The sequence below is a fragment of the Dermacentor variabilis genome, chromosome 11 (assembly GCF_050947875.1).
Source record: "Dermacentor variabilis isolate Ectoservices chromosome 11, ASM5094787v1, whole genome shotgun sequence".
Classification (NCBI taxonomy): domain Eukaryota; kingdom Metazoa; phylum Arthropoda; class Arachnida; order Ixodida; family Ixodidae; genus Dermacentor; species Dermacentor variabilis.
In genome coordinates, this window is record NC_134578.1 from 55,140,534 (window position 1) to 55,200,232 (window position 59,699).

A 59,699-nucleotide genomic window follows, 5' to 3' on the forward strand; every position below is an offset into this window, starting at 1 on the left:
TTTAGTAAGTGCTGAATATCGAACGCACTCAGCAGCATCGAGGACGACGTTGCTTAGGGCGAACCGGCGAAGCATGTAAAGAGCACGACTTCTCTGGGAGTCGACGAGGATGCGGCTTGGGTCATCTACTAAAAGAAATTATGGGGTTTAACGTGCCAAAACCACTTTCTGATTATGAGGCACGCCGTATAGTGGAGGACTCGCGAAATTTCGACCACCTGGGGTTGTTTAACGTGCACCTAAATCTAAGTACACGGGTGTTTTCGCATTTCGCCCCCATCGAAACGCGGTCGCCGTGGCCGGCATTCGATCCCTGGACCTCGTGCTCAGCAGCCCAACACCATAGCCACTCAGCAACCACGGCGGGTGGGCATCGGCTAGCCAGAATTTAAGACGAGATTACGGTACATAAAGCTGTCCACTGTTTTAAGTGTTTCGTTTTTCTAAAAATAGATCGGTCGCCCGATGTTCGAATTGCATTACTTTATTGCTTGGCAATTTCAGTATTGGTCGACGTATCTTCCAGTACGAAGCGACACATGACGCATTAATGAGCGGTAAAGTAACGTCGGCTTGGTCGACTTTCATGATGCGCTGCTTCGCCGAGCTGCCACGAACCGTTCAAACTATGCTTCGTATCTCCCAAAGATGCACAAATGCGATAAGATCACGCGGACCTCACGCACAGTGGAAATTGACACGAGCGAAGATTTCTGGGTTGTTTGCTTCGATTGACGGTAATTAGCGGTAATGTTCTTGACGAATGTTTAATTTGTTCAGCGTTTAGTTCAGTACGAAAGTGGTGAGTTGACGTTAAATGTTACGTTGAGCGGCGCCGTCCGCTGTTTGTCTGCGTAGTAGAGAGAACCCACAGTGAGACACGCTTGCTGGAGGCGTTGTTGTGTGCAGTTGTTCATTACCTGCGAGAAGGTTAGCATTGTCATTGCCTTACACGGCACATCGCACGGTGGCGGAGGGTTAAACTTTAGTTGAATTATGGGGCTGTGTGGGGTCAAAACCACAATCGTAATATGATGCACGCCGTAGGGGTGCAGCCCGGAATTATTCTGACACCCTTGGGGTTCTTTACGTGCACGTAAATCTAAGGGAAGCGTAGCAGGGGGCGGCAGAAAATTAGGTGGGCAAATGAAATTAAGTTTGAAGGGACAACATGGCCAGAATTAGCACATGACCGGAGTAGTTGGAGAAGTATGGAAGAGGCCTTCGCCCTGCAGTGGGAGTAGCCAGGCTGATGATGATGATGATGATGATGATGATGATGATGGTGGTGGTGGTGGTGGTGGTGATGATGAAATCTAAGCACATTTCGCCCCGTCAAACTGCAGCTGCCGCGGACGGGATCGAACCCGCGACGTCGAGCAACTCCATAGCGTCAAAGCTACCACGGCGGGTGCAGAAGTGTTGATTGGACGTGTGACCACTTCCATAGAGTCATCTACACTCTACGGTGCTTTAATAATGGGGTTTTGCGTCCGCGCACTCTGCGCCAGTTGTCCGCTTGACAAATTTACACGGTGTTTATTTTTCAAAAATGGCAGAATTGTACGTTGCCGTACCTTGAACCTAAATGTATCTAGTTTGTCCGAAACCGCTGTCGTGTCTAGTAGTTGAGTTTCCTCGCTTTCTCCTGTCGCCTTTTTTCTCTCCCGCTCTCCCCCTACGTATGGTAGCGGCGAGCGAACAGTGGCAAGGCTGTTATCCACTCGTCTCGTGGCTGCGTTGGTTCTGTCCATCTCTTCCTCCTCTCTCTACCTCCTCTCTACCATTCTGTGAGCCTCCATTCTGATCTGTTGTACGTAAGCACAAAGGAAAGCGCCGCAATTTCTGCAATGCTATGGCGAGGGATCACGGAAAATCACAGCCGCCGAGAGGACAGTGTGAGGACGCGATAGAGATGTCCAAACGAGTTTCTCGCGTCGCCTGTCCTCTCTGCAACGATACTGTCGTGTATATGGACTCCCTGAACCACCCCCCGACGCGGCGTGCAAGCCAGCGACAGCTGCAGCAGCGAAGAAGTCGAAGGAAGAGGCAAATAAAGTTTCGCTTTACTTAAGCGTACAACTACATTTCCTACGTCTGTGACAATATCTACTCACATGTTCAGACCTAGTAAAGGTTGTCGATGTACAAGATAGGTCCCGTTGTCAGAAGCATGACTGGCTGCATTAGTCGCGCATATGTCCCTTTCCGTATTCAAAAACCTGAAAAGGAGACTTGTTACTTTGTACATGTATATGCGTGCTTTAAATTTTGCCGCCGGCGTTTAACGAACACTGAGCCTCTGTAGAAGCTACACTTATTTATATTTCTGTGGTAGAACGTAGAGCAAAATGCGACCCACATTGGCACGGAGAAGCACCGTTATTCTCACAGAGATTTAAAATCTTAAAATGAAAACATAACAAGCGCTCTTGCGTGAAACTGCTATCGACCGAAGTTCCGCGGTAATAAGACCAAAAATGTCGCAGTTTCGCTCGAAAGGCGAAGCGTCCATTGCGATAGCAAATTAGTAGATAGCTATACAACGTAAGAACAGTTGTCTTATCGGCCGTATAAACTCCTGAACATTCGCTTACTAACTAAACTATTCAGCATGGTGTCACGCGCGCACAGGCAAGCTTAAACACATCTCACTCAACGAGCGGCCACTCACCGTCAAAACCCTGGCGTGATGAAGAAACGCCGTGAGTGAATTCACTTTCGTGCTTGCTCTCGCTTCAACGCCAACTAAGCGGCGACAACACAGTGCATACGTGACTATCAGCCGTCGGCGCACCCGTGGACTATGCACCTATCGCAGACAGCTTTTCAAGATAGGGCCTGCGCGACCGCGCTCAGCCAAAATAATACTATGAAATCCGCGGACGCCATACTGACGTAGAGGCACTGTAGGGTACTGGTGCGAAAAAAAATTGAATCTGCACCTTCATATTGTCTTTTAGTCAGCAACTTATCACTAAATACAGGAAGTAGAGTTTCGAAATGATATTTTATCGGTCGAAACCGATGTAGTATATAATTTTACTGCCTAAACACGGCTAAAGTTTCCCTATCACTTCCCTTACTCTATCTTGAGTGAACATTCGAAGGTGAACTGATTCATGCCTTTCCCAGCTGGCGACGTTGTTCTTGGCGCTGGCCTTCTCTGCTGTGTGCCAAGCGGGCCACTACGGAGGCCACGGTGGTGGTCATGGCGGTGATCATGGTGGCTACACGTTCAGCCATGGCTATACGAACTTCTTCGACAACCAGCGGGCACATCACGGCTACGGCGGAGGCTACGGAGGGGGAGGCGGAGGAGGAGGGGGAGGAGGATACGGCGGAGGCTACGGCCACGGCCACTACGGCTAACTCCAGGAGTCACAGTGACCTGTACATATGACACGGATGAGATAGAATATGCCACGCAGAGCCGAGGTACGACGTCGTTGATTTTATAAAGTGTATGTTTTCAATTTTAACTACATAGCCTGAGCCGACTACCGATTTTCGCTTTGGTTCACGGTAACGCGATAAGAAATACTAAAACGAATAGAAATACATGATAAAACATTTAGGTAAATTATGGCAAACCGACAAAGAGCCGGACATCTCTAGGCATCAGTTTTCGGAGGTTCGTTTCAAAACGTCAGCTGAAGTTTACTGACCCTGTAGATATTGTTTTTCCAAGAATCCCGTCCTTCTATATGTGGGACGAAAGCTATGCGAACGTCTATCACATGGGACAACTTGTACACGCATATATAGCTGAACTTGCGCTAGACTCAGGAATCATGTTGAAACGTGCTTACCTTGGCATCGAACCAGCTTAACTCCGCAATAACCAGCATGTGCCCCAGACTACAATACTAAACAAAAATAACTTAATGCTGTGGTTTTAAGTGCTAAAACCACAGTCTGATTATGAGGGCCGTAATCAGGGACTCCGGTTTAGCTTTGAACGTCTGGGATTCATTAACGTGCAGCCAATGCACGGTACATACGCGGGCGCTTTTGGATTTCGGCACCATCGCAATGCGACTGCCGTGGTTTGGATTTGATCCCGTGATCTAGTTTTTAGTAGCTCAATGCCAAAGCCACTAACCTATCATGCCGGGGTAAAACTACAATACTACGAAGTTCATTAGTGGGATATAAAAAATTATGTAATTCCACATGCAGATTTGTCGTACAAGTAATATGTCTAATCGAGAAGAAAGGGGGTTAACCGAGGGACCTGATTTTTATTAGTCATATCATAAGAAGCCAGCAAACTCAGACACCAAGCACAGCATATACATAGACAACAAGTAATATGTCTGCATTTTTAAGCAGTGTAGCTGAAGATGCGGAATTTATTCGGCCGCAGGCGATTTTAAGGCAATGTTCGATAAAAAAAAAGTGGTGGTATACGGCAGCTGAACGGAATGTGCTGATAGAACCGTGAAGGTAACTGTTCCTGCAGCTTGTTTGAACGATTTCATTTGACAGCCCCGGAAAAAAAATTGTGTCGTGACTGAGGACGAGTTGATCAAATGTCTTTTTTGTAACATCTTGTGCTCTTGTGTTGCAGATATAAGCGAAAATGCGCGCTTTCGAAGGGTTTTCTGAACAAGCCAAGCATCCAGAGACCACTGTGACAACGGTGGAACTACGGGCCAACGCAGCAGTAGGATGCAACAGTGCCGATTTAGATGCCACTGAATAAAGCTGCAAGCTTGGAGGAAGTACAGCGTGAAGCATGAAAGATGAATGCCAAAAATCAGCAACCACTGTCTTTCGCCTAGGTACGGGCGAGTCCGACGTTTCGTGGTTGTTTCATACTATATTTCACTGCATGTGCTTGTTGCCGAACTTTCGAAACCAATAAACTCTTGCTAAAACAATTTTTCTTGTGGTTTTCCGAAATCTTCTCATGATGATGTGTAGCGTCAGCGGTTAATGGCAATGAAAAATAATTATTCAGTCATTCTCTTCGGCCACAACTTCAAGGACACCACGAAGAAACTTTTCACTGTATGGTCTTATACAACATGGTTCAACGGTGCAACCAAGTGATCGATTCCGTATCCCACAGACCCTCAAATGAAATTCAGATTTTCTTTTACTTTACTGAGAAACGCGGAAACATTGTTACATCGACATCGGCTACGTGCAACCGCCGTCAACATTTTTCTACACAATATAGGGCTCTCTGAATCATCATCATGTCCTTGTGGTTAACCGGATGAGGATATCTCAAAAGTGCTGTTAACGTGTCTGCCTTGTAACAAGCATAGACGCGAACTGCATGCCAAGTTTAGAACAACTGACAATCCTGCGCTCTCATTTAGTGTCGCGGGCGATGTCACTGGCGAAAATAGGACTATTCTCAGACTATGACCTTCTTAAGTTGCAAGGAGGCCGTTATGTACTCCTAGGAATTTCTTGGTTCCGTGCAACCTGTCCTGAAAGTACTGACAGTGTGCATGCATTTGAAAGTTGGTGCGAAAACGTCAGGTGGCCCATTGAGAGAAAAATCCGGCGTCTGTCGCCTGTAGCAGTGAAACGGCAGCTAAACTCGCATTGCCATTGGCTGCGACGCCAGGTCACGTGCTTCGCCTCGACGGAACAGAGCGGGCGAAAGGGAACACCTGCTGCGGAGCTAGCGCGTTAGGCGCTGCGTAAGGGGAGAGGGCGTCACCGCAACGCCACGTCACCCTCGATCTCGTTCTCGGCACGAGCCCTCCTCGACGGAGCAGAGCCAACGCCTCCTAGATAGCAGGCCTGTGCACTCTGATTTATTACGTCATGCTACTTGGATCGAGATTTCCACTGTCGAGCCCGGCGTGACGAAAGCGGTGACGTGAAAATCACCGCGGCTTACTCGGGAGCATCCCCATTAGATTCTGTGGCAGTGGGGCAAGGCAGCATGACGTCACGGATAGAAAGAAGTACACAGGCTTTGTGCTGAGGTGGCATGCGGGGTTGGCACCACGAGTGGCTGCTACTGCTTGCTGTCTCGGGCAGCACGTACCGCTATGGCACATTACCCGCAGCACAACCCTGGAAGTACCGCTCAGCGCCGTTGAGTTGAACATTAATGCTTTCGCATTCACAACTCATAAGAAGTTCTCAGGTGTCCTAGGGTTTTTGTTTGTAACCTCAACTTTAGGTGCGAAACTAGATATCCCGCTATTTGTTTCTTTTTATTCTTCCTTTCCACGCAGGCACTTTTTCGAACCAATTTTCGCTACTCATAGCGCCTTAGACGATATAGAAATGAAATGAAGTTGATCATACATGCTTTCAACCTTTTCCCATGTCCACACAGTTAAATGTAATCTAACCTAAAGAGGAACGCTGTAGGTTATCCTACATTAATCACTTGCGTAGAGAAGGCCTTGCAAGCCAGAAAAAAATCATAAAACGAAATATGGGCACCAGCTCGCACTGTAATAATGAATTCGGGGAGTCTCTTCTCGGAACTAATAACCTGTTTATTCATAATAAATGATTACGCCACATTCTCAAGGAACCAAAGACTCAACATAGTAAGTTTCCGTATGGTTCTCAGCAAGAACCTTCGAAATCTGTGACGTCGAACTAAAGTGTCGTCCGTTGCGGTATCGGCACGAAATAAAACACAACAAAATGAAATAAAGCTTGACCTTCATCCTCTCGAGTAGTAATAAACTTTTGGTTACCAAGTGAATCAAGATCGCATTTTGAAAGAATAGTTTACTTGTATATACCAATTACTTCTTGCGGGACACTCTTTTTTTCAGCCTAATTCGACCTTGCATAGTTGTCGACCGCAACGCTGATCTACGTCACTGCTCGCGTCATCGCGATAACTCCTAATACCAATCACAGGTCGCTCCGTGATTGGTGGATCGGCCAAAGTGCACTGCAAAGTCACCGATTCCCGGTTACGACTGAGAATTTAACAATGAGTGCATTCACTGTCATGTCACCCGACCGCGATCTTGGCGTCAGCTGAGTGACAGCCAAGATGGCCTTAGCTATGTGACAGCCTGAATCACGGAGCAGGGAGGTTAGAGGTGCGGTGAAAGAACACATTTAAACATTTATTTTCGGTGCTGGTAGTTGAAGCCGATTCAACACTGTTGCAAGACCCTTTTTGAGCTGTCGGCGTGACGGGAATTCCCAACGCTGCGTCACAGATGGTCGATCGTTGCCGCTGTCTTCGGGAATTGCAGCAGCGCTTTCGTGGCCTTCTGCAGCTGTGATTCGCGCGGCCATGGTACCAAGAGCTTGTGCAGTGAGAAAGGTCACTGCAGTGCACATTAATTCCTGACTTCCTCTCCTTCAATTATTTCATTCCGCTACCTCCGTGCAGGGTTGCCAACCTGGCTGAGTCCTCGTATAACCTTCCTGCCTTTCATTTATCCTTTTCACGTTCTCTCTCGCTCTCAATCAATCAATCAATCAATCAATCAATCAATCAATCAATCAATCAATCAATCAATCAATCAATCAATCAATCAATGCTTTGATGTAATTGTTCTGCGGAAACTCGCAAGGTGAAGAGAACTAATTAATTAAGGGGAAATGAGACGTCCATCCAATCGTAGCGATCGCTACAAAGGAAACCCGCACGGGTTTCTCGAAAGAAATGCCTCGTAGTTGAAGAAAACTTCGTCCTGGTCCGGGACTCGAACCAGGGACTACCGACTTTCCGGGGCAGCCGCTCTACCACCTGAGCTGACCAGGCGGCTAGCAGATGGCAGGGAGAAGTCGAATTTGTCAACAACTAATAGCGGCATTTTGAGCCAATCAGAGCGTCCGTAGCAGCCGTCTGAGCCTACTATGGGGCAATCAGAGCCGCAAATGCGGCGGAATTCGCCAGTGTCCAGATTTGCACCCCAGGTCGGGAAGACTGAGTGTTTTCAGGTGAAAACTAGAAATGATGAAGTTTAACACTTGCACAGAAGGTAACGTCCACCCCGTCACTGATGTTTCAAGTATTTCATTGCTTTTTCCAAATCGGCACGTATATTTAAGGAACTCAACGACCAAGACCAGCAGAAACCGTTTCATTCGCTCCGTCGTACCTTGAAGTGTCCCCACGTCTGTCAATTTCCAAACGTAATCGTGAAAACCACAAAGACTACCAAGGTAAGGGGAGAGTTTAGGCATTCTGTTTTGTCACGCATGTGAGTGGCTATATGGGCTCTTAGGTAAGTCATCCTCTCACTTGTTGTAGCCGGGCTCGTCGACGCGGACATAGAAGACACAAGAGACAACATTATAGCGCTGTGTGTTGGGTCGTGCGCCTGTTCTATCCGCATCGTTTTGTCGGTGCTACAACCAATTAGAACACGGGATGTCAAGCACCGAGGTAAAAGCTAGCGAGAGCATCGCTACTTTTCGCGGAGAATGCTGTCAGCGCGACGGTTGGCGTGGCGACACATGATGTGACGGAAAACGTCAACATTGCGTTCGTTCTGTCCCGTCATTGTGACTGTGCGTCAGTGTGAACGAGTAGAAAGGGGGTTAACCGAGAGGCCCGATTTTTATTACTGATATCATGAGAAGCCAACAAACAAAGACACCATGGAAAACATAGGGGAAATTACTTGCGCTTACTAATTGAATTAAAGAAATGATAAATTAATGGCAATGAAAGTGGATGAAGAAACGACTTGCCGCAGGTGGGGAACGATCCCACGTCTTCGTATTACGCGTGTGATGCACCACCAATCGAGCTACTGAGGTATGGTTCCCCATCCACTTCCTTGGGTATGTATGTGTTACTACTAGGACTAGCCATGGTAGTGTTAGCCAGCGCCACCATTCGCATACCTTGGCAGCAGATGTGGCGCATCCTTTCTGCCGCAGGCGTCACGAGCACGTGATCTTTCTGGGTGAAGGCAACTGGTTTATGAACACGTCAACATTAATGCATTCAGGCAGCATGTGCGATGCTCGCGGCAGCTAGCGGTTCGCATTAATACTAGCGTGGCGTATTTCACTCTGACCCCTCTTATTGTATTTGTTTGTCTATGCGCTTAGGCCTGTCGATTCATCAAAATACTTTCCTTCGCGAGCAGCATACCCAGTCACAGGGGGTACCTACTCAGTTGGCAGAACGTCTGTAAACGTCCGGGTAATTTCTACGACTCCTGCCTACGTAGTATATCCAATGCCGAATCAACTACATGACAGGTGGAAGATTCACAAGAAATATTGATCGCAGCGCATGACGTTTAACCTAACATTTTTAACTCAAGCAATCGAAAGGTGCAAGCTGGTGTTTTAAAGTCAGATTGTCCGATCGACCGGACCAACCGACTGACCGGCTGCAGGTCAGTATTTCGCCCAGGTTGTCAGTTAGGCAGATTATTTAGCAACGTTTTTTTTATTCAGCCATAGAAGGCACGGATGTAGCCGTGGCCGTAGCCGCCATTGTTAGGCAAGGAGTTTTACTGCGATATAAATTATATGGACACTCCAGGCGCATGTATGCCGTCGCTGTCGCCGTCGCCGTGAGGTTCCGTATGAGGGAAAACGTGTGATCGTGAGCCGGCGAACGCGGTTCAATCTCTCGTGCGCGAGCGAGCAATGCCACCCAGATGCGTGCCCTCTCAAGTGGCGTGTGAGGCAGGGGGGTTAGGCGAGCGAGGATGGACCTTCTTCTCCGGCGGCTACTGGGTGCCTCGCTATCCCACTTTCCCGCCGCTCCGTACAGAGTGGAGACAACCGCGGCGTCTACTATGGCGTTGGCCGCGCGAATCGCGGACGCCGTAGTAGACGCATTTGACGGACGCCGTAGGGGCGCGTCGCCGGTGCTCGTGTGTCTGGAATGCGATCTGCGACGTGGCCAAAATGCGCGCCCACGCGGGCCTCATCTTCAAGGTGGTTTGCGATGTTTGCAGAGTGCGCGTCGTGCCTGTAGCTTCGTATGCGCTGTGCTTTCGGCGTTTCGTTCGCGTTGAAGCGACAGATGCACCGAGGTCAACTGGCTCGTGGCTGCTGCCGCGATTCCTAACTCCAGCGTTTTCACAGATAGTTTCCGCTATCATCGAGCGAGATGTGTTCATGTTTACCTGTGTGCGCGTGACACCGTGCTGGTTTATGTAGTGATAACAGGTTGACGGGCTAGTTGGTTTGAATCCATGATAGCATGCGTATGCGCGACAACTGAACAAAGACGCAGAAAGAAGCAGACACCCAGAGACAGCTCTGTCTCTGTGTGTCTGCTTCCTTGTACGTCCTCGCTGAGTCACACTGACACATTCATGATTTAGTTAGTAAGCGAATGTTTATAAGTTTATACGGCCGATAAGACTACTATCCCTGCTTCGCACAGCTATGTACTAATTTGCTGTCGCAATCGGTGCTTCGCCTTTTGGGAGGAAATGCGAAATTTTTAAACAAGCGGCCGGGACCACCAGGGCGGTTATTTTTGACGTTCTCGAATTCCACCATGTTGGCGCGTTTTGAGCCAATGAGAAAGGGTCCAGTCGTCGTGTGAGCCAATCGGAGCTTACAAGATCGTGAGTGCGACAGTGGGTCGGAATTCGACAGTGATTGGAATGGCTTCCGCTGACGACGGGGGGGGGGGGGAGCACAACAGCGAATCGGTGACGCGACTTAGCGTATTGAAGCGTCCTCCGCTTTAGTAGCCTCGATTAACAATCCACTATGCTGATTCTCTCTGAACTCTGCTTATATAATCAACTGGCTTCCTCTTATTGGGCACTCACACTTACTCTCACGATCAGGAGTCCTGGCTGTTTCTGCAGCACACCTGCAGTGGCCAAGCCTATGGTTTGCTAAAAAGAAAAACAAACTAAAGCGACCTCTGGTACTGTGATTTGTCAAATATGGAGGGAATAATTGGTGCAGTGCACGGATATGTGCCATCTTCGTGCTTGGGTCTTCAGACAATCTTGAGACGGTATTTATTACGCTTCGCCTTCGTAAATTGCCAAGCCCTCACAGTTTTCTAAACGCAGCGAGCAATTACAGTCTCTTTGTGCACGTGCGTAATCATTGCGAATTGTACCACTTAAAGCCGTATCTTGTTGAAAATTATGAAAATGTTAAGTCTGAAAGCCATCTTCAGCCAGAATAAGAAAGAACAACAGGCAAATCCAGGGACCCTCCATAGCATTTCTACGCTGGCTGAAGCGCAACATTTGAAGATCTCCATAGACACAAGCGCCACGGTAAGCTTCCTTTGGAAAGTCTATGACCGGACCTCCTCAGTACTTAACATTTAAAGAATCATGCTTAGAAGGGTATCGAGAAAACTTATAGGGTGGTGCTCTTTCTTCCTTTTTGTTCTCATACGCCATTAGCAACCGACAAAAAAAGAAATTAGACAATTTACACATTGGCGACCAACCAATCTATGATACAACAAGAACAAAAACAGATGTGATAAAGGCAGAAAAAGAACAAGACATTCAATTGAGGTATAACGGGACCCCTGAGGCTTTGAACAACGCACAATCAAGACGCTTACCTCGCTCCAGTTTGATCGTTTGGCCGATTTCTAAGGTCTTTTGTTTACGCGGTAGCGCGGGGGGTGGGGTAGGGGGGGGGAGAGTAAGACGACGGCCCGTTTAGAAGTGCTGCTTGATTTCTTCCCTCTGCGATCAGAGTTGACGTCCAAACAAGGATACGCTACCGCAGCATATCATCGATGTGTCAGGCAAGCGCTCCTTTGTTTTTCTATGTGTGACGATCATGTGAGGAACATTCCGACAGGCAACGTCAGACCTCAAGCGCATGTCAAAATGTCAAACAGACAAGCTTGCACGTGTTGTGGCTACAGTTATAGCGGTGAAAGCAAGAGCCCCCCCCCCCGCTCCTCCCCCCCCCCCAAAAAGAAATATATTCGGCTGCTGGCTTGTTTCAAGAATCAAGGCGATGTTGAGACTAAGCGGTAAAAAAGAACGAAAAGAAAGAAGGCAAGGAAGCAAACAAGAAAACAACAAAGAGCTGTCTGCATGTAAGAACGGAAACTTGCTCACAACACCACGCCTGGCGCGGCATTCCGTCGTTCTTAAGGGTATGGCGTATACACGTTTTGGTCTCCGAGACCCGAGTGGACGGACAGCAGACCTCGCAAGAATGCCCGCGAGCTTTTGCGGCCCCGCGAACAATTCAAAGGGGCTCGTTGTCTTTTCCACGAGCGCTCTTTATGTTCCCCTCTCCCGGTGTATGGAAGGTGCGGATTAAGCCAACCGTGCACACGCCGCAGTTTGTAGCGATTTACTTTTCTTTTGCGCGTTTCCCCGCTCCGGAACTGGTATCCTTTCGCCACGAGCCGATATCCGCGGGCTGACCTTTAATTCGTCACCGCGCGGGTTGGTCGCTTTTGCGGGTGGCCGTATATAAGCGCAGTGGCTCGCTTTTTCGAGAATCAGTGCTCCCCAAGCAACACCGGCAGCAGTCCGACATGAAGACCATTGTGAGTACTCCAACGCTGGGCCTACGCTTCGTGGATATATGCGTAGGACTCGGTGTCAACCATTCTTCATTTGCCTAGAATGCTCAATGAACTTGACGAAAAGAACGTCTGTGGACTTTCCAGAGACTGTCTGGATAAGTTTTTAGGGCTGATTGGATGGCATAGTTCTCGTTTTCTTTTGTATCACCTGTAATCTTCGCCTTTTGGTAGCTTTACGCATAAAAATTAATTTAGGCAGCCTAAAAAATGCCCAAGGACTTCTTGCGGACGATTTTGTCTTCTTATAGACTCTTTGTTTTATCCACATTAAGGTCTACACACTTGCTAGCGACGGAATTTGTTGACGTGTCTGTCCTTTGGGGTGTCGGGATCTGCAGACTGGTGCGAACGGCTTCCTTACAGTAATTCCAGGTCATTACTCAACACCTGTTTGACCATAAGTCTTTAGGCTCTCTATAGACTCTCGATCAACTTGACGGAAAGAACGTGTGTGGACTTTCCAGAGACTGTCTGGACAAGTTTTTAGAATTGGTTGGATGACATAGTTTTCGTTTTCTTTTGCATCAACTGTAATCCTCGCATGAAAGCGTAGAGCTTAATTTTCCCCAATTAAACTATAACGTGACTTTTTCTTTCGACGACAACAAAACGTTTCTACTGGCTTTCCTGCCTATACAAACGATATATCGATTGAGCAGAGCTCGCTACAATTATCGTTCCCTTCCTTTCAGTAGCGACGAAATTTCGTTGTTGAGAACGAGTTACGTACAGTCGACTTGAGGTAAAGGCATCATGAACCATGTGTGAAAACCATATTAATATTTACATTGGAGTTAAGGAAGTTCGCCTAATATTTGGCGGCAAGCATTTCCAACGAGCGATAAAACTACTCGCAATAGGAGATGCGTTCAAGAGAACTGTGAAGAACATCTGTAACTCTTACTTCGACATAAACAGAACTAGGTAGTGAATCTTCCGAAGAGATTTTTCACTGAGTAACGTGTTAGTATCCCACTCCGGGCACTTTCACAGTGCTCAAGCACTTATTCGGTGTGGTGAGGCCTTTACTTTACACTATTCCACTCAATAGAATTGCTTTATCTGTACTTAACTAGAAGTGGGAGAACTGAGGAGCTCAATTCTTTGTTAGGCGCAACCACATGAAGTCAATATACAATGACGACAAGGAAAGCATAGGGGAAGTTTTTTAAAGTTTTTCATTAAATTGTATTAATGATAAGAAAAATCGAAGTGAAAGGCGACGAAAAAAACAACTTGCCACGCATGGGGACCGAACCCACATTTTCCACATTACACGGGCGGTGGTCTACCGATTGAGCTACGGGGATGATCGCTCTTTCGTTCACTTTCTTCGGTGTTTAAGATGTATGTATACAAGGCCTGACTCGGCAAGTGTTAGCCAGTGCCAGTCATGACTGGACGGGGCATTCCCATGCTGGACGCCCATGTTACAGTGTTACAGTTTTGGCGAGAAAACCCCTTGCGGAGAGGTAACAGGTTACGTTAACATTTTTTCAAAAGTGCGCGTCATAAACGTGGCTACGATATTTCTTGTAGGAAATCTCCGTGGCCTAAGCCAATTTCAATTTGTCACAACAGCACCAGCGAAACAATTAATCTCATGACGGTTCAGTTGTCGCTTGAGCAACTGAGGCATTGAATTAGAGCGGTCCTGCTTCTAAAAAAGACATTACTTTTGATTATTTTCATTAAAATCCTCAGTCACAGCTTGCAATGCATATTTTCGCTCTCATAAAACTTTCGCACAAATTCCCGTCACCATAAAAATATGTGCATTCCGCCTCTCTTCATTTCGGGCAGCGCTACTACTTTGATAAACTAGTTTCAAGCTTTCGTTGTTCCACTTATCGCATACACCGTTTTCACCCAGACCACAGCACATTAGTTTCCAATAATGTTCCTCTTCGCAATGAGCGCTATGGATAGCTTGTGAGCGATTGCCGGCGTTGTATCCTTACTTGCATTCCATAAACTGTGCGCGTGATCTATAAACGTGAGGCGCAAATTCGTGTGAGCTCATCCTGACTGGAAGCAGTGAGCGCCGATATCAGGTTCTGTTATCATGGAACAACTTAATTGCGAGCACTGTTAACTACTGCATACTCTAAGAATAAATTGTTCGTGTACTTCGTGGCGATAGTCTGGTCGTTATAAAATGGAAGCTCGGTGGGGATCGGGCATAATTTTTTATAAGTCTACACTTTTCACGCTAACGCCCGCATGAGAATGAGATAGGAGCTGTAATCATCACTATGGTCGCTATATGTTTTAACTTTAAGTGATAACGTTTACGGATACAGGGCAGATGCATTAAACGTCCTCGTACTGTGACAGAGTTTACTGTGTTACGCTCTCATGGGAAGTCCAGGGCGGTGTCCACTTAAGGCATGCCCCAACTGACGCCGTCATTTTGCAGCTGTGCACCCTCGTCGTCCTGGTTGTCCTGACTGCGGCCAACGCTGGCTACTACGGCGGCTACGGCTACGGTCATGGCTATGGTCATGGTTACGGCCATGGCGGATACAGCCACGGCATCACTCACCACTATGACAACCAAAGAGCACACTATGGCTACGGTGGATACGGCCACGGCTACGGCGGATACGGTGGTTATGGCGGTTATGGCGGCTATGGAGGCTACGGCCACGGCTACGGAGGCTACGGCCATGGCTATGGAGGCTATGGAGGCTACGGTGGCTATGGCGGCTACGGCCACGGCTACTACGGCTAGGCTACTAAACGTTTGACCGAGAACATGACCAACGGACGACATGGGCGAGCACAATAAACAACTGGTCTTCACTATTTCATGCTCCCTGTCTTCTTCGTGCTTCTTAAGGAATTAGAGTACAGAATAATCGGCGCCGGGTAAATTCGTGAAACAGTACTGGCACAGAAGTTCGAGTTTTTTAACAGTTGGCGCTGATCCCAGATGAATCAAGACAATCTCCCTTGTCGAACATATATAATACTAAAACCTCCGAGCACATAAAAATTTCAACAGGGTTTCTAGACATTCCTACGCTGCCCCAAAACATCTTAATTTCACTCAAGATTTTTGTAACACTCCATCCGTGTGAACGTAAGACATACTCGGGTTCTTAACTGTATTTGTTAATCCAAATTTTATTGATATTCTTTGTAAAACAGTAATGTACAAAATATTTCCTGCATTTAGACCTGAACGTCAAGAGCCAAGTATTTATCTTTAAGCAGTGCTGCCATTCCTATACGCTTCCTTTTCTTGTTCCGGCCTTCCTGCGCTTCGAAGAAAGAAGGGGGCTCCGATTTCATGTGCCCAAGTTCGTGAAAATAGGCAATCTTGTAAATTATCGTAACAATAATTTAACTTCAAACTCATGGACAACTCTGATACTTTGAATTAGGGGAGTGTGAATGGTAATTTCTGTGACCGAATTGAATACGAATCGAATAGTGCCAGAAATGAATTGAATCAAATCACGTCCCCAATACTTTTCGAATAACAAACTGCCACATTCACAACGCATATAAAACGAGGTTTATATCCCACTATTCATAACGTTAGCAAGTTTCTGTCATTACATTGCCAGTTATGGAACGTTTTATAGTAAAAGCACGAATGGATCATTAGGAACAACTAAGCAGTTGGTTCGTGTACATAAGACTCTTAGAAAAGAGCGAATAATCGCGGCATAAACGGTAAAGTCTGGCTCTGAGCAAAGTATCTTGCTTTACTACGTAAGTTCTCGTGTTTTGTGCATATGCGATGACTGCTAGGAAGAAATTCATCACGCTTTTTTCCAGTTTCATGCTTCATTGCGCACAGTTGACGTTTTGCAATATTCGAAAACTATTCGACAACTATTCGTGTTTACAAATACCAACTATTCTATTCAAACTCAAAAGTTTCAAATATTCGCACACCCTTCTTTTCATTCCATTTTTTAACAACTATAAGCACTTGGCAGGCTGGAATATATTTTGTAGGTTCACGTTATCTTAACCCTGAGATACTCATGGAAGACCGTGCACTATCGTAAGAACTAACGGGAATCTCCGGGCAACGCTAAAAGGCTCCACCGCAATATCAAGAACCATGCAGCTTGCCCACAGCATCAGACGCATCACAGGTATGAAACGCCGGAATATTATAGCCGGAGTCCTGTATTAAAAGGCTCTCGTATAGCCAGCCTTACGCCTACCTTTCTGTGCGTTACGTCGCATATCAACACGTTGTTAATAAAAGTGAGACCATGCCAGTGTCTCCAATGCTTTCTTCGTGGCAGCTAGAGCCTACAGAGCCGCTGTATGAGCTTGCACCACCTTCGAGTTTGGTCTCCGCGTCCCCAGTTTTCTCCTCGTGGTGGCTAACAATACACAGGCCACGTTTACATGAACCCGGCAGGAGCGGGTCGAGTCAGAAATTGGGACGAGGCAGCCCGACTCGACAGCACTTGTATAAACTCGTAGCCGACATGTTGAGATTCTTGCGAAACCCTGCGTCGAGGCCAGAGATAAGACAACGCGTCCGGTTAACCGTTCCTGGCGGTGAACCAGTGGCATAGCCAGAAATTGTTTACCTGGTGAGAAGAGCTCGCATGTAACCGAGGAAGGGGGGCGAGGGGAGGGCGGGAGGAAGCAGGGCAGGCGAGTGTTGTCACTGGTCGTTTTATGTAGAGGGTTTATTGTTTAGGTGTGCACTAACGGCTCACTAACAGTAGGCCAACACGACACCGATTTCGGTCTGCCAACTGTCCGCGACAGCGTCTTTTACCTTCGTGTTGGCGCCTATGTCCCACTATACCGACGCCGACAATTTGCCGGCGGTCGACCGAGAGCTCCGTGTCAATACAGTGCGACTGAGGCGCCGACACGAAGGTGAAAAAACGTTGTCGCTGGGCTGTCTATTTTGGCCGCTGCTGATTGGACGGAGCGGTGCGAGCGAGGAGGCGACGAGCGGCCCCAGCCAACCAGTGGCGGTCCAAAGGGACAGTCGACTAGGTGGACTTGTACAGAATACCTCCCCCCCCCCCCCGCCTGGTATGAACGGAACGTTCAGAAGAACGTCAAGATAAATCTTATTTTTTTTTTATCTGGGTGCTGGCGCCGGCGGCGTTCCTTCGATCTCGTTTCGTGCACTGTCGAGGGCCCTGCAACGCCGCTGACAGTGCTCGTCGTCACGCCTGCGTTCTTCCACGCCCCCAGCTCAGCGTTCAACCATGCTATTGGTTTCAGTGTGTCGCCTTCAGGAGAAACTACCAATTTCGCGGCTTCCTTCTTTTTCAGAGGAGACAAATATACTAGAATTGCCTCTCCCACAGCAACGTTCTTATCGTCTGCTCTTCAACCTTCGCAGAAAACATAACGAATCATCTTTCGCGTTCGTTGATGTAACAATTATTTCCAATCTTGTTAACTCTTTCCATGTGTGATGCCACCCTCTCGTTGGCGTTTAAGGACAATAAATAAAAGTAACGAGATCGATAGTGATGCCATCAACGTCGCCGTCATGCCATCGTCGTGTCGCCGTCTTGCTACAGACAGACAGACAGACAGACAGACAGACAGACAGACAGACAGACAGACAGACAGACAGACAGACAGACAGATTTTATTGAGGTCCTGAGGAACTAGCCGGCAGAGACCCGTTGGGGTCCCCGGCTCTCCGCTGGCTGCTCCCATGTCGAAATCGGGAGGCCAAGCCTCTCCGCTCTTTCACGGGCCCTCTGGACGGCGGTGGACTGCTTGCTACACCCCAAACACGTTTTTGCATCTTGTAACGCTTAGCAAAGCCAAGGGCAAGCCATTTTGCAATGCTGACCTCACAGGGCATCGCAACAGAAGGCGACGAAGGTGCTGCCACAGTTTTGTAAAAGTACAAAAGAACTGCACAAGCAACTTTAGCATGAATTTGTGTTCTTCGTGCAGCACATGATCTTGTGCTGTGATAACGTGCGGCGATTATGACCGGCTGTAATCTTGCGTCTGTTGCTCGCTGTCTCCCCTCCTCTCTCTACTGTGTCACTTTCCCCACTATCCCCTTTTCCAAGAGTAGGGTAGCAAACCGGACTTTCAGTTCTGGTTAACCTTCCTGCATTTCTCCTTTCTTTTCATTTCTCTCTCCAAAGTGGTTCGTGTAATGTTATCACAGTGCGCGGCATTACCATTATATTTGTTACAGTCGACTCCCGTTAATTCGACCCGTGCGGGACCTTAAGTTTGGTTAGAATATCCCATAGGCCGAATTAAAGAATGGCGGCAACATGCAAGAAGAAAAATACGTCTTTTTTTCTTGAATTAGACGCAAATTTGCTCCTTCCTTTGGGCGTATCGCTGCCACACAACGATAATCGTCATCTGTCTTGCTTGCGTTTCCTTTCTTGAAAACGCCGCGCCCACTACTTTCGTGTCGGGAATGCTATGTCATGTTGATAACGCGCATGCCGTTCGTTACTGGGAAATACCGGGCTCGCCGCGTTAAAGAAAGGAAATGCGACAAGACAGATGACGATTATCGTTGTGTGGCAAAAGGATGTAATTTTGCTTAAGAGTGCAGGAATAAACCACGGAGTGTACAGTAGGGCTAGCTTAGGCATTGACAAGAAAGCGTCGCCAGGACACGGTGAGCCAAAGAAATATTCAATAACTTTTGCATATATGGCTTTATCTTTTCAGCCTACATAGTAATAAAGCGATGCAATTATGTGTAGAAATCAAATGTGTTTTTGACTATATTATTTTTTGCTGTCCGATATCTTTATTTAGTCGCTGCATTCGTTGCTCAAAAGCGGCGCTTTCGCTCTTATCGCGTCGGACGATATTGGGTTCGTCTGCTTCTGCCACTTTCTAAGCACGTGCATGTTTTTTCGTGTGCTCTGCAGTTAAAAACTTTATGTCTGTGCCCGCGAATGTTCCGGCAATGTCGAAAAAAACTGAGGAAAGGACAGAAGGCGTTCTGCTCGGCTGTGCGGTGTGGCAACTCGGGGAGCAACACAAGGATGAAATTTTTCTGTTTCCCAGCGGACGAAAGGTGAGAACACTTCCTTCTGCAGTCGTTATGAAGAAACAAGCGCAGTCCTTATAAAAACAGCTACAGGACGAAACGAAAGTTATTCTGTGGTTGCTCTCTAGTGAATACCTTTCTCGTTAGGAGCGGGTCATCTTTCTGCGGTGTTCTAAGAAACTGAAGCTACTTGTTGACAGTTGCTCATGAGCCGATTGATGCTAGCCGACGCGCACACGGAAACTTCGCTTCGGTTTATGTTAGCGGTTACTCTTCATTTTTTACTCGACTAAAAAACTTACAATTTATACTTTTGAAGGTATTTAAACGCTTGCTGCTCGAACTAGCTACGCTGGCGAGTATTCCAGTTACCCGGTTTTTCTTTTTGTGACATTACCACCTTTAAATGTTAATGAACACTGCAGAACCTAAAAAAAAAACAATTATGTATCAGTCACCGTTTGCGTTTTGAATTACAAAAAGCTCGAGTTACATGCAAGACTACCGAGGTGCGCTTCACTCTTCAACCTGTGCCTCGAAGGGCAGATTATTTTTCGTCACTTCTTACCCATGGTGGTTTCTTGGTGGCTGGGGTGTCGGGCCGCTATAAGCACGAGGTCGCGGGATCGAATCTCGGCCACGGTGGCCGCATTTCGTTGGGGGCGAACTGCGAATACAGCCGTGCACCTAAATTTATGTGCACGTTAAAGAACCCCAAATGGTCCCAATTTCCCGAATCCCCGCTCTACGGCGGGCCTCATAAGGAGGTATTGGTTTCGGTACGTAAAACCTTATAGTTTAATTGAAATATTTTCGTCGCTTCTTCCCACTTTCAACTTTAGTTTTTCATTTAGGTATCCTTTAATCATCACCGCGCGATATTTCGCCCAGTTGTCAGATGTGACATGTAATGAAATCACGCCAAATGGGATGTCCTGGCCGGGCTAACAAGAGAGCAGATGCGCAACGCCTACCGACTGTGCCCGTGCCACTTCACATAAGTGGAAGAGCAGTCCCCGATGCATGGATGAAGGTAAGCAAAACAAGTTATTAGTGGTTGTCAATCTCTGCTTCTGCAGTTCATTATTTTCGTGCAGGAACCGCTTGACAGAGAACGGCGCGAGTGCAATGAACCCGGCGAGCGCTGCCTTTTCGACGTCGTCTCTTTGGACGCCGGTTGCCATGTGACGTGACGCAGCAAAATTTGCTCCGCGTGCGCCAAGAAACCGCGCTCTTGTCAGTTTCTCTTTATCGCTTGCTCATCATCGGTGCGCGATGTTCCGCATTACTGGCTAAACTAAAGAGCGGAACAGTTTCTCCCTGACGATGAGCGAATTCCCGCTCGTAAAACGTCGGCCCGCGCTTGGCGCTACAGCATGCGACACGGCGAAGCCAGTCCTTGGCGCGCGCTGCCGTGTTATCCCTAGGTTTCGTTGTCGCATTGTAGCAGAAATTCTTCCGAAGCGAACATTCTAATGCTCAGTTGCCCAGCAGCTTTAAACAATTGGAGGTTTTCCTCTTATGGGCATTTTGCAGAAAAATGAAGCCCAAGTAAATAAAACGCCCGACTATACCTGATTCTTGGCAATGTGAATAAAGAAATTCCATCGATCAAGAAAACTAGAAAAGAAAAACTGACGCCTAGTATTCTCCGCCGGCTATTCATAAACGGGCAATGCTTAACGCGTTACATCAACAAATATATGATTGTGAAGCACGCCATAGTGGAGGACTCCAGAATAATTCTGACCACCTGGGGTTCTTTAACGTGCACCCAATGCAGGCACACAGGCGTTTTCGGCATTTCACCCCTGTAGAACAACGCTATTGATACTATCGGTCAATCTATACATGCCGAATGATGCGAAAACAAAAGCGTAGAAACGCACTCCTACAAAATACGAAACCTGATGACAATTGAGAGCACAAAGCCGACTTCGAGCTTTTCAATTCATACTTATTAGAAACATTAGGTTGGAAAGTCTGTGCTTCAGGAAAAGTGCGACGACAACGTTTGTCTTTGCACGCGGTTGTCATAAAGGTGAAAGGTGTATTCGCGCTAAAGTTATAAAGATGGCCACAGCGGCTATGCGGGATGTGGACAGAGAGAAGTTGGCGAAAAGTAATCGCCAATGACGCTCCATACAGTTGTGTATGGTGGTATTCTGAAACGAAGCTCTAAGATGCTCCTGCACCGTGCATGAATCCGAGGTGGTCAAAATTAATCCACAGTCCCCCACTACGGCGTGCCTCATAATCAGGTGGTGGTTTTCGCGCGTCCAACACCAGAACTTAATTTCTGAATTCCTATCACAATAACAAAGACCGGAGCGTGCCTTCACATCATCATTGTACATAACCATTGTGTACACTGTATATATTCAGCAACATCTTATATAATATGACAATTAGTTTACGCGTGCCTGTGTGTTTCTGCGAGTCTATGTTAGTGAGTGCGGACTCGGACGCTTCCTTGAAAACGTTCCGCGTACACAATGCTTTGTGCTTTGTATATGTTATCGTCCTGGTGGAGTTGTGTCGTCATTGTGACTCACTGTTCGTATCGTCTTTTGTTGAAATAAACTTTTTTCGAAATACAGTTATACCGTGTGCATTGTCGGAAGAAAGAAAATTACGGAGAATCAGCCTTTGTTGATAATCCAAGAATGTGTTTGGCATGCTTTGAAAGGTGTTTATATGTGGCTCTGTGTAGCTCTATATGTTAGGCATGGCGCTCCCCTTACCTTAGCCTGCCTTACCCGTACGTGGGAGCCAAGAGATACGCCGAGCGCGACTTCCTCAAGGACCAGTTCGGAACCCCGTGCGGCGTCTACAAACGTAGGCGCGGCGTCTCAACAACAGCGTCTCAAAACGCTAGCTGTCACGAGGAGAGAATGCGAGAACGTTCCACTAGCACCGTACCACCGTGCAATACCACCGGTACCACCACAAGGTGGTCCTGTACCGCCGTTCGATTTTCACCGCGCTGGTAGACAACACTACCTTGAGGACCGGCTGGCGACACTCGCAAGAGATCGCGGTGATGGTTCCCCCAAAAATGCTAAACACATTGAAAAGGCCGCGGACTTGCCTGACTTTACCGAATCGCAGCATAATTTTCAGCAATGCTATTTCTTTCGAGGAGTTGCCGCCCCCCCCCCACCCTTCGATGAGTTCGGGGGGGGGGGGTGCGAAATGGCAGGCGAAATGAAAAAACGCCCGCGTACCACGCATCGGGTGCACGCTTAAGAACCCCGCGGGTGGTCGAAACTAATCCCCAGTCCACCACTACGGCGTGCCTCATAATGAGATCGTAGTTTTGGCAAGTGAAAAAAAAAACCCGAATTTATTTTTTCTCAGTTCCTATCACAATAACAAAGACCATAGCGTGCCTTGAGCGAACAGCGTTGAGCTATACAGTGAAGTTAAGACATTTCAGTAATAGTTGACTACTGGTACAATTGGTGCAGCATGTTGTCTTGCTAAACGAAAAAAAAAGAAAACTGCACACGCACCATTCTCATTTTAGCAGCGGTATTTCGTTATAGCGCCTTTGTTAGCTTATCCAGCGTCTTCTCGCGGTGCGAGTAGACTTTTCCAGAACTGTAGAATCATACTTGGCTAACACACCTCAAATTATTCCTTCTCTTCGGCGTCCCTTGTTCATATAATATAAACTTCCCGTTGTTTGATGTCAGCGCGTATGATCAGCGACTGCGGTTTTGTAATCGCGATGCAACTACTGAAACCCTGTCGCACCACTTGGGTTGGCCCCTTTGATCATAAGAAGTTCAGGTACGCTGCGACCTACCATCGCCATTCACAAAGCGTACGATTTTAGCGCTCTGTGGAGTCTGATTGGTAGCAGTGTGAATATCAACAGCAGCATGTCAGCTTTCGTGTGCACTAATGTACGTAGGCTTCGTTCTGATGTCGTCTGCCGGTATTTTGTACAGAAAGGCTTAAAGATAACTAAGCATTCATCACATGGAGCGTATACTGTTTAACGCTGGAGCATGTACTGATGAATGTACAGGCTACATCTGTATAGACATGTGAATCAAATCGAATAAGAATATCAGAGAAAAACAACGTCGCGATATCGAACTGAATATTTTTCTCATTTCTCAACAACGTTAAGTACAAATTTTGCGTGGGGTTCGATTTGTAAACGTAAAAGAGCTTATTTATTTGCAATAGCGCACGTCCGCGTCTAATCAGAAAGAAAAGGTGTTTCAAATACGTGGTGATAATGACAGTAATGTAACAAAAAAGCAGATTACCAGCAAGGAGAAAGCGCAGATGAACGTAGAGTGTTGCCTTGGTGGAAAAAGAAGACGTACGATACTAATACACCGAGCAAACATTACAAAGGGCTGAAAGCGTGATGAGAGCGGTCGAATTATGGGTAATGTATATGTATAGGCTGCATGAAAGTGGGGCATTTCGAATTACGTGACTCCGAATCACTGAGCAGTAGCCGCATGTCCCGCGCATCCGCTAAGCATCTCTTCGCAATGACCGTGGCTCCGCAGAAGCAAGATCATTCGGAACAGTCATCGCTTGCATCGGTCTCTCTCCACCGATACCGCAATCAATTCCTTTATCGCTTATATTTCAACAGAAACAAACATTCGACAATTTCGAACGGCGCATTCTCTATTCGAATGCGAATTGAATAGCAAAAACTACTCAATTCGTATAACTGACAAACGGACTATGGCGATGACTGCGCCCTACGGCCACGGCCTTGAGTATACAAATATAAGGGTGCACGAATGCGAATTGAATATCAAAGACTACTCAATTCGTATAACTGACAAACGGGCTATGGCGATGACTGCGCCCTACGGCCACGGCCTTGAGTATACAAATATAAGGGTGCACGAATGCGAATTGAATATCAAAGACTACTCAATTCGTATAACTGACAAACGGGCTATGGCGATGACTGCGCCCTACGGCCACGGCCTTGAGTATACAAATATAAGGATGCGCGAATGCATATATAAAAATTACAATTACGAATCCAGCACGTCTTCGCTATTGCACTCGCATTCTTGTCATATGCGCGCTGGGACCCCATATTTCTACCCAAGGCAGTGACCCTAGGGACGGTTGTCGCCCTATGGCTCATTTAGTAAAGTAACGCGAGCGTTCGACGCGAAGATGAACGAAGATCTACACTACCTTATTCCGCAGCTCAGATTTGCCGCTTCCGGGCAAAAGGCAAACGAAGCCAAGGAAACATGCTTCGTCTATGTTCACTTGTACGTCGCGTTCGCTCAATGCCGCGAGCATTCCATCTGACGTGCGGACGGCCCGAACTGCGAATAATACCAAGTACTGGATTCAGCAACACGTGTTTTGAGACTGCGTTGAGTATGTATACATGCCACAACAGAAGGCGCTTGCTCTTAAACCTGCAGGCATCGGAAAGCAAGCACTACTAGAAGGGCGCTATTTCTGCCGCATCATGGGACCGAACGGCAGTGCAACATAGTTTTACGACGGCCATTATGGTTGAGTGGGCTCGGCGGAATGTGCTGCGCTGGCCACGAATGTACCTCACAATCGAGAAGCAGGCGACGACGACGGAGGCACGAACGGTGACGCACCTTGTGTGTTTGCACAACTGCTATCACTGTAAAAAAATTTCCAGCTGAACCCACCTCACGACGACTGTCTACGTTAGTGCAATTAGCGTTGAAGGATTGTCGCAAACGCCACAAGGCCACTGCCCGAACGCATCGTGCATGAGCCGTGAACTGGAGTGGGGCTCCTCTTTCGCGCTCTGATGATGATATATTGGCATCCCCTCGGGAACTCTGCGGTGACTAGTAATCACCTAGCCTGCTTCACGTAATCAGGAGTACGGACATGCTCCGCCATCTGGCGACGCGCCCGCAAAGTTGCCCTCCTTTTGCGTGGCCTCCGAGATTTCACCGGTTGCGCGCCGGCCCGTGCAAACGATGATGATTAATCCATTCGTTGACTGCTAGCATTGGAGTTGCAGCACTGAGGCATCGCGGCGGCTGTGCCCGGTGAATCCTCGTGACGCAAGTTGGAATCCATTTCAAAGTATACATACTGAACTAAATGGCAGCGTAAAGAGAAAGAGAGATAGGTACAAAGATTGACGCGAAGTGGGTAACGCAGGCTAAGAATGTTTATCGCATTAAAAGCACAGTACTGCATGCGCATATTTCTCATACGATGATAGGTTACGCCGATGGTGAAGAATCGTCGGTTCGGACAGAGATTGGTCGTCCAGGAGGCCGAAGCAAATAGACGTGTGGGTCCGTCAACAGAGCAATTATCATACCGACACGAAACTGAATTGCAAAAATAAAATGTGCTTCCTTTTGAGGAGTGTCGCTGATGTTATGTCACCACTCGTTACGACAAAAACGTCTTAATGATTCATTTATTGTACTTCATAAGCTGCTACAGTGTTTACTTGAGCACAGATGTGTTCATATTTCCAATATACGCATCTCGTTCGAACCTTCATTATTCTGAAGAATGGAGCAGATGGAAATAAACGACCATTACGAGTTATAGCACCGGGGCAGCGAAAATGGTTGATGAGAAAGGAAGCTTGACAGCAAGATTTGTCGGTGGGGTCGTGAAATAAGGCGTTGTAAATATAAAAAATTTTGGTCATAACAAAAAGCCCAAACTTTTATGCATATAGCTCCCTCCAGTTTTTTTAAATTTTTTTAGTATATATATTCTTTAACGTTGATATTCGATCATGCTTTGAGAAATACGTGTTCTTTGTGAAAGTTCGGCTATTTCAGAGTCCAGAAATTGTCGTGCGTTCAAGCGAGGCGGATAGCGAGCCGGTCTCGGGATACGACCTTTATTTTTTTTAACCGGAATGGCTCGTTTACACCTGACAGTATATAAGGTTTGTGGCCAGCTCCCGTATAGCAGTTGCTTTCGGCACCTCGGCAGCAGTTCGACATGAAGACCCTCGTGAGTAACTGCTCCAAAGTCGTGTTTTCTTTCGATGCACGCGTACCATCAGTGATCAAGGGGAATACTGGAGGTTCTTTCCGAAGGAGTAAATGCGCATCGTCTGCTTTACTCCCCTTTTGAGAGTTGGTTATAGTCCTACAAAGTGCCTTTTTCTTTCTGCTTGCGCCCAAGCGGAATAAACGTGCTTCACGGAGTGAGCGCGAATTCTTAAATAGAGTTAATTGTAGTTGTTGTATAGTTGCTTCCGCAAAAGGAGTTTACGAGACTCTCTTCCAGGCGTCAGCCGCACCCTACAATGTCACGGTGTGGTCAGTATGGCTTTCCATTTCTCTGTCAACCAATTTATCCTTTTTTTCTCTCTTTCTCATAGAATGTGCGCGCTAGACATGCGGGGCACTTTCCCATGTAATATGAAACGTGGACTTAAGCGGAACGATTTCGCGATTTTCCTCGAAATAAGTAATCACAGCCTGCTCATATTCATGGTTTACATTTCACTTGTGCACTCCAATGTGCTGTATTCATGATAATTGTCATCGAGTTACGCTGGCCGCCAAGCGCATTGACAACCAAATCATCTTCGGTGCCCCTCCCATCTCCATCTAACAACACGCATGCCGGGAACTTTTCACAAATGCTACATTTCTTGAGGGCGCGTAACGCATGAACCAACTGGCGTTATCAAATTACAGCTGTGCACTCTCGTTGTCCTTGCTGTCCTGGCCACTGTCAGCGCTGGTTACTATGGCGGATATGGTCATGGCTACGGCCACGGAGGCTACAGCCACGCCATCACTCACCATTACGACAACCAGAGGGCGCACTACGGCTACGGAGGATACGGACACGGCTATGGAGGATACGGCGGCTACGGCCGGGGCTACGGGGGATACGGCGGCTATGGTTACGGTCATGGCTTCTACGGCTAGGCTGTTTCACCAAGGACACACGAGTGAAGCATGAATGATGTGTGTGCGCAGAATAAACATCTTGTCTTTTCAATGTCCACGTGTACCTAAGGTGTATTTTTCAAGAGCTCGTGTAGTTTCACGAAGTCAGGTCCGACAGCAAAATTGTTGCTGTATGGCACTTTACTTTCTTTAAAATTTAAATAAGCTGTGTCACTGTGAAGCCCATGCTGGCAAAGCCTAATTAATAGGCGGGGAACAAATGGTACGAGAGCACTTCGTGCTTTTCTGTCAAATTACAACCGTATCTTGAAAATACCACTGGTAGAATTGTCCTGCTGCTTCGTTTGGTCCTTAGTATCCCGTAAATAAATTTGCATTTTAGGCAATTTTCGAGATCACTTACGCGGCGAACACTTCGACTACAACTTAATATTGCCTCTTCAAAATATTTTCAAATTATTAGGAAAGCATCGTTCTTTTTTTCGTTGGCAGGACACCCCCGCCTTGTTTTCGTGCGGAAGCGATTTCATTGCATAGCGTACTTTTGCTGTGATTCCTGAAATCCAAGACAGGTTATATGTGGACGTGAGTGGAAAAGTGAGACGTAAAAGATCAGAGGCATCAAAATTACCTAAAATAGTAGATACCTTGTAGCGCATTATTTACTAGATACCCCAACGTAGTTCATATGTGCAGCAGGCCAGTCTTCGTAGTTACATATTCAGTGAGCAAATGAAGTAATCGTCATATAGATAACGCCTACGGCTCTGTCCACTTGTAAAAAAAGAAAGAACCCACAGAAAGTTCGTATATACAGAAGAAACAAAACTACGCTAAAGAAGGGCTTTCATTTCGCAATTCCAAGATTGCCTAATGAAACGAAATAAATTGATCTAACCTAAGTAAACGTTGACACAGTCGCTAAACTACTCTCAATTTATTATTCAACTGATGGTAGGGTGGTCTAAATAGTTATAGGCACAAGAAATTGAGGACTAATAATTATTAGGTAATAATAAGGTTAATAATAATAATAATAATAATAATAACAGTTATTGTCTTGAAGACATATATACATTTGACATGAAAGGGAAAGCGAGGAGCAGGCTGGCAACCGGACGGGTCCCCAACGCCCGCCTACTCTTCAAAAAGAAGACAAACATCGATAGGAAGCAGGGGAGGCAAGAGGAAAGAAAGAGGAAGATGACAAATCTGAAATAATGAAGTAGAACACACAGTACAAGTCACACACAGTAGGGCCAGTCACTGCAGGTCACGCTCCTGAAGAATCTCAAGATAGAAGAAAAATTTGGAGGGCGCTTAAGCTTCGCTTTGAAGAGTCGAACGCGATAAATTTTAAAGATCCCTGGTTGCTTGCCACGCTTCACGGCAACCGCAGCTTTCTTGCGGATGCGTGTCGCCGAGCGCGATGGTGTTGTTGCAAGGAATCGAGCGGGCGCTCGTAAAAGGGGTCTTCGTTTGAGTTTCCGTGTAACAGAATGATTGTTTCTGGCACATTAAAATTAAAATCCGACGCTGTCACGTCTGTAGATTGTGTTTATGTCATATTCTACGATTTTTCTGACGTATTTTACTTCGAGGAACTCAATTAGTTCAGTAACGCATCCGCGGCATGCGAAGGGCCTGCGTGGTTTGGTACGGAGTGATTTTTCGCCAAGCGACGAGCGACGCCGGAGTGCGACACATTTTGCGTCAAGGGGCCCTTAACGCTATGGCGTTAATGGTGTCGGAGTTACAAACGTGAACCTACGCCAGCTAGTTCTAGAAAACTAAGTAGCGCGCGATGAGTCTGACGTGTCGAGACAACCACTATGCAAGAAAGCGTTTAGCACAGTTAGGGAAATGGTTATTTGCGGAACTATAATCCACTGTGGTGTTACGGGTGCCGCTACCCTTTCTACACTGCCCAACCAACGCCGCGTGCACCTAGCTTTGGGACTTCAGGCTACCAGGCCCGAAATTTCCATTGGCAAGCCCTGCGTGGCGAAAGCGCTGAGGACAAAATCACCGCGGCTTGCTTGGGAGCATCCCCCTTAGATTTCACGGCAGTGGGGTCAGGTAGCATGACGTCATCGATAAGACGCGGCACAGGCCTTCTGGTATCTAGGAGGCCTTGGCCTTACCCGTACACGGCAGCTGGCTGGTACTTCGAGCACCACTTCCTCAAGGGCCAGTTCGGAATCCCGTGCAGCGTCCGCGAGCGCAGGAATAACAGCATCTGGAACTACAGCGTCGCAATGTCAGCGCCCCAAAACGGTACCTGTCACAAGGGGAGGATGCGAGGACGCTCTCTTTGCAGCCGGGTCACCGTGTGGTACCGCCCAGTACCACCGCTACCACTTATGGCACCGCACGGTGGAGCTGTGCCACTGTGCGATTTGTACCGCGGTGCTAGATATGCAGTGTCTTCCTAATCGCCCCATGAAAAGGGTTAGACAGTCACGAGAAGTCGCGGTTGCTTCCCAAAGAATGCTAAACGCATGACGTAACAGAGCTCTCAGCACGAAATTCTAACCAGCAAATTAAATATGAAATCACTGCCTCTAAGCCGCTCCCACAAACAGCGACCACAGTTTTTTCGTGGTTTGTGTAACGTCCAAAGGTGCGGGACCTGACTGTGTTGACTCAGTCTGCTTGGAAACTTTCCGAAGCCATGTGAGCTGCGGCCAACCTGGCCACAGCTGTGGGAGTGTCCCAGCAGAAGCAAGCTCTGGATTCTACCCCGTATTTTCTTTTTCACCCGCGTAATAAAAACAGTACAATCAAGAGAACGCCAGCAAAAAACGTGTCAGACTGGTCGCCAAGACACGTGCGGAAAACAAAAGTGCGCATGAACACCGAGACATAATTCTGGCTCCTTAGACCGCGTTCGACGACTGCAGCGCACTAAAGCATGACATCTATGATTAGCTTGCGTTATTTTGAGAAAGCTGTCGCCGGTTCTGCGACTTCATTTTATCACCCGTTAGTGTTGCCAGACTGCCGTACGGTTTAACTATGACAATAAAAAAATTCAGACTGAAATACTGTGCCAGCCTGACTGAGCTTAAATTATGTGAGCTCGCTTTAGGACACTTACGGTCTAACACGTAATAGACAATGCGGACTCCAGAATTTGATGGCCTGATCTTTTCGACATTTTGAAGTGAACGAGAAGAATACGGGGGTTCTAAAAGCTCGATTTTTTGTTAGTGATGACTGTATATGAAGAAGACTGAAAATGAAGCTAACGAAAGCCTAGGGGAAAATGAATTCGCTTGTTTAATACAAGAAGGCACATATTTCGTTAAAGATCTAAGAAAAAGAAGTTTTGTGCGGTCCGCGGCTTTCTTCTTGCTCAAATGTCACAGAAATGTCGAATCCCATTGTCCGGACTGTCCATTGTAACACTTGGCACTATTACTGAGTGGAGTAGCCCGGGGGTGGCATACGGGGCATGCGCCTCCCCCCCCCCCCCTTCACCGCCTCGAAACGTCTGTGTTTATATGGGGCCTAGCCTGCCCCCTCCCTTCTCCTCACCTTCTCCGCCCTGGCCAAGTTGGTGCCCCTCCGTCCCCCTTTGAAAAAAAATTTTCTGGCCATGCCACTGCTGTTACTTGCCTGGCATGTCAAGACAAAACATTTAATTTGCCTTCGTCGGCACCTTTCGACGACTGGAATGTTTAATATATGGAGACTATGTCACTTCCACTTTCTGCAATACGGAATAGTATGGCCTTCGTGATTAGTTTTCGTTAACTCCTCAGGCGTGCATCCGAGGTTCGTAGACGAAAGCAACTTCGCATTTCTTCCCCACAGACCACGCAAGTAATTGTGCCAAATATTACATTGAATGAAACGGACCATCAATGGAAAATGTACGGGCTTCTCAGTGTACATATGTTTTCTGAAAGTAACTGAAATGCCGAAAATATGTCCAAGGGGCAAAACAACTCTGCTAAGGCCCCTACATCACGTGGTGACAGCCAATTGGGCACTTCTTACCCCGGTATGATAATTAACCGAGGAGAAATTTACTTGCCCACGGCCGTCAGCAAAATTTCTCCAAAGTCACATTCCCGTTGTATATATAGCGCCGATGACCATGGGCTACAAATTAATGAATCGCGGTCTAGGAAAAATCCATTCGCGAATTCTTTTTTTTTTTCGGTCAGGAGCATTTCTGAGCGGAATGAGTAAAACTCAGGGTTTTTACGTGCCGGAACCAATGGGGACTGTGGCATAATTTTGGCCACTTGGGGTTCCTTACGGTGCCCCACTGCATAATAAACGGTTGTGTTTCCACTTTGCCACCATCGAAATGCTGCCGTCGTGGCCGGGATGTGAACCAGCGACCTCGCGCGTGAAGCGTGACGCCTATAGCCGTTAAGCCACCACGGAGTGTACTTAAAAGTGGAACACTTTGTCTGAAGAAGAGGTGTTCTGTACAAATGAAGACATGCTTGTTTTAAATACTCTAACTCCCCCCCCCCCCCCCCCCTGCTATAACGCCTTCGGGCAGAGCGCGGTGATTCCTGAATAAAGAAAGAAAGAAAGAAAGGAAGAAAGGAAGAAAGAAGGAAAGAAAAAGAAAGAAAGAAAGAAAGAAAGAAAGAAAGAAATGTGCGTTTCACAAGCTCTCGCCACTGTTGCAGTGCATGCCTGAAGCTCCTTTAGAGCTTTTCCCCCGTGAACGATCTGCCGCTTGTAACGAAGTTGGCTTCTTGTCCCAGTGAATTTGTCATAGCAGTAATTTGCTGTAGCTGGTGGATTGAGAAATAAGTCGCGCTTTTAAATAAGGAAACAAGGAGACCACTGAATTAAGTTTTCACCCGAAGCACTGAATCGCAGTAGGAGTCTGCTAAAAAATGCAGCAGCACAAAGTGATCGCAATACTGAACACTCATGCAGAGAAATGAGATACGTGTCGATTTTCAGTCTCATTATACGCTGGCTGGGTAGTATGCATGCACTGAGCCGGTACCATGCCAAATGCAGCAGCAGAGGACATCATGAATACGCAAGTTGATGTGCATGGCAGCTCATACTGACATGCATTAGGCCGACTGCGAAAGTAACTACGCTGAAATACCCACGTTCGAAGTTCGTGAGCTACATTAAGAGCCTGTAATAGCTGACCTATGAGAGACGCCGTTGTGACAGTCACAAACCTAAATATTTGATTTGCACCGAAATTGCCGTTGTGGCCTGAAAACATGGCATGCACCTATGAGCGGATTGATGGCACATAGCGAGATAGTAAGTACACCATGAGAATAAAGAAACAAACAAAAACAAGACGTTATTTTAGTACAATGGTATCTCGCATGTACGAAAAAACAAGCGCACCTCGATCGACGTGCCTATACTCAGGAAATTTTTCAAGACACATGAATGACGATATTAACAGTGCAAATAACCTACGAGTGTAGAGAAAGCGACAGTCGTTCCTGAGTTGCCCAAACCAGCTGTTTGCATGCGGATAAAGTTCTAGAATGGCTAGGGGACTATAGCGGTCCCGTAGATGGCACTGCACTGTTATGCACCAAACGCATTTAGATTATAGGTCGAAATATCAGTACATCGGTCTCCTTTCTTCTTATTTTTCTTTTTTTAAGAAAGTGGTCGCCACGGTCGAAAATTGAACCCATGGAAATAGCACAACGTTTGGTGAGCCATCACGGATGGAATTTAGGTCCACAGATTAATATATAGCAATTAAAGCGGGCTTCTTTATTTACACCTTCTTATCACGCGAACAACCGCGGGATTGACTGCCCCGCCCGTGGCAGTATTGTCCTATAATGTCCCACCGATAATTTCCAGAGGGAATGAGATATCGTGTTGTCTCGCGTTAAGCCTCGCGTCATCTATTTCAGCATTTCCGTTACGTTGGAAACGCAATTGTTACGTTTGGAAACGTAACAACGAATGAAGCTTTCTTTGCCTCTCACCGGATGGACCCGAGGCCCGAGTTCACGAAGGATTTCGTTCGTAAGTACTATTTGCCATTAGCCATTCACCGTCATTAACCATTATATGTGCAACATCACGATTTGGCCTTGACTGTTACAAACTGTTCAATAGCGTGAGTGTTCTCTTTTATTTTTGGGAATGCAGTCGCAGATGATTTCATCGATGTATTCCTTGCGCCTCATACAATAACACTGAATGGCTCTGGTTGTATAAATATTAAGTCGATGTGCCTCGCTATTTACATGCCACCGATGGAGCACTGTTCTGTGTACACGTCGTGTTGAACCGTGGTTTCTAAAAGCTTGTGCTTCGTAGACGGAAGGCGCCAACGACGCTCAGTTACCACTCTTCGTAAGACATTTTGAATAATTTTATTAGGAGCTTAGTTATCTTTTTATTATCCGAAGTATTTTTTATTCTCATCAGGCCATAAGTGTGTTTAAAACGCAGAGCGCCCTCACGCATAGTAGGTACATGACAGCCATGTCAACTAGGTCAGACTTATGAATGCAGCTATGTCGTATGATATAACGACGAAACGCTTTTAATTAGAGCCGGGTACAGAGTTACGGAATATGCGATGTCAAATCCAATGAAATGAGCATGCAATGTTTCTCGCGGTTGGCACTCTAAGCAGAGAAGCTCCAAGCGTGCCGCGAACACTCTCCTTAAACATTAATTATGCATTTTTACACGAAAATCGCGGTTACACGGTTAGGAAATCTTGCTTAGTGCTTCCCTTGTTAATCCCCCCTTTACACGGGCACCATCCTAAGCGTTCTTCATGAAATACAGGCGTCAGAGCGATAGCTCTGTATCCTACTTCAGGACTTGTCATTTTTGATGATAAGCGGGGTCTGATTTCTTGCGAATTTATAATATACATTTCGGACGCAATCCATTTTTTATACTCCTCCTCCCCCATTCACTCCCTCTTTACAATCCCCACTCCATAATCTGCACTTACTGTCTTTGGTTTCTTGGCTTCCGAAAAATGCGCGCATTCTTGCACCTATCGTGTTATTTTCTTGTGCTAAGCAATTTCTTACAAATCACTAACCATCATAGTAGTTCACTAACCACTAGGATAGCTTATGATGGCAGCATGTTTACGCGGAGAGGGGCTCTCGTCATCCTGACTGCCACTGCCAAAGCGAACGCTGGCTACACGGCGGTTACGGCTATGGCTGTGGACACGTAGGCTACAGCCATGTTACACCCGCCATCATGACAAGCCGTGTGACAACCAGTGTGCCATTATGGACCCTACGGCTACAGCGGATACGGACACTGCTATGGGGGATACGGCGGCAACATGGGTTACGGCCACGGCTGCGGCTTCCACGGTTGATCGCATTAATCGAAGAGTGATGTATGGATGTGTCCACATGGAGCAACTTTGTCGCACATATATCCATGAGCGTTGTCTTGTTAGCAGTCATCGACGCGCTCACGGCTTCTTCAAGACGCTTTCTGTATCTAGTCTATAACCATGACATCGTATGTTATGCCTGCACTTTAAAAATTATGGGGTTTTACGTGCCAAAACCACTTTATGATTATGAGGCACGCCGTAGTGGAGGAAATTTTGACCACCTGGGGTTCTTTAACGTGCACCTAAATCTAAGTACGCGGGTGTTTTCGCATTTCGCCCCCATCGAAATGCAGCCGTCGTGGCCGGGATTCGGTCCCGCGACCTCGTGCTCAGCAGCCCAACACCATAGCCATTGAGCAACTACGGCGGGTACCTGCACTCTCGGTGACCCACATGATGGATTACAGTTAAAGACACTATGGATATCCGGCTCACATCAGGTGCCCAGCAGTTGCTGACGCTTTCAGTGCCAGCAAGTTTCTCGTACAATAATAAATTTCATAGCCGTTTCGTAGCCGTTTTGGCACTGCCGCAAAGGCGTGCTAAGCGAACCGTTTCACCGCACACAGCACTCGGCTAACTGACGTCTTGGGAAAGTGGAACGCGCCCGGAGGCCGTCAACATGATACGTTACCTTCAAGTCGACCTCCGCTTGGAGCAGCTCGTATATAAGCGTCGTGCACACCTCTCGAGAAACAGTGATCGCAGCAACTCCGCAGCAGTTCGCAATGAAGACCGTCGTGAGTGTTTGCTGTTGTGTGCCGCATTGGATTGACGCAGTGGATTGGATTCGAAACTCTGGCACTGGATACGGCTAGTTCAGTCTTCGAAGATGTCGTTGGATATTGGCGGCACAAATGACGCCGTGACGATATCCTAAGCTATTCGAGGGTATATTCTTATGGCCTCAGCACTGTCGAAAGAGGCTGGACGCTGAGGACTAAATAACCATGAGGGCTGCTGATCCAGAGCGTGAATATTTCAACGCAGGCAGTATTTTCCTTTCCAACAGATAAAGCGCAATCAGTGCTAGTATAATAAAATGTACAGGATATATATGTTGGGGCGGGGATAGTTTGTGATAGCTGCACGTCCGGGAAGTAGGGAGAGGGGCTAAAGCCGATGCCCAAGGTACCAAGAAAATTTCTCTTTCTTTTTGCAGCTGTGCACCCTCGTCCTGCTGATTGCAGTTGCCACGGCGTACGCTGGCTACTACGGCGGCTATGGCCACGGCTACGGCCACGGAGGCTACAGCCACGCTATCACCCACCATTATGACAACCAGAGGGCACACTACGGCTACGGAGGATACGGACACGGCTATGGGGGATACGGCGGATACGGCGGTCACGGCTACGGTCACGGCTTCTACGGTTGAGCCCATTTGTAGAAGAGATCCATTGTATGAATGCAGGCGTGCACTCGTATAATAAATCACCACTTTTATACCAGGCCTATGCTTGTTTAAGCAGACATCTGCCATAGCGGATGGATCAGTTTGTCAATGTGGATAGATCAGTTGGTCATTCTAGGATAATATTGTCGTTATAGTTTTAATTCTCCGAAAACTTCTGTGCTGCTCCACATGCTATGCATCTGCACATGGTCGCGCTTCTTCTCCTGTGAATGTTCTGTCACATTTCGACTCCCTAGCTGCTAAAATCATTAAAATACAATGCATTCAATAAAATGGATAGAAGATACTTTCATTCCATTCATCGTACAGAATTTGGCTACCGCTAGCATGTACCAATGATCATGCCGCGGTATCTTTTGCGCGATAGATCGCACTATACGTATCAGGAAAGCAAAATAGTTCTCTATTACAACACTACGTATGCTGTCGGCACAAGCAATGAGTCACATACATGGAACTCTGTCCATCGAAAGGATGCATGCCACGTAAAGCACGTCGAAGGGGTAGAACTTTTTTCCTGTGGCCAGTGGTATTACACAAAACAGTTATTTAGTGATGGCTAAATCAAAATGGGATTGTGTTATATCAGAACAGGGCTTCATCTCAAAGGTATGCGCAGCTGCATCTTTTACTACGTACACTGTCATTCTTTGCACTGCTCATGAAGATTCTAAGCTACACGCTATGAAGCGAAGAAAAAAGTTATTATTTAGAAAACCGCGGAGACTGTCAATAAAAACAACATTTTTATAAATTAACAAAGTAGAAAAAGATGCAACAATAAAGTAACTTCATCTCGTTGGGTTACAAGAATTCCTTATTCAATAGACATATTGATGCAGTTGAGGCTATAAGCCTAGCAACCTGCATGGTTCTGCATGTTCTGCATGCTAACGCTAATGCTTAGTGAATATAAGTGTTTTATTTTTTTTACTCGTATATGCATGGACAGCTCACAATTTCATTTTCTCCCCAGTGTTGCGATGCGGCGTTATACTATAGTCCCCTTTTTGCGCGCATTATGAATGAGTGAATGATGGAACGAATGAATGAGCTTTAGAAAGCATGGCCAATGGCCTCACGACGGAAAGGGGAGATGGGTTGGAGAATGGAAGTGGAAGGGTAGCACTGTGGTCCTGCCAACAAAAGTCCCATCACGTATGATGGAGAACCTAAGTCATTTACCGCTAGGGCACCAGCGCTATCTTCGAGGCTTCGTTGTTTCTGGGAGCGATCAATTCTTCATCGGAGTTCACGATCAGGTCCTTTAGTACCGACCTGCGCTGCTTAGCGAAGGCGGGTAGTTCCAGAAGAGGGAAAAGCGTACGTGTCTATACGAAAACGCAGTAATGATAGGCGGAGCGAAGAGGTACTCGGCACTGAAATTTTTCTGTTTTGGGGTTTGTTAGGATACGATGCGAGATGTTGGAAACTGAGGCAAGCGTTGCATGCCATCTGAAAATAAAGCGTTTCCCGCGTGAATTGAGCCATGCTGCGTCCTTGTGACTCAGCTTGTTAAAGTTAGGCCGACTACTTTGAGAGCTCACTCAGGTTAGGCGAACTGGTACCAAACCTGCGCAGCGGGCAGGTAGTCTTGCCCAGCTCATCGGGAATTCTTCCGCTTGAAGGACGCACCAGCGAGTTTCACTTGACTCGTTTCACCTAAATAGGCTATAGTTACGGTAAAAACGATGCGATGGACAAAGCTTTTGTCTACGGTTCATCAATCACTTTATTGTTTACGGTATTGCCGCAACCATCATCAGAACCATTTGCGGTACATTGAGTTGTAAGCATTGCTTGTCAGTAGCCGGCTAGAGTGCGTTAGCTCAGGCCGACCTCTATGCCTTCATTCAAATGAATTATTTCTATATTTCTCAGTAACCGCTTTTTTTTCTAGTAATACGTTATCAATATTGATAAAGAATAGTAAAAGCTATGCCCACCCAATGCCAAGTGGCTATGTCGTGGCGCTGTGGTGCTCGAGGTCGTGGGTTGGATCCCGACCACTGTGGCCACGTACTTATAGAGGCGAAATGCAAGAACGCTAGTGGGCTTAAATTTAGGGGCGCATTACGGAACCCCAGCTCAATGAAAATAATTCGGAGTCTACCACTTAGAAGTGCCTCATAATCAGATCGGGGTTTTGGCATGTAAAACTCGAAAATAAAATTTGCTTTAACGTTAAAATAAATGAATAATTTGTGTCCACGTTTCCTTGCAGCTTAGGCGACCTATAGTTTCAGCCATATGGCTGTTCAGGCTGCCCCGAGACAAAACTTCAGGCTGAGTGCTGAAGCTCATCCTACACAGACGCACACGGCAAAAAAAAAAAAATTGTGAAAAAAGAAATATGGCAGTTGTAGCGACATGCCCCTGCTGTTCTTTTTTCTGTCTCTCACTATTTGCGTACTTTCACTAAATCATTCTGTTAATATGTTTTCCAGTCATTTTAGAGAAAACAGTTTGTCACATACTTGACTCCTCTAGGGGACTAACTTTTTATCTCCCTTAATGCAGTTTTCAGGGAGTACAAAAAAGTCAGGTGCTGTTATGCGGTTGTACACAACAAAAGCACTCAACTATACCCGATAGCCACTCTACACAGAACATGTTCTCAGCGACAAGACAGCCGACACTACGCGACAAATTCCACATCGTTTCTGGCGCTTGCGCCATAAATCCCCATAAAGCCTGCGTTTGAGCGGTGTGACTGTTCTGCCGAGGATTAGCATGTTTTTTTTTTCAGAAATTAGGACTGATTGGCTCACCTATATGAGAACTGTATGCCTACTGGGCGACGAAGCCGTACAGAAATGTTAATTGAGGATAGCAATAAAAAAAAGCTATTCGCACGCGGTATCTATGAGAAAATTTTCACCCCACCCCATAGTGACCAGTTCTGTTAGAATAAAGAAACTCAGTTTTTTTTTCTTCAGCATAAACCAAACAGAGAAAAATATTTGCTTTTCAGGGAATCCCTGAGGTTATCCTTCCAGCAATTTTTTCTGTAGTGAAAAAGGAAATTCAGTCTTTCTTGGCTCCTTTGTCACAGTTATGTTTTAGAGTGCAGACTGCATTGCAGGAATTATTGCGAAGTCAATACACAGTCAAGCAATCACTATATTCTATTGGTGCATTCGACTCATCGTTTTCGAGCCCTCGGAACACATTCGGTCGGTTCTTTGAGAGCGCCGCGATACAGACCGGAGCATGGGAACGCAACAGAGATCTGGCGCAGTTCCGGTGACGTGGCTCCTGCAGCTTTCGTTGTTAGCGTGGCGCTGCCGCGTGGTTGCTTCCGAGCATGCTCGCCTCGCTTGCTTACAACACAAGAAGTGCTGACGTGTTTCCTCTTCCGGGCCTCCGACTGCTCTGGCGAGAGGCTGAACATTGGCTCGGTCACCCTTTCTCTGGTTCTCATCAAGAGCTGGCTCCGCACCGTTGCAGTCCGAGTCAGACCAGCGGTTCGCAAAGAAGCCGCTCTTCTAAATTAGGCTGCGAGGAGCGCCATAAATCCAGTTTTATACGGGAGCACTGGGTAGCAATACAAGTCCGTGAAAGGGATATGCGGCAGCTCAAATTGATCGCAGCCTTGAACGTTCTTGCAGAGACGTAAGGTGCGGTGTCAATATCCTATTTTATTGCACGCTGGCTGCATAATACATTCATTGAGCTCTAACTCATGAGCATACGAAATCACAGCAGCATAGAAACATAAGAATACGCAAGATGATGCGCACTGTAGCGAAAACTACTACGCGTTACGCAGACTGAGAGTAATTGCGCTGAAATGCCTGCGTTCAATGTTTGTCAGCTGCGTTATTAGCCGGATAGCTGGCCAATGAGAGAAGTCATTATGATCGTCATCGGCTTAATCTGGACCAGCTGGGTTTCTTTATCGTCGTTGTTGTTCATCTGCACAAGTGGCACATACCCATCGTGGGGGACCGCCTAGCAATTGGGGGGTTTGCCCAAAATTGGGGAAAGAACATTACTGCGCGCGGGATCGTCGTCGTAGCCGGGAAACATAGCGAATGCCCACACGCGTATTGACTGACACAAAAGGGTATAACAACAATATACAACAATATAAGAAAAGGAACAGTAAGGCTAAGACATTGCCCTTGCGTTGCGTTAACTGGCATGTATAAAATAGAAAAAAAAGCGCTCCTCGATCGACACCCCTAGCAGCACAGCTTTATGGACGCATCAATAAACAGGTAACCTGTAGAAGTCATAGATTAAGACAAAGAAAGTGACACAACACTCCTCCTGAGTCGTCAGTTATCCCATACCATCAGTTTGCATACGAAAAAAGCCCTTAAAGAGTGGCTATAGATAGCTTGCACGTGACGGAAAGGACGCAGCTTGCCATCGTGTTGGGTCACAAACATGGCGCCTATAAAGACGTCAGAGCTTGCCATCTATATGCGGCTATAAATGTCCCCTAGCTGGCATCTAAGTGACATACACCGAACGCTTGCACAATATATCTGTACACTGGCCGCCTGACTTCTTTCTTTTTTTTAGTAATGTGTTTGCCAAGGTCTAAACTGAATCAACGAGGATAACACGAAAGTCGCTTAGCCCCCAGGGATGACATCTTACTAGTCCACATACTAAAAAAAGTATGTTAACTTTAAAGATTTAGCCTTGTATAATTAGCGTTGTTGATTTATACCCTTTTACAACGCGAACAACTATGGCATTGAGTAATGGTGCATGGAAGCGTGCTAGAGATGTCCCACCGATAATGTCCCCATAAAGTTAGTGTTAGCGTTTTGGTACCCGCTTCACGTGTTTATTCCGCCGATTCCATTTAAAAACGTAACGACGCATGGAGGTTCCTTTGTCTCTCACCAGATGGACTTGGGGCCAAATTCACAAGGCATATCGTTTGTAAGGGCTGTTTGCCATTGACTAGAAGCTTTCGCTAACAATTATATGAGCGGCATCACTATTGGCTGAGATTTGCTCTTACGAACGGTTCTGTAGCGTAAGTGCTTTTTTGTGAATGCGGGCCCAGATGATTTCCCCAACGTATTCTTTGCGCCTTATACAGTAATATGTAGATGCCCTGGATGTCTAAATATGGCAGTGATGTACTCCGTTATTTACATGTCTGCCACGAAGCACTGCTATATACACACGTCTTGAACTACCGTTTTTAAATGTTTATGTGTCGTAGATGGCAGACGCCAATCTCGCGCCGTTTCCATTCCTCCCGGAACCTTATGCGTACTTTCCTTGAGTGCTTAGTTATGCTATCATGATTCCTAACTGTATTTTTTCTATTTACTTCAGGCCAAAAATATTTCTTAGGACGCCGACCACGTTGACGCAAATCGTAAACATCCCAGTTGTCTATGATGCTATGAATTCAGATATGTTGGATGATAACAATAAAACACTTTTAAGTAAAGCTGGATGCTGGGCTATGGAATACGTAGTATAAGGATTTACGGGAATACATACGCCATGTATCTCGCAGTTTCAACTCCAAGTGGAAAAGCCCCAAGTGTGCCGCGAACACGGTCTTAAAACATGAGTTCTACGTTTTTACACTTTACAGCAGTCTTGCTTCGTACTTTACCTGTTTATCACAACCATACGCGGTCACCTTCGTGCAAGATCTTGAGCAAATGTACACGTCCAAGACGATCGCTCTCTCTCCTACCTCAGAGTTTGCCATTTTCGATGAAATGCAGGCTGTGCTTTCTTTAAAGCTCTTGATGTACATTTCGGACGGAGTCGATTTTTCATGCTCCTTAACCCCCCCCCCCCCCCCCCCGCTCCTTTACCTCAATACCAAACCAAATCATGCGCATCGTTGTCAGGTTCATGGACATCCGAAAAATGCGCCCCGTATTGCAGCCGTAATGTTGTTTCATGATACGCAATTTTTTCATAATCCCTAACCACCAGAAGTTTTGACATGAAGCAAATGTCTCGAGCGTCTACCGGGAACCATTGTCTTGTCAACAGGCATCGACGCACTTACGGCTTCTCCGTAATGCTATCTATTTCTTGCATATAACGATGACATTGTACACTCTATTATTACAAGTTTTGCGACTCGCATCATAGATCACAATTAAAGACACCTTGGGTGTCCGGCTTGCATCAGAGACCCAGCAGTTGCTGACGCTTTCGATACCTGCGAGTTGCTCGAACAAGAATAGTTTTGATTGCTTCGTAGCCGTTTTCGCAGTGGCACAAAGGCGTGCCAAGCGAACCGTTTCGCCGCTCATAGCGCTCAGCTAACTGACGTCTTCGGAAAGTGGAACGTGCCCGGAGGCCAGGAACATGATACGTTACCTCCAAGGTTGCCTCCAATTCTTCACTAGAATAACTCGCTTGGAGCAGCTCGTATATAAGCGTCGCGCCCACCTCTCGAAAAGCACTGATCACAGCAACTCCGCAGCAGTTTGCAATGAAGACTGTCGTGAGTGTTTGCTGTTGTGCACCGCATCGGATTGACACAGTGGATTGACGCAGTGGATTGGATTTGAAATTCTTGCACTGGATACAGCTCGTTCAATCTCGAAAGATGGCGCTGGATGTTGGCAGAGGAAATGACGTTGTGATGATATCATGACCCATTTGCGGGTATATCCTTATAGCCTCCGCACTGTCGAAAGAGGCTGGATGATGAGTACTAAATAATAGGGGCGTTCGAGTAGTGATTTTTTATACAGAATCGAATACGAATCGACTAGAATGTAGAATACCTTTCGAATATTTTCATAACATGGATAACAGTTATCAGAATTAAATAAAGCGATACTCACATCTCAATATTCCTAAAGTTGGCAAGTTTTTGTCATTACGTAGTACGTAATAAAGCGTTTATTTATAAAGGCACGAATGAATCAGTAGGAACAAACAAGCAGTTTCTGCACATGCGCAGGGCTCTTCAGAAAGTGCGAATGATCGCTCTACAGCCTGGAAACTATGGCTACCTAAGTAACGTCACCTGTTGCCCTACGCAATTTCTCGTGTTTTATGTCTACACCATGCCTGCAGGCTGTTAATTTATTGCAATTTTGCCTCAATTTTATGTTTATTTTAGTGCCGTTGACGTATTGAAATACTCGAAAATTATTCGACAACTATTCACATTTACGAAAAGTGACTGTTCGGTTTGAAGGCAGGCTCTAATAGGACATTATTCAATACGTTATCTATATCGAAAGTTTCGAATATTTGCACAGCCCCTACTAATAAATAACCGTAGGGGCTGCTACTCCAGTGCTTCAATATTCTGACACAAGCCGTGTTTTCTTTTCAAACAGATAAAATAAAATGCAATCAGTGATTGTACAATGAAACTACCACGATATATATATATATATATATATATATATATATATATATAGTTTAACATGGCTGCATGTCGGTGGAGCTAAACTCGATGCTCAAGGTAGAAAGAAAATTTCGCTGTCTTTTTGCAGCTGATCACCCTCCTCGCACTGATTGCCGTTGCCGCGACGCACGCTGGCTACTACGGCGGCTACGGCCACGGCTATGGCCACGGAGGCTACAGCCATGCTATCACCCACCATTATGACAACCAGAGGGCGCACTACGGCTACGGAGGATACGGACACGGCTATGGGGGATACGGCGGATACGGACACGGATACGGACACGGCTTCTACGGTTGAGCCCATTCATCGAAGATACATTGTGTATGAATTTGGGGTTGTACTCGTATAATAAACAGCTACTTTTATCCCCCGCCTACGCGTGTTTGAACGGACATATTCCTTAGCGGATGGATCAATTTGTCGAAGTGACGTTCTAGGGCAATGCTGTCGTTGAATGAAACTTCTTGATTCCCCGAGGACGTCTGTGCTGCTCCACATGCCATGCATCTGCTCGGGGCCATACTCCTTCTTCTGTGAACGTTCGGTGACATTTGGAGGCCCGTGCTGCTAAAATTGAATGAATTAAATAAAGTGGGCAGAAGACAATTTCATTCCATGCATTTATCGTACGGAATTTGGCTACCACTAGCATGCCACCTATGATCACGCCACGGTCGGTACTTAATCTTTTGCGTGATTGATAGCGCTATACATTATTAGGAAAACAAAATAGTTCTCCATCGAAACACTAGTGGGCTTTCTACGCAAGCTAAAATTTGCATGCATGGGAGCCTTTGTCCATGGAAAGGATGCATGATACCTAAAGCACGTCGAAGGCACAGAACTATTTTCTTCCGGCAGGTGGTATTACGCAAGACGATTATTTATTGATGACCAATGAATTAAAATAGTACTCTGCTATACCAGAACTGTGCTCCATCGCAAAGGTATGAGAAGCTGCATTGTTCACTGCATACAATGTCCTTATTTGGCAATTCTTGTGAATATTCTACGTGAATATTCCTGTGAACATTGTAAGGTACACGCTATAAAGCAAAAAAAAAGTTTAATATGTGGAAAACCACGCAAACTGCCGATAAACACAAAATTTATAAATTTACATAATAAATAGGACTAACATTAAAGTAACTTCATCACATCAGGTTATAACAATTATTTATTCAATAGATGATTTGATCCAGTTGAGGCTATTAGCCCAGCAACCTAAAGCTTTAAAAATCACGTGTGCATGGCAAACCTGATGCATAGTGAGTATGACTGTTCTATTCCCCATTTACTCGAACGTCAAATACTTATGATTTCATTCTTTCTTCACGATCGGCTGTAAGTGAATGAATGAGTGAATGAATGAATGAATGAATGAATGAATGAATGAATGAATGAATGAATGAATGAATGGAGCGTTTTATTTCGGAGAGGATGGCTCGGCCTCGCTGGGGAAAATGGAGGTGGGCTAGAGAATGGAGGCAGAGGGATGGCGCTGGAGTTCCGGCAGCAAGAGTGTCTTCATGTATGATGGAGAACCCCAGTCTTCTAGGCGTACCGCTGGGGCACAAGCGCTATCTTCACGGCTTCGTTGTTTCTAGGAGCGATCGATTCTTCATCGGTGTGGACGGCCAAGCCCTCCAACGCATACCAGCGCAGCTCCGCGAACGCTGAATAGTCCCAGAAGAGGTAAAAGTGTATACGTCTATGAAAGCAAAAAAGATTATACGCGAAACAAAGTAGTGTTCGCCTATTTTAGTGTTCAGTTGTCAGTTAATGCAGACGTGTTTTACAGCATGTAGACGAGATGCGAAATAAGGAGGCGAGCATTGCGTGCCCCCTGGAAGGTAAAGCGTTTCCCGCGTGAATTGCACCATCAACAAACGATCTCACGAGCCAGCAAGCACTCTTATATGCAACACTAAGAAAGCGACTGTGCTTAAAATAATTTATTTGTATTTCCGCCAAAGTGCTACAACAATGGCTCGTAGCTGAACATTCAGTAGCAAAGCAGCGTACGTCATCGGACTTATGTTGATCGCATAAGTTTCTTCACGCGTGCGGAAGTGTCACCTCCACGGTCTGCCGATTCCATTGATAGAATCCGCGACATCCACAGTCACCAAACCGGAACATCACATCTCTTAAAGCGCAGACACCGGAATTTCGCTCACAATTGTCGCGAGATATATATCGGCAGATTCAGTCACAGAGACCGATGCAACCTCAACGAAACGTTCGGGCTAACATATGTTACTTTACAGCAGCACCTCATTATTTTCTTAGTGGCTGTGGCTAAGGACGAGGTCATGTGTTCAAATCCTAGACACGGTGGCTTCACTCAGGTGGTAACAATATAATATAAGAAAAATGCTCGTATACCGGTCATCGGCTGCATGATAAGGAACCCCCAGGGGTAAAAATAATTCCATAGCCCTCCTATATAACAGGATCTCGCAGCCCATACACCTGGAGCTTAGGACAATTAAGTCAGCGAAGGAATTAATTAATTCATTACCGCATAAATAAATGATCGATCACTCAATCAATTTGTTGATTTCACCATTTATAAGGAAACAAGGTTTTAACGGATCTTTTTTTTTTCAGATGCGCCTTGAATGGCTAAGGGAGAAAGCTGGAGGGCCTAACCTGAGAATGAAAGTAGGAATAGGCCATTTCTCTTACCTGGAATGTAGGTGCCCTCATTTGCCTACACAGCGCACTTATTTATTTACTTAATTTGCAGTCACAAAAACAATCACACAGAAGAGGAAGGGTCATTTAGCGGACAACTGCCATCAGAAGAGGCACTAAACTTGCCAGCGCTAAAAAAAAAAAAGGCGAAAAGAGAAGAAAAACAACTACCTTGAAAAACAGGACATCTCCTAAGATTGATGACGCCAATGGTGCATAATTTGGAGTAATATTTAGCAAACGTTAATATCTGTCAATTTATGTAGTTTGCTGCTAAGTTGAACTCTATATGAATTTTACAATTTTTTACGTGTTCGCACCGCCGCTATTGTTGCATAAAAATTCATAAAGAGCGTGCTTGAGTCATTTGATTCAGCAGCCCTCGTTAGGTTAGCGACAAATTTGCTCCATGAGAACAAGTGAATGACATGACGATTGCGTGTCTGTGAAATTGTTTACCAAAGAATGTGCGATCTATATTAAGGAAACAGAGAATACATAGGGCAATCTAAATTATCTGCATACTATTGCATTTGTTTCTATTCGTCTTGGCATGGTTTGAAACACCGGAAAGTAGTGCAAGGGTGGTGCACAGGATTGGTCTGGTGAGTCAGAAATCACCGGCTTATCTTGCGTGTTACGCGCGTCTCTGTATTCTATGCGGCTTGTTCATGTGTTATCGGCATAGCATTTTTAATTTTCATGCCATAAGTGTTCTGATAATTGATGATATCCAAAATAGGCCCTTGGCGCTTTCTTTCCAAGCAAGTAATTTTGTACTAATTGAGCTGGCGGACGATAGAGACAATGCGTGCTCTTTCACGTTTCTTAGGCGACACGGGCCTGGACTCACGCTTGTGATAACATTTATGCAATGTGTCCTTCACCTCGTTCCTCCCATTATCATCCCTCATTGTGACCCTTTTTCTTCCCCTCTTCCCGTCCCCTCACGTGGAGTAGCAGGCCAGATGCTCCATTTTCCGGCCGACCTCTCCACATTTTCCAATCATTAAACTACTTCTCTTGAGTCTGTCCGGAACTTCCAGTGTGAAGACGCGCGTTTTGCACGTAGAGTTCTTTTCGCAACCTTACATCGTTGCTTGTTCAATCAGGGCAGCCAACAAATACGCGCTTTGTTATCTCCGTGATGTTTAATATCTTTCACCGTTGCCAGTCATCAGTAACAGGTATCTTCGCATAAGTGCTACGCAAGTGTCTATGACATACTATTTCCCTGCGCACACGAAGTGCTCTGTAACATGCAAATTTTCCTGATTCTCAGAAATATACTTTAATTCGAGGACATAAGTGCTTGTCGAACAAGTCCTTTAAACATTGTTCGATGCCTCCCGTCATGACGTTACGACGTAGGCAAAACTTTTATTGTTATACTTACTTTTGAAGGAATCGGGACTTTGAAGTTGTCGATGCTGTTAAGGCTAATGTTTTGATAGTTTTTCGCATTTACAGCTGCGAGATTTTAATGAATGGCTGTTGCTTCGACTACTAACAAAGGTGTTACTTTTAAGGCCCACCGGCTGTCCCCTCCCAACAAGCCTAGCTTCTATCTCTCTCCCTCTCTTTTTGTCGTTTTCAGAGGGCGGCAAAGCGTGTTAAACGAACTGTTTCGCTGGCCAGTGCTCCGCTACTGGAAACGTTTGAAAGTAGAACGCGCTCGGCATCCAGGTGTATCCACGCTATAGCCGCCCCCGGTTGACCTTTAATCCGTCACTGGAATGACTTGTTTGTCGGAGGCGGTATATATAAGCCCGACGACCAGCCAGTCGCAAGAGCAGTGCTCGCCACAACACCCCAGCAGCTCACTATGAAGGCTCTCGTGAGTATTCGCTGCTGGCGGTCCAGACAGTGGACGGGCACGTTATTGAACTGTGCCCCTGGAGTTGGATATGACAATCACGCTGCTGGGAGATACGGACGGATATTTCGGCGGCAGTTGAAGCTGTGGGGATGTCAGGGGTTACTGTAGTTGGGCCTTGCGACGTACAACAGCGCCGGTGTGGACTGAGGCGATGCATTTTTTTTTGTGTCCCTTGAATGAGTGTGTGAGGGCGTTATTGAACTCTTCAGAAAAGACATCACTTATCGCAAGCAGGCGTAGAGTCTGGCAGGAAAAAAATGGCAGGTCCAATGGATTCGTATCTCAGCTATTTTATGTTTTGACCTTTTTTCCCGGGCCTATAGCTTTATAGACTGCTTTACTCATGCGTGTTTGTTACAATTTATCGTTATTACTATTAAAAGCATGCAGTACCCTCACACGAGCAATAACCATTTATATATAACAGGCGTTTCTATAGTTATAATTTCGGTTGAATTTAATTTAATTGTCTCTTGCGGATATTGAAATTCTACTCCTTGACAGGGTTTACTGTTAGAAATGGATATTATTTGCCCAAGAAATCGAAATGGATAATTTCTTTATTCATTTAAAGTACCATAAAAATTAAAAGACATTATAGAGGGGAGTGTTGACACAAAATATGTTTAAACTGTGAACCAAAATATCGCAACATTTCAATTAAATTATTCTAAAGAGAACACAAACATCACCATAAAAGCGTAGGCAAGCTTAATAACTATACAATGCCTAGCTATGTAATAACAAAATAGTAAAAGCTAGAAAAAGTAGTTTCTCTATCATACAATAATAACTAATGCAATCATAAATGCGTAACGATTTTGAATGGTGTCTAGTGTGCGCAACTGTAATACTGCTCGTTATATTTATATATGTCGCAGACAGGAATACAAAATGAAGTCGTCCTGCAATGTTGAACCCCAACTTTAATAACATGATAAGGTATTCGCGAGATGTGCTCTATGATCAACTAAATAATAATAAAATTTGTGTGTAATTATTCACCTCATTGTAAATTACGAGTTATCGCAAAGTTCTCAAGGCATGTCCCCATAGTTTCTGGGCGTGCACAAGTTTCCCGATATGCGTTCCGAAAGAATACGACGAACTGCATTCACCTTGCAGCTCAATTTGCCTGGCCCTGCTTAGACATTCTGTTTTAAAAAGAATCCAAGGGAAACAAAATCGCATTTTACCGCAAATATAACGGCGCTTGTCCTAATGCTGGCGCTAGCTTCAAAGTTCTCTCCAATTGTGCGTGCCTAGAGGACTAACTGGCACCGACTCGGAGATAGAAAGATTAGCACTCAAGTAACTACAGAAAAAAGTTTGAGAAATCTAGAACATGGCGATTATTTTCCAAACTGCGTTAAGGTGACAACACACACACACACACACACACGCACACACACGCACACACACACACACACACACACACACACACACACACACCCACACACACACACACACACACACACACACACACACACACACACACACACACACACACACACACACACACACACACCTCCTATTTTTTATCTATTGTACTCATATAGAGAATATTAGTTGCTGCGTTCAAGGAATGCAAGTGATGGAATAGCGCCTGCAAAGTGCATTTCTGCTTTACTCGAGAAGGCTGTCATAACGTCTATCGATGTTAGACAAAATGGGTGAAGAGATATGCATAATTTATTGTTTAACGTTCATACTAAACGACAAGTACATGCTATTTTAAAGAAAATGCCCGAAGCTGGCAAGGCCCTTCAATGGGAGATAAGCGCAATGGCTGGATTCTTTTGTTATAGCCTAAAGCGTACCGAGTTCACTAAAGCACCGCAGAATGCTCGCTAACAAATTGGTGCACCAGTTACCTAAGTTATTGTCTTGGTTGATTTCATTTGCATTATGTAAATAATATCTGAAGCTTCAGGTACAATAGAGCCTAGAGATGTAGCCTGCACAAACGCAGAACCATATAAACCATATATATTTAATAAACTAGATGATCCGGCTGTGGAGGAGGATAACAATAATGATGATGATGATGTTGTTGTTGTCATTGGCTGCAGGCGGATCTAGAATTTAAAGTCATGCCGGCAACCGCTCCGCCCGAATGCCTGCTTTCAGGAAAGTTCGTCACTGTTCAGAATACGGCTGAACATGACGACTCGCGCAGTGAGGCGGGAAAGGACTTACTGCTTACTTTGTAACCCTGTTATCGCGACTAAAAGTTGTTTTCTTCGGGTGCTCATCTGTAAGTAATAAATCCTGAGATTTTTTGGTGCCAGCGAGGTATTTTAGGCGAAACTAGTGGCAGGTGATCGAATGCCACTTTTCGTTGTACGTAGGTGATGCTGAACTTGGCTGGAAATAAAAAAAAATTCTGCCTATTTTCCTGCCAACAAAGAAGACGTACAAGGCAGCGAATTCACTAGCCAGAATTACTGGTGAAAGTCTACTGCTACAGAATTCTAGAATCTTTTCTTTCTCTTTATCATTGATAACGTGAGGGTCACTGTGACATTACTGCTAAACAAAACGGCTCGTGCTTGTTGCTACTTCAGGAAGGTATTTTAACGCCCACTATGTTTCTCCTTCAACTATTCAAATAACTCATTTACTAATGCCATAATAAAACGCTAATGTCTTTTATTTGACCAGAGCGGCTGCCTGCGGTACTTCTAGATTTATTGAATTAACGTTACAGTAACTCCCTCTTCAGTTGTGCATGTTCGTCATCCTGGTTGTCGCTGCCACGGCAAGCGCTGGCTACTACGGGGGCTACGGTCACGGACATGGAGGCTACAGCCATGGTATCACGCACCATTACGATAATCAGAGGGCGCACTACGGCTACGGAGGCTATGGTGGCTACGGAGGATACGGCCGCGGCTACGGCGGATACGGCGGATACGGTGGATACGGAGGCTACGGCCACGGATTCTACGGCTAGGATCTTCAACCGCTGACTGAAGTGTGATGTGTGGATGACGTGATCACCGACAATAAAAAAAATGATGCTCGTGCCCTTCGAAACTAAGACGTGTTGACTTTTTCTCCAACGCCTCTCTCTCTCTCTCGCACAAGAAAAGCCGCGTTCACATTCAAGTGAAGCAATCCTCTCGGATGCTTTGTGAGAAGATCACCGGGAAGTACGATAGTGTACCACTGCTCATTCAGAGGACGGCCGTACCTGTAAAATCAACTGCTCCAAATCACACGCATTTACAGTTAAATAAGGCTCTTGACCTAATTGGTGCTACGTCGTTCAGTTCGATGCCCTACTTTGCGCACGAAGGGCAGCACTGCTAAGCTCGCCGTCATCATTCGTTCTTGTCGTCCTCCTTATATGTTGTCCTTCGGACATAAACCAGCTCAGGAAACAGAGTGAATTACCACAATTTCGGTGGAGTGGCCGCCCTCCGACAATAACATCCGACAACCAAGGAGGTAGAAGTTAATAAGCTGCCGGTAGGAGGAAAAAATAACAACAGCGATCACTAGAACCTTATCACCACGCATAAAAAAAAAGTTTTTTTTCGTCGCCTCAATAATAGCACTTGCTCTCTGGGGAATATTGGCCAAGAAGCAGGCGGGATTTATTCATTATAAAGTATATGACACGAACTTGTACTTGGAATGTTATAGTATGTGTGGGCGCTGTTTCCAGCGAGATATAAGAAAAGATTTCAATAACGAAGACTGATGTCATCAGAACGAAGCGATAGACACTTCCGATATTTCCCCCCCATGGTAGCTTTTGTTTGGTGCGGATCAAGTTGCAAATGTCGACTGATCGCTATCGCTAACAAAGATATGCCAAGGGAGAGAATTATAGGCGAAGGAAACCCCAATAGTATGCAGTCACCTTCCTCAGAATGAAGCTAGAGACCTTTCCGGAACTTTCGCACTGTAGTCGCTTCTTGTAGTGGATAAAACATGCGCCACACTGTGGCGCATGTTTTATCCAGTATATGTTCTTCTCCTCAAGCCGCTAGCTCGAGTCTCGAATAGCAAGGCACTGTCCATTGGGTTATTGTACTGATTTTCTGCCAATATAATGCTTTGTCGCAATTGTAGACGTCCATGTCATTTTTTGTTTGCATTCCTTTGCATCCAGTATACCCTCCTTGTTGCTCTCACTTTCTGTTTGATGACTTCAGGTAGTGTATTTGTACTTTCAATTACCCCGTACTTGGTTTCCAATTTTCCTGACCTCTTCATTCATTGCGTGTCCAAACGATTGAGGTACCAATGTTTGTGAACATTAGCCGCCCATTTCTTATAAGCAATGTTCCTTGGCTTTCTTCAAAATAGTTTTGCACAATGCTTCTTCACCTTAAACGAGGTGCAACGCATGTGATCGTGCACGGCTTTACTTGTTGTTTTACTGGGAGTCTCCTACGCCAATTGACCCGGTCACTTTTGGTTAGCTTCCAACATGAACAAGATTTTTTATTTTAATCCCAGAATGACATTTGCGAACAACTAGGAGTGGCACCATTACTCCTTTCCAGATGCCTTGCATTTCCTCATATTTATTGTAGACCCAAACATCTCCATATTTCATTATTGCTGCATTCCACATCTACTTCCTCCTCGAACTATCGTCGTGGAAGCTTTAGGTCTTTCCTTCGTTTATGTGTACACCAGGGTATTTGCATTGCTCGACAATTGGCATGGTTTCCTGTTGATTGGATACCACGTAGTTACTCGTCAAGCCATTACAGCTAACAGTTCCCGATTTATCTGTGCTAAACCTAAGACCTAGATTCAGTCTCAGTTTCAGTTTATTATTCTTTAAATACAATGAATGGGTAAGATGCAATATACAGATGAGGTTTTCAAGGTCAAAGACCGCAACGGGACCCTCGGTTAATAATAACATTGGAGAGACGCATGAAAGATGAGCAAGCTAAGTACAAGAAACAAACACAATCGCGAAAAATACAACATAGAAAAATTAAATAAACGAAAACAATTGTCAGTATACAAGCCTATAGTGAACAAAATAATTGTAGGTGAACTGCCACTTATATACGCAAGTCTCTGCAAATTGCTTGCATCGTAAGCTAGTTGAACTATGTCTTCCGAATACATCAGCCCCGTGACCTTCTGTTACGCCCTTTGCCCATTACGAATGTAAGATAAGTCACAACCCAATTCACTGTTTTTCAGTCGTCTTTCTACGCCCTGATATAGAGCGTGAACAACAATGGAAAGAGATGAATCCTTGTTTCAGTCCTCGGTGAATTTTCTTTTATTATGTGAATTTCTTAAATTTCCAACTGGCTTAAACTCCGTTGCCCATATATACGCCCTTTGCAGCTCCGCAAAATTGTCATATATGCTCTCGTGCTTGGAAATTTCCCACAGAAATTCCCTGCTTACGTTGTTTCAAGCTCTCTTCTTATCTAGAAATGCTATGCACAAAGGTCTGTTCTTAGCTACTGAAGTATCTATGCACTCAAAACAAAAATATTGCCCTCCCAGCATCTCTAGCCAGAAACTATTTTTCTACAGCCACTTCAGCAGTTCCAATTTTATGGCTTGCATTTCATTTCTACGTTTCCCCGACGTTACCATAACTGGTCTGTACAAACTCGCCTTATCATTTGCCCTTGTCAATAAGGTTCATCCTAATTTCACGTCTCTCTTTCAGAATTTTCTTTGGTTTAATCACTTGCTCTATGGCACTAATTAGCTACGCCTTCCTCTTTGGACCCAGCCGTTTGGATTAGCTTTGGGTTATATATTCTGATTTCATCTTATCTTGCTGCCGTTTAGTTAGGGACGTTTTCATTTGTTCTTTTCTTCGAGTTGAAATTTTTTGCGTGGTGAAACCCACAGTTGCTGCACCGTGAAAGGCGCAATGTCTTTGGCGGTTGAATTGTCAGTGGCTGCAGTTGACGCATGTGGTACAGAGGTCATACATTTACAATCGCTGCGGCAGTGTGTAGTAGCGCTATGTAGCATGTACTCCGCCATTGACAACCATTGCAGGCGAAATGCTGCTGTACACATTTGCGCCGTTTTCCACCTGTTTTCGATAATTAGACCAATGACACTAAAAAAAAGGTTTCAGGTAAGTATCTCGGAGGAACATACGACGCACAAAAGGTTCACGTTCCAGCAAAAACCCGCAGCATAACTTACCATCGCATGTAAAGCGGGAACAGTATTAAAAACAGAACCTCGCATCTATATAGAAAGTGACCAAATGTGCCGTAAACCAATTACCTTCCAATTTTGGAAATAAATGATACGATGCGGCTTCTACGTCAATCACGAGAACAAAATCATTTGTGAACGTATGGAGCCGTCATCTGCACTTTGACATATTATTGCGGATTTGTTTCTTCGTTCCTTGCTCTATTTCTTAGATATTTTTTATTGTTTATTAGGCTGACTGCCGAAGCAGAATATATGTTTACCCTTTTACGTGTAATATTTATTATCATTATCTTTATTTTGTGACAATTTTGCATCCTCATTTTAATCAGGACATTTGCGAGCGCCGCCCCCAACTTAAGTGGCCACTGCGCTTCAGTGACACTTTGCGGCAATTCTCGAGAAGCGTAGCGCATTCGTCAGTTGAAGAGTGGCGCTGTGGTCAGATCGGTGTAGTAGTGGACGAAGTAGAACAATGGAGACGTTTAGCCTGTTCGCTAGTCCTGCAAACGGGGGCGATTTGGGCGTATTGCCGGATGGTCGGGGGCGTAAACGTAAGCGGCCGGAGCGGTGCAGCCTCCTGGTGTTGCAGAGCTCAACCAGACAAACACAGAGCTAAAATTGCAGTAACCTCCTTTATACTGCTTCGCCTCAGGTGCAAATTTTCGGTAGCGGTGTACTTGTGTTCACAATTACACCGCTGTCAAAAATTTACACCCCAGCTAAGAAGAATATAGTAATTGGCTCTGTCTTTAGGTGGTTGAGCTTAGCACCACCAGCAGGCGCCACCAATCTGACCGCTCACGTTTACGGCCCCGGTCATCTGGCAAACCGCCCGCGCTTGCCGGAATACCGGACGCGCTAAAATTCTCTATTATTTAGAGAGTGCCACGTTGGCTAATCCCTCCAAGTGGGCAGATTCCACTGCCCATGCAGCCATCACTACCCCCACCACTACCATCATCATCAGATTTAGAGCGATTGCGTGTCTTTGGCGCAGACGAAGAAGAAGAGGAGGAGGAGGAAGAACGGGAAGATGCGCCATGGTGGACGCCCCCAAGTCCGCGGGAATTCAGCGGCCCCTGGACCGGGCGGCCGTGATGGTGTGCGCCGTGCTGCTGGTGCTCGTCGCGCCGCTGGCGCTCTGGTTGCTGGCGGCGTTCGTGGCTCCCGCCTGGCCCCCGGTGCGCACCAACCGCAGCGGCCCCAACTGCGCCTCTGCCACGGTGCACGAGCTGGCCATCATCGGCAACGCGAGCCTGGACCCGTGCGACGACTTCAGCCACTACGCGTGCTCCGACCGCCAGCTGCTGGTCAGCCACGACGTGCGCCGGCACGAGTTCCTCAAGGCCGTCGTCAACCCGACGTTGCAGGCACGGTTGCTATATATATATATATATATATATATATATATATATATATATATATATATATATATATATCAAACGTATACTTTGGTTGCAGATCCACCGCGACGTAAACTTTATACGAAATCTAGGGCCTTCTACTTCATCTGTTAGTTTATGGGCCAGTGGGTGCGGGGCATGGTTGGGGCTCCCAGCCTTGGAAATCTCTAATGCTCAAAAAACTTTAAGGCACGAATGCACTCACTTTGAAAAGCCTGACTTCCACAACGCAGCGTACCCAAATGGCGGAGTCTTCAACCAACATCTCTTCCATAGCAGTAGGACTGATCTTTTGCTAAAGGCTGCACACTCAAGCTTGAAAGAGTGCGAGACTTGAATATATATATGAACTGAGCTTGCGAAGTGTCGCCTTCTCCCGTTTAAGTTTTGACGAGAACCCTGAATAAAGTGAGAAGGATCACAAGTCGCCATACTGAGGGGAACATTAGATGAAATTATGACGAAATTGCACGCAAGCACTTTATCTCGTGTACTTTTGGAGGCTTCCACGCCTTGCAGTTGTTACTGCTGTAGAATCCGCCAACAGCTGAAGTGCGGCCACGAAGTGAGCGTGGCATAGACGCATATATATATATATATATATATAATTTGCTGTACGACTAGCTATATTTGCGATTTGCGCTAGGCAATTGCAGAAGCGTACGCATTTGGGCTGGTTGACTCGTGTCTTGAGCAGAAACAGCGCCAAGGAACAGGACGTATACGAAATGGACACACAATGGCACTGCCAATCAATCAGATGTTGACTTTATGCATGCCATGCTTTCCGTCCACTTATTCTGAAGCAGATACGATCCGTGTGGAAGTGACTTTGTTCCATATCACTTCCACACGTGCTTCCTTTCCGAGTGTTTTGTTTTTGGTGCAAAGTGGTGCATTCTATATGCCATTTGAAAGAATAAAATTTTGGTTAGTAGTCAGCGCCATTGTCTTTACTTTTCTTATACCCTGCTCCTTTCCGCTGTTTCCGATCAACACAGTTGCAGTGCAGTCGGCACTATCATTTCCTTTATTTTTTATTTAATTTAATAAGCAGCTCATTACTATTACTACGCCTGAAACTGGGGCTCACAGTCCGTGTCAAAAGTTTGAAAGCACTTCGTCAGCGTGAATATTGGCCACCGAACGTTGGGGCGCTGATAATGAATAGTACATCTGGATTTCATAAGCCTATTGCAGAAGCCTAGCCTATTCATTAGCGCAAATTCTTTCTTTTTCAGCGAGACTCTGGAGGTAAAAAGACTTTGGAGTGGCCAGGGAGCCAGCATTCGGCTACAGGCGGTCTCACATGCGCAGTGTATTCGGAACTTTCGATAAATGCTTTGCTTGTGTGCGATGAAAGCGCGTGTTGTGCAGCTTTCTAACAATTTGCGCTTATGACAAAAGCTGAGTGTAGCTTATGTACAACGCACGCCATGAGATCCCCAGTGCTGTCAAAGTCTACAGCCGCGCATTGCTACATTTCCCAAATTGTCGGCACTCTTCATCGAACTAATCTACTTTGGATCGTTGTAGCATAGAAAGCTGACTTATTTGGCAGCTCAAACGTATACTTTGGTTGCAGATCCACCGCGACGTAAACTTTATACGAAATCTAGGGCCTTCTACTTCATCTGTTAGTTTATGGGCCAGTGGGTGCGGGGCATGGTTGGGGCTCCCAGCCTTGGAAATCTCTAATGCTCAAAAAACTTTAAGGCACGAATGCACTCACTTTGAAAAGCCTGACTTCCACAACGCAGCGTACCCAAATGGCGGAGTCTTCAACCAACATCTCTTCCATAGCAGTAGGACTGATCTTTTGCTAAAGGCTGCACACTCAAGCTTGAAAGAGTGCGAGACTTGAATATATATATGACCTGAGCTTGCGAAGTGTCGCCTTCTCCCGTTTAAGTTTTGACGAGAACCCTGAATAAAGTGAGAAGGATCACAAGTCGCCATACTGAGGGGAACATTAGATGAAATTATGACGAAATTGCACGCAAGCACTTTATCTCGTGTACTTTTGGAGGCTTCCACGCCTTGCAGTTGTTACTGCTGTAGAATCCGCCAACAGCTGAAGTGCGGCCACGAAGTGAGCGTGGCATAGACGCCGCACCATATGTTGACGTTCCTTCACGAAGGCACATCATTCCCAAATGACGTTAAATTGCTTCTGTGTTTAGAACAAAAATGAATACTGCACAGATGATTGAAAACCAAAGAGTGTAAGAGACCAATAAGGATAAAAAAATAAAAAAAAACTAAGCCTGCAAGGTGCAAGTACGCTGAACTGCAGTTGCACAACAATCACAAAACGGTGCACAGGCTTGGCTTGCATAGCCGACGAGATTTGTGCCACAGGTATGCTTCTGTCACGATGCTCGAAATTCCGCTATAATTAAACTTAGATCGAATATTACTTCGTTCGCCATATGTCTCTGTCACAGCTTCGCACTTTCTGCCAAGACCACGATTTTCATTACTGAGATTTTCGCACGGCCTCAAGTTGTCACATACAAACCGTCCCAACGTCTAACGTTATTGCAGTGCTTGGTTATCCCTGGGGCACGGCCACAACGGAATGTCCCTTCTCGCAGGGCACCCTGAGAAGCCATGCGAGCGTGTTGCTGAACCAGCTGTACACCAGCTGCATGAAGCGGATGGCCAACAACCCAGTCACTCCGGAAAGTGCGTCGATCGCCTCGCTGGAATCTCTTCGCTTGTGGGGCCTCGGCGATAACGGCAGCGTAAACTTTGCCAGCATTATTGCCTCCATGGACTTAAGGTACACACATTCACAGCGAGCGGGTAGGTAAGGGTAACTTACGGCACGAAATACCTTGCACTGGTCGTAAGCCTGTCGATTACAAACTTCCTGCCATGATGAGTTGTCGATACTTCTCTAAAACTTCCCGAGAGCTAGCCTTAACGTTGTTCTGTTTAAGTTCCAATAGCCATTCCTCCCTTGAAGGCATGCTGAATAGAAGCAATTAATTTCTGTAGGAAGGTAAGGCAGTCTTTAAAAGTCCACAGGCATTTTTCGGCAAAAAAGAGTTCAATATTATGGGAACCATTGAAAGCCGTACCTACTGCTTTGAATTTCATGTTCCAAGCGCAGCACTGACGACATCAGGGTGACGTCCCAATTTTCGTTGTACTTGCGTCTTTCCGCGTTTTAGCGGCGGGAAAATTTATCGACGGTTCGAAGAGAATAAACTTCGAAACGTACTGTTCGTGTTTTCGAGGCCCGTTAGTTATTTCTTATATACGTCCCCTACCACCTGCACCCTATCATCCGTAGAAAGCACCATCGAAATGCGATAGGTTCCGGCACTTTTAAAGTCACGCTGCCGCTGATCTTTCATCCATGTGCCTTTTCTTGCTTACCAAGTTGGGTTCTAGGTAAATATTCCTATTCCGCGATATCGAAGTGTAATCTGTCATCATAGTTTCACTTCACACTTGTTTCTGGCGTTTATTTTTAACGTTTCAAGAAAGCAAGTTCTTCGAGTAGCTGTATTCGCACGTGACATGTCGGCAGCTTACCGCCAACACTTGCGGTCCCGGAAGTTCTGTTAGCCTATTACTTCCGATCCTTTGTGCCTATTACTTCCGGTCATTACGCCTAAGGAAAGCATGTGTTCAAGTTAGCTCAACCGAGGTGACGCCCTTTTATCAGATTTCCAACCGAACGCTTGAAGCTGATATATTTGTAATTTTGCATTTACTACCCGCGAAAATGGTTTCTATATCTGTGATTACTTGTACTTGAATAGTTTTCAAAATCTGCGGGGTTTTGTTTGGACCCCTAACTCTAGCTTACCAATGTTTGTCTTAGCTGCTCTGTTTATTTTAAAACCAATTTGTATACATAAATTGGCTATCTGGAGTTACGTGCATACAAGAATTGAACGCGAATAATGTAAAGGCTAGAGGAGTTCATATATCGGGCTCGAATTATTTGACTGAACTCCCAAATATTCAAGCAGGCTTTGTTTTGTACCAAGTACAACAATCGTTACATTGGCCTGGAATTTGCTGTTGTGCTGT

At 45.8% G+C, this 59,699-nt stretch overlaps 1 protein-coding gene across 3 annotated transcripts; it reads left to right on the top strand.

Moving 5' to 3' along the window:
• Positions 1–19,272: 19,272 nt before the first annotated feature.
• On the top strand, positions 19,273–36,147 carry LOC142563861 (uncharacterized). 3 transcript variants are annotated; one of them, XM_075674534.1, is made up of 3 exons: positions 19,273–19,481; positions 20,346–20,487; positions 35,863–36,147. In XM_075674534.1, the coding sequence occupies exons 2-3, from the start codon at positions 20,365–20,367 to the stop codon at positions 36,076–36,078; spliced, it is 339 nt and encodes a 112-aa protein (XP_075530649.1). In that variant the 5' UTR covers positions 19,273–19,481; positions 20,346–20,364; the 3' UTR covers positions 36,079–36,147. The 3 variants fall into 3 exon arrangements, with proteins under 3 accessions (XP_075530649.1, XP_075530650.1, XP_075530648.1); XM_075674535.1 differs by having other exon boundaries at positions 20,353–20,487; XM_075674533.1 differs by lacking the exon at positions 20,346–20,487.
• The last annotated feature ends 23,552 nt before the right edge of the window (positions 36,148–59,699 follow it).

Coding starts and splice junctions, on each gene's coding strand:
- LOC142563861 (XM_075674533.1), top strand. CDS start 19,344: ATGTCTGTGCCCGCGAATGTTCCGGCAATGTCGAAAAAAACTGAGGAA. Junction 19,482..35,862: donor TGTTTCCCAGCGGACGAAAG/GTGAGAACACTT, acceptor TTCTTTTTGCAG/CTGTGCACCCTCGTCCTGCT.